Source organism: Hevea brasiliensis, chromosome 14 (assembly GCF_030052815.1).
Source record: "Hevea brasiliensis isolate MT/VB/25A 57/8 chromosome 14, ASM3005281v1, whole genome shotgun sequence".
NCBI classification, from domain to species: domain Eukaryota; kingdom Viridiplantae; phylum Streptophyta; class Magnoliopsida; order Malpighiales; family Euphorbiaceae; genus Hevea; species Hevea brasiliensis.
In genome coordinates, this window is record NC_079506.1 from 79579974 (window position 1) to 79649358 (window position 69385).

A 69385-nucleotide genomic window follows, 5' to 3' on the forward strand; every position below is an offset into this window, starting at 1 on the left:
TGCTTTCCCTTTCTTCTTTTCTCTCTCTTCATTCTCGTAACATCTCCTGCTTCGGGTTATAAATTCCACCTCTTGCTTAGGTGGGGAGGTGTTACTGGTTGTGACAGGTTTGAGACCCGATTGGGGAGTAGCATTGCCAGAAGGTCTGGTGTAAGTCATTCTGAAATGCTCGTGAGGAGCGAAGCAGGGTTTAGGCGGTGTTGATGGTGAGGACAAGGTCAAGGTTAGGAGCCGGTGTACTGCTCGATGCTCCTTGGGTGAAGACTTGGAAATTGTAGTTCCAGGGCACAGCACGAGTGTTTGTGACTAGGAGCTGGGGCGGGGTTCGGATGATTGTCACTGGTGGTGATGATGCTGGGGCAGAGAAGGTCATTCTGGGATTAGAGGTGGAGGCATTCTGGCCGAATCTGGCTATATTTACTCCGCCCTCCATTTTCGACCTTGCTTGGCATCTTAAAATTTTAAGGGACAGCAAGTTCTGGACTTCTTGTTTGAACTCCCCACAATTTTGCAGCTCATGGTTAACTGCTCCTCCGTGATAGGGGCATCCTGCATTATCTTCCAACCCCAGTGTTTGAGGGTAGAGGTAACCTTCCTTTACTGCCATTGTAAAAATTTCCTCAAAGTGAGGAATCAATTGATCTACTTCCAAGGACGACCTTTCTTCATCTGAGTCTATCATATTTACGCCATTGCCCGTACCATGATTGGGCAATGGGTTTGAGGTGACATTGGGAAAGGAGCCATTCCCTTCGATTTTTAACCACCTATTTCTGATTAGGGCGTGTACTCTCCCCCTGAGTGCCCTGCAGTTATCGGTCGAGTGTCCAAGTGCCCCTCCATGATATTCGCATCGGGCACTGGCATCATACCACCTGGGGTATGGTGGCTGAATTGGGTCAAGGAGGTTGGAACTATTTGATTTATACTGACAAGGTATCGGTATATTTCACTGAGTGGGAGGAGAAAGGGTGAATCAGGATTTCTTTGTGGTCTTGGATTATTTTGGGGTGGTCTTGATTGAATAAGTTAAGGAGGTGGTCTTGGTTGGTGAGTTGTTGGTGGTGGATACTGTGGGTGCGGATGAGGATAATTTGGGAAAGGGGGTGGAATGTTGGCAATTGTTGGGCCATGAGGGGGAGGATATGGCCGGTAGTTGTTCTGAGGAAATGGGGAGTGATTGTTTTGCCGGGTGATGGAATGCACATCACCCTCTTTCTTTTTGCTAAAACTGGCATTTTTCTTCGCAGGATTCTCAGTCACCTCCTGCAATCATCCTAACCTGAGATTAGCTTCAATCCTCTCTCTAGCTTGAATAATGTCTGAGAAGCTGTTGGAGGTATTTCCAATCATTAGATTGAAATACGACACCTTCAAGGTCTCAATGAACAAAGAGCACAATTCATTGTCAGTAATTGGAGGATATACTTCCGCCGCTTTCTCTCTCCACCTCTGGGCATACTCCTTGAAGCTCTCTCTTTCCCTCTGCACCAGGTTTTGGAGGTCTCTCCTTGTGGGGGCTACGTCGCAATTGAACTTGTATTGTTTCAGGAAAGCATCGGCCAAGTCTTTCTAAGAGAGCAATTTGCTCCTGTCCAACTGAATACACCATCTCAGGGCTACCCCGGAGAGACTCTTGTGGAAGAAGTAGACTAGAAGTCTATCGTCTTCTCTAAGGGCAGACATTTTGGCAATGTAAGTAGCTAGATGAATGCGGGGATCTGAATTCCCGGTACATTTGTCGAAGTTCGGGACTTTGAACTTGGGTGGCACCACCACGTCTGGCACCAATCTCAGTGACGCCACATCAACTGAACCATACATGTTTAGTCCCTCTATTGCTCTTAATCTTTCTTCTAGGGCAGATTGCTTTTCATTTTCTCTGGTTCTGCTCTCTCCTCCTGGATGAGCTATTCCCGCAGCTGGGAAATAAGGGGCAGGGGGAACCAGAGGGATTGAAGTGTGTGTTTCGGCATTTGGGACAACCGGGTAGTAGGGGAAAGGTAGGTCATTATTTAGGGGAGTCGAGTTTACGGTGATTGTCGGATCTGGGATAGGTGGCCGGAAAGTGAAAGAGGTTAAAGCATGATGAGAATCAACCATTGTAGGAGGCGGGGGAGGTAGTGGTAAGTTGGGGTCTGATGCAGGCTTATTCTGGGACATCTCCCTCATTAATTTCATGAGTTTTGAGACTTGGTCTTTCAACTCGGAAACCTGTCCTTGTAGGTTCTGGACTTATTCCTGATCTTCCATTAGTTTCTTCGTTCGTGATCTTGTTAAGTACACTCGTCTTGGTTGAACAGCTCATTTGGTCAGGCTTGCTTTGCTTGAAGCAATGTTGATTTTCTGTAGGGGATAAAAAAAAGAAGTCTTTTAATAAATTTCGGATTTTGTTTAAAAATTAAAAGGTCCTGGTTTGGACAAAGGATATGGTGGCATCTGAAAGCCAAAAATGAAATCTGCAGAAGAATAATTGCATCAATTTTATTATGGCATCGTTCGATAGTCTGACGGTGAATGACTGGATTGAATGCGTATCTATGATACTTGTCCATATGGCGCATTCAACTTTTCGCATAACCCTAGCGAGGGTGGTTCCCACGGGAGTCATACTATTCATTCACAATTTTGCTAAACAATGGTCCAAAATTGTTCCATTAATCGAATAGTTCATACATAACATTCTTTACATTGGCCTAGGCTCAGGGAGACTCTTTATAATGTAATGACATCTTCTGAGATATTCGTAAAGCCTTTCTTCTTGTCTGGCGGGGTCGAACATTTTCAGGGCATATTCGGCTTCGGGCAAGAGTTCTTGTTTCCCCTGCACTATCATTCTTTCTAGCTGGTCAACATTTTCTTTTAACTCTTAATAGAGAGTGGTCTGTCTTTCTTATTCCTTTCTTTCTTTAGCACATTCTCTCAGGATATCATTGATAAGCTGTGCTTACTCCTTCAGTTTGAGCTTCTTCTTTTTGCTCTCTTGTTTATACTCTTCCATGAGTATCTCCTGGTATTCCATTCTCTCTTGGAGCTTGCCATTCCGAACTTCTGCTTCTTTTATTGTAGCTTGGAGAGAGATCTTTTCCTTTTCCCACTGCATTTCTTGTTCCTCAAACTCTGTCTTTTTGGCTATTGCTTCTTCCCTTAGCCTTTTTAACTCTCTTCTGAGGATGTGCTATTGGTCCTCTAGCTGTCTTATTCGTTCTTGTAATTGCCGATTTTTGGTATTCGCCTTTTGTAGAGAGTCGGCCAAACGAGCGCTAGCTTCTTCTGAAAGGATGTTTCGACGGGGGCCGCTACCTTCGAGTTTGGTTGGATCGGCAGTTAGGTGTCCTTGATCCTTGCTGGCCCTTCATTTAAGATAATCGCCTATGACACTCGGACCTTTAGGCGACCTTTCCATCATAGTGATGTTTTCCCAGGATTTGCGAGCTATTTTCAATTCTTCTTCACTATCGAGCTCATGATAGAAATGACGTTGGTGGTATTCTTCACTACTGAATGAGGACTGGGTTGAGCCGAACTGTCTCATTACCAATGTTGGGACGTAACTTGTGTATCCGATCACCCCGATTAGAGAAACTGAATAATTACCCCCTGTGCTGAACAAAATGGGTTGACCCGACGTCCATAATTTCTTCCAACAGTAGTTGTGGCTGTTCAAGCTCAAAATCCGTTCTTGCCACTGCAGCTCCTCCTTTGGGCTGATTACTAATCTGGTCATCTTCTCAATAAGAGGATAGTTAAGGTACCAAGTTAACCCCTTTGTCTCTACAGGACACATGTGACTGATGATCCAGAGGTGCAACAATTTAGAACAACACTTGATAGATCCCCTATCTTGTTGTCGACAGTAAGTGAGAGTCAATAGAGTCTCTGCAAGGATTGCCGGTATTGGGTTAACCTTCTGCTTTTCTACTGCCCAGAACATCTCTGTGACACTGCAGATTATAATTCCCGTAGGCCCAGGGAACAAGATCAGGCCGTAGATCCCCAAGGCTAGTGCCAATGAAGCTTGCTCCCATTGTTCATTTCGGATGTACAGGTCCAACTGCTTCTTGAGGTAGGTCCAATACCACCCGTGTGTGTTTCCTTTGACAGTTTCTCTTGCCTTTGCTTCCTCTGGGGGAATTCCCAACATATGTGTGAACCGCTTCCAGGTCTGCCTATGCTCGAGGTGTAAGTAGATCTGATTCTGTGCCACGTAAGGAATTTCCAACAGCGCTTAATACTCTTCCAAGGTAGGGGTCGTATCGATATCGTTGAATGAGAACACCCCGTAGTTCGGATTCCAAACTGATAGTATGGCCTTTAATGCAGGAACTTGAACTTTAACCCGTATCAAGGTCGCAATCCTTCCATATGTTCCTTCGAACTGTGCCTTGACATGATCAGGAAACAACCTCCAACTACTGGATAGACCCTCGAGACCGGTCATTCTGACCTCAACTTTGCTTAGGTCTAATGGAGGTAACAAGCCGGTATCTGCCCTGGTGACATCACTTCGTGGGGGCACTGAACTATGAGGCGGTCCAGACCACGGTTTAGCATCCTGTTCTGGTCTAAGAACTTCTTCTGCCGACTGACTCGAGGATGCCATGTTAAAAATGATGCTTATTCTCTTACAGACCTTAATTCTGTGATGCCAGTGTGGAAAACTTGTTAGCAGGATAAATTCGGGTAATTTTGAATTATATTGTTGGCAGGGTAAAAATGTGTAGATCCTCCTAACAGTATGATCCAAGATTACCCTAAAAAATAAAAACATAAAAAAACACAAACAGAATAGGGTGAGAGCAAGTATGTCCCTTTTGTCCTATAACAGGGAAAATCCTAGTACCGGATAGGTGCTACCTAATTGGATAGTTCTATCTTATGAGGTAGTTTGCTACAGCTTCTAGCTATTGTGATGGTTTAGCTCAAGGTCTAATTTTCTAAAAGCTACAGGTTCCCAAATTGTCCCTACTGTAAACAGTAGAGCCCCATTCTATCACCACGATACTAACGGGAGAGTTCCACGGGTATCACAGTAAATATAACGAGTTTCAATATGAGCAGAACCCTTCACGGATACTAACGGGGTAAAACCCACGGGTACCGCTACATGACTCCCTCCTATTTTTCCTAAAGGGGTAAGAAAGCCCGGGCATAGGGCTGAAGTGTGTGAGGACATTGTGTGAGTATTCAATGTGTGAAGGGACACTTTTACCTCTTCCCAGTACGGGGGAGTTTTCCCTTTTCTTTTTTAGACGAAGAGAGCTGTAGGGGACAAGACAATCAAGACAAGCAAAACGGTTAGCAAGAATAACAATAATCAATAGATCGAGATTTTCGAATTTTGTAAATTAAACCCACCTAACTACAGTTTTAGCTTATATGATCATAAAATTAAATCTACTCTTGGACCTCTGAACCAGGGTTAAGGTGTGCAGCTCCCCAGTGGAGTCGCCAAGCTGTCACAAGGTATTTTGTGGTCGCCTGGACGAACACTCACCAAAGTGGGAAAGAGTGAGGAGTCGCCACTTTAATTTTGAGGGAAATTACAGGAAACCATTTGTAAAAAAAGATAAATTAATAAAAACCACTTCGAAAACAGAGATTCTAGGTTCAGGGTCCATATGCGGGCGGGGAAGGTGTTAGGCACCCCGCCTTATCCCTCTATGAGGGTAAACAGATTTAACATTATGCTCTTCATAAATTAAAATCGAAAGTTAGGGGGATTAGAATGAAGATGTTAATCCCTTTAATAAAAGGGAATATTTGATTTTTTACTGTTTCGGGTTACCCCAAATACATAAGTACATGAGACGACCCTTAGTGAGTTGGTGTTGCGTAGCGGTTTTGGTTTAGGGGATTACTTTGCATATGGTGTTATTTTAGTTTGGATTTGAGAGAATCCGGGTAAAAAAAACCTCTCCCGATCTCTAGGGGTAATCTGTTTAAAGTTTGAGTGAGGAATTTCGGATAAGAACTCTCCTCCGATCTCCACATATTTATTAAAATTTTGATTGAGAATCGGATAAGAACTCTCCTCCGATTTCTTTAAGATTTTTTATTTTAGAGTTTTAATGAAGGATCTCAGATAAGAACTCTCCTCCGATCTCCACATATTTATTAAAATTTTGATTGAGAATCGGATAAGAACTCTCCTCCGATCTCTTTAAGTTTTTTTTATCTTAGAGTTTTAATGAAGGATCTCGGATAAGAACTCTCCTCCGATCTCCATATATTTATTAAAATTTTTGATTGAGAATCGGATAAGAACTCTCCTCTGATCTCTTTAAGTTTTATTAAATTTTTTTGATTGAGAATCGGGTAAGAACTCTCCTCCGATCTCTTTAAGTATTTAATTTTAGAGTTTTAATGGAGGATCTCAGATAAGAACTCTCCTCCGGCCTCTTAAAATTTAATTACAATCATACATCGTAAGAACCTTAGACTAAGGGTTCTGGCATCCGAAGACGCCGAGAACCCGAACGAGGCTTTCTCTTAGCCCATTGATACCTTATAACTAGGGAGGGGAATGCCGGACTGAATCTTTTCTGATCTCCTTTGTGATCGCCTTACCAGTACCTTTTGGTAGGCGATGTCTGATCTCTTTCATGTACTGGTCTGGGATCCGATCTTTCCTCGATTCTTTCTATACCAGGTTACCTCCTACCCTTGTTTAGTGGTTCGACTTCATAACTTTTCCTCTAATTTATTATCCAAACTTTTATTATTTTAAAGAAACTCTCGTGTTTAAGATATAGCTATCAACCTTTATTAAACTACCTATATGTTACCAGTAATCAGAACACCTTATTTGAAAGGTAATAAGGCTAAGAACAAATAAATAACATGAACTAATGAAATAAAGGTAAACTCAAGAGAATAACTATCCACGTGGGGCTCTTTAACATAACCTAAATTTGACGAGAATTACGAGCACGAAAACAAGGAAAATAAAAAGCGAGCACTTGATGAAGCAACGGTCTAAACACATACCTGTAGGGGATTGAATCTGTTAAATATGGAGTCGCAAATATTGTAGAGCTGCATGCTAATAATCTGGCGACTAATGCTGACCTTGAAATAAAGAATACCAAGTTAGAACGCCGTCAGACCGAAGTAACCGTAACCGGGTTGGAATGAGATTGCGCTTGAAAAATAAAAAGTGGATATAGAGATGATGAAGACGAAACTGAAACTGAGAGATGGTATCACAGAGTAATGAACAAACTGAAAATGAAGAGTTTCAGTATCCAACACTCTTTCAGTGAAAACACTTTAGAAAACTGGTTTCTAAAGTTTTTCTATTTTGAAAGTTTAAAAATAGCATAGTAGAAAGACTGAATCAAGTTTCAAAGCCTTTCCACTATAATCACCACCCTTTTCTTTTTTTTTTTTCCCCTGCAGTTTTTCATGCAGGTATTTATAGGGAACGGGTGCTCCCAATGAAGGGTCAGGATTTTCCTTGAGGGAGATGGAAGGTTTGGATTTTAAAGGACATGATCTGATGCCTGAGAATTGGAGAGAATCAAAATGAATGGCTAAGATCCTATTCAGAATATTTGTCCTTTCTCTTTTCTAATCCAACGGCTCAAAATCTTCTTATCACAGGAGATCTGAGGGCCAGGAATAAAAGGCGCTGGTCTTGTCATCTTCTCTTTAATCCAAGGGCTCCGGGCTTGTCCTTACAAATAAGATCAATGGTGGAGATCGAGATGTACAGGACTGTCATGACATATCTCGGCACCTGTCAGCAATGTGGGCGGTTCTGCAAATGAGGTGTGCGATGGAGATTTGATCTCGTCTGCAACGCTTTAACTACCTCGGCTCTGATTATGACGACAGTTATTGGAAGTTGTCTCATCCTCTCTTTGCTTTCCGATCTCCCATTCCTTCTGATCTTTCTAATACAATCCTTTTCCGATCTCTTATGCCGGGCCCCTCTCCCGAGCTCTCCCATTCCAGAACCTTCTCCTCTATCCTGGTTGATTCAGTCAAAGCATTTATTCCTTCGGTTACCGAGGCATCCGCTTCGATTTCCACTAGTAATAAATGCTCAGACCCTCTCTATATATATGCCTTTCAAAGGGGCCTCCTTCCGCATTTCATTTTCTCCTCTTTCCGCTTCTCACTTCTCCTGTTCTAACTGCTCCGACAACAATCTCAGCCATGGCGGTTGCTTTTAATCTTTTTCTGACTGTTCACTTTGTTCAACGACTGAAAATTTACGACCCCAGTGATCAGAAAGTCACGATAACCACCTCTGATGACAGTGAGAGAACCAGACTAATTTACCGATCCAGATCGAGAATATCTATCATGTCGATCTCAAGCCGGTCCACCGATATAATCGGTGAACTGATTTCGGGCGAGAAGACTTCTAATTTCCCCTTCAAGATCGGTGACCGCCCTTTGAAGTTCATTTGGCTCCTCACCATATCGGGCGTCCCGACTGCAGCTCGGTTTCGATCGATATCATTGATGATGACCCCTCCTATCACCATGAGAGTCATAGTTACCCCATCTGAGCTGTACATCTATTCGATGTCGATGGCTGGTTTCCTGTTTAAACACATCTTTTGATTCAGCCACGAGACTAGGCTTTGACATAGGTCTTTTCTGGGTAGGATGTACCTCCGATCTCTAGAGATCGCCCAAATGATGTAATCTGACCTTTAAAAGTTCTTAATGATGTAATCCGATCTCTTGAGATCGCCTAAATGATGTAATCTGACCTTTAAAAGTTCTTAATGATGTAATTCGATTTCTTGAGATCGCCCAAATGATGTAATCTGACCTTTAAAGGTTCTTAATGATGTAATCCGATCTTTTGAAAATGAAATAAAATTTTATTTTAACAATTATCATTTTATTATTGCATTGATTATTTCCGATCTCTAATGTGCATATCCAATCTGATCCCTAACTGAATAGCCCTTAGCCGATCTGTAATTTTGAACATCTACCTTAATCCGCCGATCTTTAACCAGCCGATCTCCCCTTATTTATTTATGGAGTTTCTGGAACGTTCTTGCGACGTGTCAGAAAAGCTGGCGAATTCCACTAACTAATGCGCCGCTTAGGACACTGTGAGCATTGAATGCTCAGACGGGTATAAATAGGGGAGGGGTCAGCCAGTTGCTCCCTTATGTCATTTTCAGCATCTCGCGAGCGATTCTAAAATTCTCTCGTTTCTTCAAGTTCTTCCGACTCCGATCGCACTCTGGTAAGGGTTTTGATCTTTCTTTTAGTTAAACTCCTTCAATTTCTTTGAAAATGAGCAGCGCTGAGGGTCAAAGAGTGGCGAGCCCCCCTTCAGTCCATGTCTCATGGTCATCTGATGAAGTTGAAGTGGTCGGACCAAGCGGGCGATCTGAACCTCCCACAACTTCCGCTTTAGTTCGTGGTTGAGCAACTCAATCAAGACAGACATCTTCCTCTGGTAGAGAAAATCTCCCTGTGGATGAGTTGCCATCGGTCCTCAAAGAAACCGATCTGCAATCCATCAGTCAAGAATACAACCTTCGAACCGATTCCTTTGAGCTTATCAGATGCTATGGCGATCTCAGAGCCGATCACTCTTTCGAGGAAAATGACGTGATCATGGTGTACGAAGAGCAATTAAAAGCCGGGCTTCGGTTTCCCCTTGACGACTTCTTCAGAGACGTCCTGAAATTTCACCATGTCTCAGTGGCTCAAATACACCCGAACTCATGGCGAATCCTGGTAGCCTTCAGAGGCCTCTGCCGAGCTAAGGGACTCGATCCTGCAGCGAAGGTGTTCGCTGAGCTGCATAGGCTCACTCGTCGAAAGGACGATGAGTACTGGTTTTTTCAAGCAAAATCGCACTGTGGGCTCTTTACCGATCTGCCCTCCTCATTGAAGAACTGGAAAAATCGCTTCTTTATGTTGAGGAGCAAGATTTTGAATGGTTTCGAAGGTTTCCCCCGAAGCTGGCAATACCTGGTCCCACCACTTTCGAAGCATATCGCCCTGAATAGGGATGAGGGCATCATGGTAATGGAGCTAAAGGATCAGGCGACCACTCAGAAGTTCTCCTACTTAGATGCGGTGATGGCCGAACTGCATCATTGGATGATGCGGCTAGTTACTGGCAAAGAACGCGGGCTTTAGCTCTCTGACCTCGGCCCTGATATTTTCTACTTCTCTGATCTCTAGGCCTTAGCGAACTCACTGACTTTTTCTTTGTGCAGGTATGGCAAGCGGCGAGAGTTCCAAAGAGAGCCGAAAGCGTAAGAGGGAGGTATCTAAGAAAGTGCGGGAGGTGAAACGTGCCGAGGCCTCACAGACGCCAAGGCATGATTCAGGAGAGGTGCCGGGAGGCTCGTCCCGACCCTCGGGACAGCCGGTCCCTGAGATAGAAGTAGTTCGGTCTCCCCCTCAGCAAGAAGAACTGCCACCTCCACCAGTTGCTTCGATTGCGGAAGGGGGTCCTTCCCAACCTCCTACGAGGACCCTTTCCCGCGGCGCCCAGGTCCTTATTCATTCCTTGGAGAAGAATCGATCTGTATGGAAGAATCTGGGTTTGGCAAAGGTTCTGGGAGCTTCCATATGCCTCCAGGAGGATCGTCACAGGTTGACCCAGGGCAACCTCGATGATCTCCTGGCCCAGACTATGAGCTTGAGTGTGGAGAGCTTGGTGAACCAGCATATCATCAGGGAAAAGGCTCATCATTTGAGGCAGGAGATTTAGAAGGCGGGCCAGGATGCAGCTTCTGCCCGAGCCCAACTTTCATCTGCCCAGGACTATATAGCTGAAATTGAGGGGCAGATGAAATTCTATGAGGATAAACTGGCCGAGCAGGCTCATAATCTTGAAGAAGCTTGGGCGCTCTGAGTTGCTGACGTCGCTCGTCTCACTGAAGAACTTAGAGCGAAAGAAGAAGAGGCAGTGACGAAGGAGGTCGGTGCTTATGTGAACGCCCATGGCGACCGTTTAGCGGAGCTCAGGAGGCGTTACCCGGAGGAGGACTTCTCCTGGATGGTGGACCTGGCTCCTTAAGACGAAGAAGAGAGCGAAGAGGAAGCTGAGGGAGATGGAGAGGGTGAGCGAAATGTAGAACAGGCTGGGGGTGATCCTCCAGCCGAATGACTTGTATTTTTTCCTTTGAAATGAAATGAAATTCTCTCTTTTGTTCAATGAATTAATGAGATCAGAAAGTATCTAAGTTGTACAAACTCCTGACTGTTTGAACATGTTAGATCGTCAAACTTAAAAGCGATTATTAATCTATGTATGAGAGGTCGGACAAACATTGTAAGCATGAGATCAGCCTAAGCCAAGAACGAACAACGGATAGAACTTTTAAGTCATTAAAATTGGAAACTTGACTTGAACAGTTAAGATCAGAAACACCATTAAGTCGAACTGCAACCTTAACTTCATTAAACGATTTTTCACACTGTTTACAAAGGGAGATCAGAAATATGATTGACTGGCAAAGAGACTTGATAATTGGCTTGAGTGATCGGTACTGAGGTTGAACGACCTGGAGACTTGACATTGGTTCGATCTTTCTGGGGAGATCAAAATGAGATTGGATGGTGTGGAGACTTGATATTAATGTGATCTCCTTTGTTGGGAGATCGAAAATGTGATTGAATGGCATGGGGGCCTGATATTGGTGCGATTTTTTATCGGGATATGGGAAAACATTTGGCTAGATGCGGGATCGGTTTATTTCCTAATCAGGTTACTTGTAACCGATGAATGTCAATTGAGGGGTGATTTTCAAAGTTTATTGACTTCAGTGATCGGCCAAAATATGGTGTCGACAGAAATGATGAATATATGATGGGTTGAAAATTTTGGCAGCCATGAGGAAGAGGGGAGTTTGATGTATTTAATTGAATTAAATTAGTTTAATGATGATGATTGGTGATATTCTATACATTAGAAATGGTATGAATTGAGTTAGCATGAATTGTGAAAATTGAAGTTAGGGTTTTGATCAAAATTTGGGGGTTTTGTATTATGGCTTGAAATTGGCATTGTTGAGATGATTTGTTGACTATTAGAAGTGTCATGAATGTCAATTGAAGTTTGGAAGTTGGGAGGAATTGAATTAAGAGTGCTGAATTTTCATACAGGTTTTGGGACCTTTGAGTCTAGTGTAGTTTTTGAGCTATAAGTAGAGTTGTGCTACTCCAATTGGTGTGAGGCCAATTGGAGATTAAACTAGGGTCAAAATGCCCCATTTTTCATGAAGAGACCATGCTAAAAAACTATCCCTAACCTGACCTAAAAACTGCTTGAATCCGGGTAACCCTAATATGGACATAGGAAAATGACCAAATGAACAGTAAATGTTCAAATGGCCATAACTTATTCTTGAAAGGTCAGAATAACCTGATTCTTGAACCCATGGAAAGCTTAGACATAGTAGAACAACTTTCATAAAGAATAGAAACCCAAATTCTAACCATAACCAAATTAAATTGCTATCCAAATTTACCTTTTCAAAATTACGAGAACCAAAACTACCCAGAAATTCTGGACTTGAACCTATCCGATCAGTTTTGGAAAAAATGCCATAACTTGGTCCATAAAACTGCAAATCTAGTGAAACTAAAGCTAAAACCTCTATAAGACTTAGAACTACAATTTTGGTATTTTGACCAAAACCTAGAATCAAATGGAACTTGGTCAATTGGCTAGGTCAATTCAGCTTGCCAATACTTGAAATTGAACCAAATAGCCACTTGACCCCAGAAGAGTATTTATGTCATATCTCCCACTAGGAAATCCCAAATGGGATGAGCCAAACTGTTCTAGAAACGTAAGAGACAGGGTTCCAACTTTTATTTAGGAACTTTCTCCAAATTTTGAGTGTAAAAACCCTAAAATGGGAACCAAAGACACTGACCTGAACCTGAAATTTTAAAGGCATAGGGTTCATGAGTCCAGGTCAGTCAATTAGCTATAACTCACCTACATGACCTGAAAAATTATGATTCTTGAACTTGAGTGACCTTAAGACTTAGGGTAGCAACTTACATGAAGAACATTAAGCCTAAAATTGACTGTAGCATGCCTAATGACACTATGATTTCTGGATTGTGCCTATTATGATTTCTGGATTTATGCTTGCCCACTGGCCTTGTGCCTGTCATGATCGATTATACATGATAGACATACGAATGTCTAACTTGTATACTCCTATGTATCCAGTCTTTATAATTTGTCATAGGTTACTTGGGCACAGATATGAGTAATAAGCTTTAAAAATTTATAATTAGATGGGGAGATCACAGATATGAGTATTAAGACTGAATATGAGATAAGTGGATAGAAAAGATCCTGATTAACTTAATCATTTTCAAAGTTCTATAAACATGTAAAAGATTCGAAATTCATGAAATTATACATGAAATAATTATTTTAATTGTTTAGTTATTTTATTTTTACTTTAATTTATGCACCACTAAGTGTTATACTTAGCGCGTTGATTTTTCCATTGCGTAGGTACTGGAGACCACCACCAGCAACAGTAGGGACAGACAAAGATTTCCACCAGCTCTGTATTAGTGTGAGGGTGTCACCTCAGTTACTTATTTTTGGTAGGACCCATGTACATTTAGCTTTTGTATTTTGTTTATTGTACATAAGTAAATGATGTAAATCATTTTGTGATTGTAAATAAATTTGAAAATTTTGTATATGAATTCTATTAATGAAATGAAATGTATTTCACATGAATTGATTATATTACATGTGATATGAATTGATAATGAGATATGATTTGAAAAATATTGATATGAGTTTTTAACAGGTAAATAATGGAATCCGCTAAATGCTAATAAAAACAGAGGGGACTCTGTTTGGGTCTCCACAAAAAAAATAAATTGTGATAAAAAAAGGATAATACTAGTAAATGAAATTTAAATTAATAAAGTACACGACAAGACAAGATAGGGTGATCTGGTACCGAATGTGACATACTTTGCTCAGCTATACTGTAGGCAGGTAAGGGGTGTCACAGTACTACTTAGAATTAGTCTTTCAATCACTCTGATTAGCACTTTTAATACCATTCAAATTTCTCTCCTATTACATCTGAAACTAACTATCCAAATTTTCATTTTCATATTTCCTTTTATCTACTAATATTCTATGACTTATTTTTGTTGACTTGCAGTTATTGTCCTTTCCTCTGCTTAACTACAAACTACCCTCTAATACCTCAAGGAGGGAATCTACAGGATCCCCTTTTTCCCTTGCTACTCCAAAGCTCTGCATCCATTATGATCTGATTCCTTATAATCCTTACAACGAAAATTATACTCTCCCTTAGGGGGGTACCTGAGCCACTATTTCCTATCACATTATAGTCCTATTTAGGACATTATTCCACATATCGTTATATTAGTGGTACTCTTCTATCTCTCCTGAGAAGACATTACCATACTCTGTAGCATAACTGACTGCAAGAGAGGTACTACTTCTACCACATTACTACAACTACACAAGGCTATTTGCTCTCTTTTTATATTGCAAACTTTCCTAGAATGCCATTTCGTAGGTTACAAATATTATTTGTAACCTCCAATCTCCTTTAGAGAGTAAAATCGTACTTATTCTCCACTGTCACTAAAAGAGATGCTATCTTTATTAAACTTTAGGCAATACATCCACCGTAATGCCAACACTACCAGTGATCTCATATAGAAGACCAGATGATTCCACTAATTAGGGGTCATTATTACACTATAACCATACTAAAGACCTTTAGTCTTTTGGCACTTATGCTATAACTCCGCGTTTAAGTTAGGATAACTGAGTCTCTAACTTTAGTTATTACCTAACTATGACCTTTGACGTTCTATCTCTAAGATCTTAAACCCTAACTAGGAGCTTTCCTAACTCCTCTACAGAAATAGAACTCTATCTTAACATAATTGTACCAAAACAGAGGCTGTTTGCAAACACTCTCATCAAGGTGCACCACGGGGAAGCATGCAGCTCTACACAATAATCCCATATCGATACTATAATCTGTAGCTTATAGCATAAATATTGAGAATATTACATAGTTACCATAGTACACCTCAAAAGACTAGTTTCCTAATCTTTTATCTTTCTTGGATTTACTGATACTAAAACTTTCTCTGATTGGGCTATCCACTAACGATTGCCAGCAGTGATACCCTCACTCCCATTTAGGGTAGTTACACTACTGAAAGACACCTTTATGTCCTCATGCCTTACATTAGATAGGCACACCACTTAAACCCATATTGACTGAAATATAGCATTTTTTGGAGTATGTATCCCCATGGCAGACCTCAGCACTTCTGCTAACTCTAGCTCACATCACCATGTACTCCACGAAAACTACGACACTAAACTAAAGATTACCTAATGAATAACGCAGAATCTAAAAATAAGGAATTACAGAAGAAGACGAAACATGATCCTATACTCCACATGTGACCTCCTAAAAAGACTCTTCTTAAAATCCTAAATGCACACTTCCCCATGAATCTAGAGCCTAAGCTCTGATACTAACTTTGTCACGAGTCAAATTATAGGTTGAACCGACACTAGGACTTGGGTCAGCATAAGGCCCTCAAAGCCTGTATTAAGACTAACTATTCTCTAACCTAACCTTAAAAACCATATCCAAAGCCCATTTTCAAGAAATCAATTGGACAGAGTCTGGCCATAAACTGGACTACCCAACGGGGAGTTTTTAGTTTGCCCGACCTATAATTACAATATATGTAATGCCCTCATTTTAGGTAGTCTATACATTCTACTGTTTCGATGACTAATGTCTGTTCGGACAGCCATGATATCTAGAACTATACTCAAACTAGAGTGAGGAGACATAAATTGATTGAATAAAGATAAAAAAAAATAAGAAAAAATAAAAGAAATGAAGTGCAAATAGATTAAAGAAGCCGAGGTCCTGGCGATGGGTAACCCTAACGTGAAGCGACTGTGAAGACAGTTGCCAACCCCCAGACTCATGAGGAACCCTGTGAGACAAATATTTGGGATTTAATTGAAGGATTTATAAGGTTTAAATGATAATAAAAATGTCAATGAGATACAAGAAAATTTATGCTAATCGGTAAAGACAATTAAAACTCGATGAACATAACAAAAGGGCATTTTGGTTATTTCACCCTCAGTGTTGAATCTTGACCTAAATGTCAATAAAAAAGAGTGAGGATAAAAAATTTAAAATAAATTAAAATCATGAATTGTGTAATGAAAAAGAGAAAAGAAAGAAAAAGGAAATAAAATTGAATTATGACATAAGCATTATTACATGATGATACAAGCACGACTAAGCATGATGATATAATGACATAATTAAAAATTTAATTCAATTACATGAAGGTAAATACATAGCAAGAGACAAAATTGACTAAGAAAAACTATCTTCTTCCTTGCTCTTCTCCCATGGCCGAACCTCTTTCTTCCAAACCTTCCACAATTTTCTTTATTCAAAGCTTCCTCTTCTCTTGATTTTCACCATATTTTCCATAATTACCTTCACTAAAATTTATCACAAGACCTTGATTAAGAGTTTGGGAGTAAAAAGGAGATAAGGAATTAAAGTGTGGGGAGCTTGGAATTGGTCACAAGTGAGGTTAGTGCAATTCTTGACTTCCACCTTGTTCTAATCATGAATTTAAGTTGAGCTATGGTTAAAATCAATAAAAAAAAATGAAGAAATTATGCATGATTGAGCCCTATGAAGATTCGGCCAGCCTATGGAATATGTGGTGTTCAATGTGTTTAATTACAATTAGACTTGAGATCAAGCTTAGGTATGATGATTGGTATGATTGGTAAATTGAATTGCATGGTGTTGCATGAGAGGTGGTTTTGATAGTTAGGGTTTTGACTCAAAATTTAGGGTTTTGGGATTTGATGCCTAATTGACATTGTTGGGATCATTTATTAACTATTTGAAGTGTAATGAATGTGGTTTGAAGTTTGGTAGTTAGGTGGAATTAAGATTGGAAGTGCTGAATTTCTTGTGCAGGATTCTGGACTTTGAGTCCTGTGTGGTTATGTGGCCATAAGCAGAGCCACATTGCTCCAATTGGTGTGAGGCCAATTGGATATTAAACCTAAGACATAATGTCACATTTTTCATGTAGAAATCCTGCCCAGAAATTGAACCTAACATGACCTAAAATTGGCTTGAATCCGGGTAACCACATGCTGGACCTAGAAAAATGATCATATGAATAGTAAATGTTCAAATGGGCATAACTCACTCTAGGAAGGTCAAAATGACTTGATTCTTGAACCAATGGAAAGGTTAGACATAGGAGCACATTTTTCATGGAGAACATAGGGCCTAGTTCTGAGTCTAACCCAACCAATTTATTGGACAAAGTTAGGTCAATAATTTTGACCAGAACCAGAACCTGACCTGAAATTTTAGACTTCGACCTACCCTACCAGTTTTGGAAAAAATGTCATAACTCAGATTACAAAACTGCAAATGCAATAAATCTAAAGCCAAAAGCTCTATAAGACCTAGAACTATAATTTTGGTATTTTGACCAAAATCCAAAACCTAATGGGACTTGGACAATTTGCTAGGACAATTTAGTATTCCAAATTCTAAATTTGAACTACATAGCCACTTGACCATAGAATAGTTTTTAAATCATATTTCCCACTAGGAAACTCCAATTGGAATGAGCCATATTGTTCTGAAAACTTAAGAAACAAGACTCTAACTCTCATTTAGGAACATTACTCAATTGTGAGAGTAAGGACCCTAAAATGAGAATTATAAACACTGACTTGAACCTGAAATCCTGAGTGCACAAGGTTTAGGAGTCCAGGTCAATTAATTGGCTATAACTCACCCTACATAACCTGAAACTTAGTGATTCTTAAACCTGTATGACCCTAAGACATAGGGGAACAACTCATATGAAAGACATTAGACCTAAAAATGATTGTAGCATGCCTAAATGACTATATAAAGTTTGACTCTAGAATCTGCCTGGTTTTGGAACAGTAAAGGGTCAATGGACCAGTCTTAGAAATTGACCATAACTTGAGTTCTGAAACTGCAAATGACATGATTCAAGAAGGAAAAGAAAGATAAGACATAAAGGAACAACTTCCATGAAGGAAGTGTGGCCAAACAATGTCTACATCTTGGCCAATTTGCTAGGTAAATGTTAAGGGACAAAATCTGGACCTAAAGAAAGGTTCAAGGAATTAATTGATACATGATATACATATTACTTAAATGGTTTTCCAAATACATAAGTTACATGAAAGTGAGATTGGAACCTATTTTTCCATTACAAATGACATGAAATTGCTATATAGCACTAATGGTGCACAACATGAAATAATAAGTCTATAAGTACTTAATAACACTAATTTGCTCAAAGTATACCTAGACTTATGTATATAGCTTGGATCAATTGGTATACCAATTAGGGACTACAGATTGCAGTACTGTCTACATGAATGATCATTGATAGACAATATCTGTCTGATATGGTTATTCCTCTGGCTTTATGCCTGCCCAATGGCCATTGTGCCTGATATGATTTCTGGCTTTATGCCTGCCTGCTGGCCTTATGCCTAACGTAACAGATGTATACATGATAGACATATGGATGTCTAACTAGTATACTCTCGTGTTTATAGTCTGTTATAGGTCACTTGGGCACTGATATGAACTTAGTAAGACTGAATATGGAATAAGTGAATAGAAAAGATCCTAATAAATTTATTTGCTCCCAAAGTTCAATAAATATGTAAATGACTCAAAATTCATGAAATCTGCATTTTTATGAAATTATACATGAAATAACTATTTTTAATTAGTTAGTTTATTTCTACTTTAATTTATGCATCACTAAGTGTTATGCTTAGCGTGTTGGTTTACCACGCGTAGGTACTAGAGACTAATAGCAGCAGTAGTGCTCTGATAGAGAGTTTGATCATATCTGTATTAGAGTTGGAGTCACCTTAGCTGTGCATTTGGTAGGGCCCATGGTTACATGTTTTGTACTTTTTGTTCATTGTACATAAGTAAAAGATCTAATTCGGACTGTAATATAAATTGTAATTGTTGTATATGAATTATATAAATGAAATGAAAGATATTTTACATGAATGAATGATATGATATGTGATATGAGCTGATGATGGAAAGACCAGATATGATGATTTAGATATGATATTGAAATTGTAATATGATATGAGATTTTAACAGGTGATTAGTGGAACCCATCAAACGCTAATAAAATAGAGGAGACTCTGTCCGGGTCTCCATAAAAATAAAATGTGATACAAAAATTTCAACACATGGGATAATATGAATAAATGGAATTTAAATTAATAATGTACACGATAAGACAAGATAGGGTGCTTCGGCACCAAATTTGGCACACCTTGCTTAGCTACACTGTAGACCAGGTAAGGGGTGTCACAATATATATATGTGGGGAGCTCAGCTCACCCTCATAATCCTCAGTCAATTAATTTAGTCAAATGAGAGCTCAACTCCCTCATTCAAAATATATATATTCATCCCATTCAACCATACATGCGTAACATTAAGTTTACAATTTCAAAATAATAATCTTTACAGTCCCCAAACCAAATAAAATACTCCTATTACATGAGAGTTCTAGATTTTCAATTAATAACATAAATTATAGATACTGTAACTGTAGACCTATAAGGAAGAAAGCAGGTTAATCATAAGGAAAAAGTACTCCTGTAACCTGGAAAAATAGGTGAACAGAAGTAAGCGTTTGACTCATAGAGTAAGATATTGATTTTACATATAATTTCTATAACTATATAAGTCTAGTGCATCCATAAGAATGAAATGTAATATTTTCACATAATTCAAACAAGTCAAGTCATAATCACACCAAAGGCAATTTAGAGCACTCACACACCCGTGTGTCAAATTCATACTCATACATATATATAAGGGAGCTGATCCCTTATATAACTCTCTTAGTTTCAACTTCTGATACACTTATATTATATAGATGTTTTTAAGCATAGTTGTACAGTATTTTATAGCATTTAGATAGATAATGTCATGCATAATCTCTAAATTTATTAACATTTGCAAAATTCATCACCTTGTACTGAATTCTATATTTTCTGCATGTTTTCAGGTGTTTTGAAGAAGTTCCAAGGTATAGGAGTAAAGAAGGAGGCTTGGAAAGACTCAAGGAAAGAAGATTGTTGCTGATACAAAGTACACGAGTCGTGTAACCACAACCATAGACCTGTGTAACCTATTGCCAGGAGAAAACCAAAGAAGTCAGAGAAGAAACATAGTACATGGTCCGTGTAACCTCCCGAGACCCGTGTAAGATTCTGCCTGGTAAAGCTCCAAGAGTTCCTAGTAGAGCAACAGTACACAGGCTGTGTAATCAGCCCGTGTAACTACATGAGGCTCGTGTAAACTCCTGCCCCGACACAAGATGCAACCATTCAAGCTCCAGTAAGTTACACGGCCCTGGGCCATGTAGTAACACACGGGCCGTGTATCAGCCGACAACTAGTTTCCTGATTAGGGTTCCAGCTCCAGTTTTTATAGAAAGAGGAGACTCCTGATGCCTTGGGGACTCTAAAAACCTAACCCTAGATCGTTCAATATAAATAGGAGTAGCAGAAAACATAAAAGGGAGTCTTTCATCTTTTCACATACATATTCTTCATAGCTGCCTTGAAGAAGAGAGCATCAGTACAAAAGGGAAATCCTTAGTCGAAGTTCCACAAGTCCAAAGCTGCAGAAAATCCTCTTCGATTCTTTTGTTCTATTTCTTTAAGCAGACTTTTTATGTTCTTTCATTTTATTTTCATTATGTTTGTTAAACTCACCATGAGTGAGTAATTTCTTTATTCTGGAATTAGGAGAGTAGCGCTTGTAATCGTTATTATGGATCAATATTGAGTTTTATTTATTGGATTTTTATTGGATTTGAGTTCTGTTATTTGATTTAATATTCTGTGTTCTTAATGCATGCTATGTGTTGGTACCCACTTAGACATGACATAAGATACTAATTGAAGGACTGAAAGGTGAAGGTTAGTGTTGGAAAATTAAAATATTGAACTTAGGAAATCTGACCTAGAGATAGGCTAAAATCCTTCATGGAGTTCCAAAATTAATCAAGGATCTTAAAGAGTTTTAATTAATTTAATCACCACGAACGTAGGGTTTAAGTTAATTGAAACACACCTTAGGTGCCTTGAGAGAGGACCAAGGATATCTTAGGATTAATTTCTATCAAAACAACAATTCTCAATCTGATGAATAGACAAGATTAAAATCCATAATAAGGTTAAAATGTGAAATTTTAATTCTGGAATTGCTTTAATAGATAGTTTTATTTAAAATTTATTTTCAGCATCCAAAATAGATTTAATTCACTCTCCATCTATATTCGATAGCCTAAACAGTCAGAATTGCCATGTAGCTTGGTACTTGCTAGTTAAATTCCTCATGGGACGATACTCTACTCGCTACTTTATTACTTGTTAGCGATCTGTGCACTTATGGGGTTAAAAAACCGGCAAATAAGTTTTTAGTGCCATTGCCGGGGAATTCATTTTTAGCAATATTAGGTGATAAGCACTTTAGTTGATAAGCACTTTAGCTGATTTAGACATGTTTTTATTATTGTTTAAATTTACTTAATTAATTCTTTTATCTTCTCTCAGGTATTTGGTTTGGTGCTTGACCAGAACAAAGCCAGAGGAAGAAGTTTTGGACTTGGATACCGAGATAGATAGAACTCTAAGAGTCATCAGGAGAGAAAGGAGACACCAAGAGCAAGATCAAGAAAATCCAAAAACTCCAATCATGGCCGACAACAACAACAGGCCAAGACTCTTAAGGGACTACGGAGCCCCATCTATACAAGGATTCTAACCCAGTGTTACAAGACCCGCAGTGGAGGCCAATAATTTTGAATTAAAACCGACATGGCTCCAGATGATTCAACAAAACCCATTTTGGGGGTTCACTAACAGAAGATCCACATTACCACCTCTAGTGCTTTCTTGCCCTATGTGACACATTCAAGATGAATGGAGTCTCTGATCAAGCTATAAGACTCAGAGCATTTCCATTCTCCCTTTGAGACAGAGCAAAGAAGTGGTTACTTTCTCAACCTGCTAGAATATTTACCACTTGGGAAGACCTCTCATAAGCTTTTCTAGCAAGGTATTTCCCACCTATAAAGACTGCAAAGTTGAGGGTTGAACTCAATACCTTCAGGCAAAAGGAAGTTGAATCACTCTATGACGCATGGGAGAGGTATAAAGACCTGCAGAAGGAATGTCCATACCATGGCATAGAGGATTGGCTTCTAGTTCAAAATTTTTATAATGGGCTATTGCCCTCTACAAGGAGCACTGTAGATTTAGTTGCAGAAGGTGACTTAATGGAGAAAATGGCAGCACAAGCACTTGAACTTTTGAAGAGGGTCACATATCACAACTGCGAGTGGTCAAATGAAAGGGGAAATATAAGGAGGACAGCAGGGATCCTGGAATTGGATGCCCTAAGCACGATAAATGCTCAGTTTGACCAGCTGATAAAGAGGCTTGACAGAATGTAAGCTAATGCTATTGGAGTAAGCAACCAACGCTACAACAGCTGTGGAGGAGGATATATGACTTCTGAATGTAACAACTTCAACGAACCCTCCACATAACAGATGAACTATGTGAATAACGGGGGGAACTTCAACCAGAGGCAGCTCAACAACCCATACTCAAATACTTACAACCTTGGATGGGGGAACCACCCCAATTTCTCATGGTCTAACTCACAAAATCAGCCCATGAATAAGTAATAAGAGTACAGACCACCAGCACCCCCTGTATTTCAGAACAGAGGATAAAACTTTGCACAGCCACCACCAACTCCTTAACCTCAACAGCTTAAATCGAAGTTGACTATGGAATCCATGATGGAGGGCTTCCTAACAGCCCAACAACAGCAGAATGAAATGATCAAGTAGCTAGCTTCCAGAATGGACCAACTTGCCACCCATAATAAGATGCTTGAAAATTAAATTGCTCAGCAGGCAGTTTCTTCAAGCAAGACTACTAGTAAGCTGCCTAATCAACCAGAGATGAACCCAAAGGAATATTGTAAGGCAGTTACATTGAGGAGTGGAAGAGTTTTAGAACCATTAGAGGAAGAATCAATCGAGAAAACCCCTGATAAATCTAAAAACCAAACAGAGGAGAAAGAGGAAGAAGCCAAAAAGGACTAGGAAGAGGAAGCAAAGAAGAAGAAGAAACTAATAGAGGCATATCAACCTCCTCTACCTTTTTCTTAGAGATTCCAGAAAGCCAAATTGGATAAGCAGTTTGGAAAGCTTCTAAAAGTTTTGTAGAAGCTTTATATTAACATTCCTTTCACAGAAGACTCTCTCAGATGCCATCCTATGCCAAGTTCTTTAAGGAAATTTTATCAAAGAAAAGAAAGCAGAAAGATTATGAGACGGTCGCTCTTACAAACGAATGCAGTGCCATATTGCAAAATAAGCTGCCACCAAAACTCAAGGATCCAGGAAGCTTCTCCATATCTTTTCTCATCGGTAATATGAATATAGACAAGGCCCTCTGTGATCTCGGAGCGAGTGTAAGTCTAATGTCCTTATCAGTATGTCAAAAGCTGGAGGTAGGAGAGCTTAAACCTACAACAATTTCATTGCAACTGGTTGATCGATCTGTCAAATACCCTGTGAGAATTATAGAAAACACCCCCATTAAAGTGGGAAAATTCTTCATCCCAGTTGATTTTGTTGTCTTAGAAATGGAGGAGAATGTCCAAATTCCTATCATCCTGGGGAGACCTTTCTTAGCAATCGCCGGAGCTATTATAGATGTTAAAAATGAGCGGTTAACTCTCAAAGTAGGAGATGAAGAGGTAGAATTCAACCTGTTCAACACGATGAAGCACAAACTTAAACCTGATGAATGTTTTAAGGTTGATATAGTTGACAAGCAAGTTGAAGAAGAGTTTCAAAAAGTACATCCTGAAGATCCTCTTAAAGCATGCATTGTGCAAAGCCACACAGTAGACAATGAGAACATAGAAATTACAGCTTGTGAACAATCTTTAGCAACTAATCCACCCACACCCTTAGCTCAAGCTTTCAAGGTGGAGGAGCTAAAGGAGGAGCAACCCAAAAGCAAATCAGAGGACAACACTAAACAGGTAGAACTTAAATTTCTCCCCTCCTCATTAAGGTACGCATTCTTGGACTCAAACTCTAAATATCCTATTATTATCAATGCTAGCCTATCTGAAATAGAAGAGGAGAAATTGTTAAAGGTGCTTAGGACTCATAGCAAAGCTATAGGGTATACAATAGAAGACCAGAAAGGGATTAATCCTTCAATTTGCATGCATAGGATATCTATGGAGGAAAACAACAAACCCACTATTGAACACCAAAGAAAGCTTAACCCAAACATGAAAGAAGTAGTTAAGAAAGAAATTCTGAAACTATTAGATGCAGGTATTATATACCCAATTTCTAATAGTAAATGAGTTAGTCTGTACATATAGTGCCTAAGAAAGGTAGGACAACTATCGTTCAAAATGCAAACAATGAACTGATCTCTACTAGGGTAGTCAATGGTTGGCCATGTGCATAGATTATAGGAAATTGAATAGTGCCACTAGAAAAGACCATTTTCTCTCTCTTTCATAGACCAAAATGCTAGAAAGGCTAGTAAAACATTCCTACTTTTGTTATTTAGATGGGTATTTAGGATTTTTTCAAATTCTTATTCACCTAAAAGACCAGGAAAAGACCACATTCACATGCCCTTATAGAACTTTTGCATATAGAAGAATGCTTTTTAGTCTTTGTAATGCTCTTGTTACTTTTCAAAGATGCATGATGGCCATTTTTCTGATTATATTGAAAATATCATGGAAGTTTTTATAGATGATTTTTCTATCTATGGAACTACTTTTGATGATTACCTAGCTAACTTATTTGAAGTGTTGCAAAAATGTGAAGAATCAAATCTGGTTCTGAATTGGGAAAAATGTCACTTCATGGTAAGGGAGGGCATAGTTCTTGGCCACTTGATATCAGAAAGAGGGATTAAAGTTGACAAAGCAAAAGTTGAGATCATCGAAAAAATGCCACCACCAAAAACTGAACCAATATTTTAAACAGTCAGGCATCATTCATAGAATTGCATGTCCCTACACACATGAACAAAATGGTCTCTCAGAAAGAAAAATTCAGCATATAGTAGATACATCTTTAACCCTTCTAGCTCATGCCAAAATGCCTTTAAAATATTGGAATTTTGCAATGGAACAAAGTACAATTTCAATTAATATTTTACCATCAAATGTTCTTAAGCAAAAATCTCCTTATCAAATACTCTATCACAAAAATCCAAAATTTCTAGACTTCAAACCGTTTGGCTATTCCATCTTTCCATTACTGCGTCCTTACAATGCACACAAGTATCACTTTAGGTCCACTCCTTGTGTATATCTTGGTCAAAGTCCAACACATAGTGCATATAGATGTCTAGATAAACACACTGGTAGGATATATTTAGCACGGCATGTTAAGTTTATCACTACTCAATTTCCCTACATGACATCATCTTCATCCACATCATCAAGGGCTGCCATAGAGTCACCATGGATTCAGGTAACAACAACAGTTCAACCTCACTTGGTCTCTGCATCTAATTCAGGTACGAACACTTCACCTCCATCCCATCCTACTTTATCTCCTTCTTATCCGAATATCTCCTTGACTCCACCTCAATCTCCTCAAGCTGGCCATTCACATCCAAAGAAGACACCCACTTCAACTATATCACCTCAAATTCTATCCAGAACACCTCAACATTCACCAAATCCAATACCAACTCAAACACTTGGTTTACCACTCATTGTGGACTTCACCGAATACACATCAGCCAACAACACTAGTGAACCTGAAACCCAAAGCCCACAAGAACCCGAGCCCATAAACCCAAATGAACCCGAGACCTCAAGCCCATTAATTCCCAAAACAAATGTCTCTAACCCGCCACCTAAACTACGCACCCATTCCATGGAGTTACAACCCAATCCACCCAAAAAACAATTTTACTTGTCCCAGATAAAAACTAATTATCTATTGGAGGAACCTAAAACACTTTTGCAAGCAAACAAACATGTAGAATGGTGTGAAGCTATGCAAAGAGAGCTGGATGCATTGGCACAGAATCACACATGGAGCTTGGTCCCTCGACCCCCACACAAAAATATAATTGGAAATAAATGGATCTTTAGGATCAAACGCCATGCGGATGGTAGTATTGAGCGATATAAGGCTCGATTGGTTGCAAAAGGGTACACTCAGCAATCGAGCATTGATTATCAAGAAACATTCTCCCCTGTTCTCAAATTCAACATCATGCATACGATTCTTTCCATCGCCACAGTTCATCAGTGGCCAATTCATCAGCTTGACATTTCCAATGCCTTTCTACATGGGCATGTTGACACTGAATTATATATGGAGCAACCTCATGGCTATGTAGATGTCACAAAACCAAATCATGTATGTAAACTGCACCGTTCTCTTTATGGACTAAAACAAGCTCCACGAGCATGGTTTCAGCGTCTCTCAGAATTTTTAGAAGGCCTCGGATTTGTCGCTTCCAAAGCCGATACATCACTGTTCATTCTACTCTCAGGTGCACTCACATTTTACATACTTGTTTATGTCGATGACCTCGTTGTTACATGTTCAGATAAAAACAAGTTACAGTGGTTTCTCAACAAAATCAAAGACATGTTTCCAATCTGTGATCTTAGCTCATAACATTACTTTCTGGGTATTGAAGTTAAGAAAATTGGTGATGATCTTCTTCTTACTCAAAGTAAATATGCTGCGGATTTGTTAAAAGAGACGAAAATGCAAGATTCCAAACCATGCATTACTCCCATGGCTGCTTCTCCCCCACTTAGCAAAACGCAGGGTACACCATTGTCTAACCTGGAGCAGTATCGACAAATTGTGGGTGCTTTACAATACATGACTTTGACTCATCCTGACATAGCTTTCAGTGTCAACAAACTGGCCCAATTTCTTCCTTTGTGCAACCGATGTGCACCGCAAGTAATAACGCCTCCTACGCTACATAAACGGCACGCCTCATGTGGGTTTGCACATCACCAAGCAATCTACCATGCAACTTCAGTGCTTTGCGGACAGTGATTGGGAAGGCTGCCCTGATGATCGACGCTCTACCAATGGTACTTAGTTTATTTGGGGAGCAATTTAATATCATGGGCATCAAAGAAACAACCCACTATTGCTAGATCCTCCACTGAAAGTGAGTACAAGTCAATTGCCAATGCCACGGCTGAGGTTCTATGGGTCACCTATTTACTGCGTGAACTTGGTTGTCCACCTATGGGTTCTACGCATATGTGGTGTGATAACATAGGAGCAATTTATCTTAGCTCCAATCCAGTGTTTCATGCTCGAAATAAACATATTGAACTGGATTATCATTTTGTTCGTGAGCAAGTCAAGCTTGGCACAATACAAATCAAGTTTATTCGAAGTGGTGATCAGATTGCCGATATCATGACCAAACCATTGGCACGACATATGTTTCAGCAACATTTTGACAAGCTACGTCTTCATTCCACTCTGGCTTAGCTTGAGGGGGGGTGTTAGATATATTCAAATGACGCATTATAATGTCAGATATATTCAAATACCGTTTTATGTGGATCTTGTACTTAGTCTTATACTTGTAATCAATCTCTGTACTTAGTCTTATACTTGTAATCAATCTCTCTTGTTGTACACTATAAATATGTTAATTATTCATTAATAAAATGTAACAGCAATTATTCCTCCCAATCTCAAACTCTCACATGTGCATTGAATTGCACATTGGTACCTGTGTTTCTTGCACATTTGACATGTCCCTTGTTATTTGTATTAGTAGAGATGGCATCAGCCTCTGAATCTGACTCGTCGGATAGGTCAATGGAATTAGTATAAAGCTACCACAGCTCTTGAATGTGTTCCCTCCATTGCTCTAGTTCATACTCCTCCAAAGGGTTGGACTTTCCCTTCGAAGGGTAACTTTAAAATGAGTACAGACACACAAGTGTTCCTGGAACTGGGAAAGTGGAGCTTGGAATGGTGATTCGAGATCATCATGGGCATGTTATGATGGCTGCATCAAGGGTTGTTTCGATTAATATGAATCCAGCTATAGCGGAGATTCGTGCTATTGACTATGGTTGGCAAGTAGATTTGGACGCAGGTTAGAGACTTGAGAGTGATGCCCGTTTACTATAGCTGCTCTCAATGGTGGTCCTCCTGTTTCTCCTTTCCAAGCAAATATTGTTAGGAAAGTGCTCCAACTTTCAAATAAGCTTGCTTTTATTAATTTTAAGTTTGTTTCTAGTTCTTCAAATGTTCTTGCTCATTTTTTAGCTAAAGAAGCTCTTATTTGTGAGAGTCAAGAGATCATATGGATGGAGGAGTTTTCTATCCATCTTACTGACAATATCAGCTTTGATATATTGCTAACTTCAACTATTTGTCATTAATGTTACTCTTGTTTTCTGCTAAAATAATGTTATGTGTTAGGTACCTAAATTGATTCAATTGAATCAATTAAATAATAATTATTAAAATTAATTTAAATATATATAATTAATATAAAGATATATATATATATATATATATGAGCTTTGAAAATTGTGTCTATCTTTTAATTTGTATAGCAAGCCTCGCTTTAGGAGAGAACAGTTTTCGGTTTAAACCGAAAAATCGAATTGAATGGATTCAATTCGGTTCAATTGGTTCGGTTTTAAAATTCAATCGGTTCTGTTTGGTTTATAATTTTGATAATTTCGATTAATAGGTTTGGTTCGATTCAGTTATTTTCATAAAAAATAAAAAAAATCGAACCGAACCGAAATTATTAATATATATAGAAAATCGAACTAAATCGAATCAAACCGAACCTTAAGATTTTTTAGTTTTGATTTCAATTTTTTTTTGTTTTTATGTTTTATTATTTAGATTTAATGTTAAAAATATGAAATTTTATAAATTTCGATTTGATTGGTTTAAAACCGAACCGAACCGATATTTATCGATTTGATTCGATTTTTAAAATTTTTGATTTTTAGTTTTTAGTTTTATCGGTTCAGTTCGGTTTGAAACCGAACCGACCGTTTGCACACCCCTACCTTGCTTGATCAACTGAAGAAGTCATATTACCAGTGTCAAATCATTTTGTTTTTTTGTCTTCACAAGCTAATTAATTATTAAAATAATATAAAAAAATTATTACCAAAATAATGCAACAAATTTCTTTGGCACTGTTGGAGCTTTAGGCAATGGCAAAATAATCATAGAAAATTAGAAACACCATAATAGAATTATAAAAAATACAAAATATCATCTAAATTAAGAATAGTATTTGAAAGGTAGAGAATTAATATTAAACTAAAAATACCAATTAAATGTGGTTCAATAAAATGATATAATTAGATTTTAAAAATATTTATCAAATAAAATCAAGATCTTTGGATGCCTTAACACTTTTTACCTTGTAATTAATAATTACTGAATTTAAAACTTTAATATTTTTTATTTTATAAACTTCTTTAAAATCTAATTCTATTTTTTAAAATCTAAAGGAAATATAACTCTAAAAAAGATAAAAACTCTATTTCTTTGTGATTTCTATTTCCTAATTTTTTATTTGAAAATAATAGAATCCATATTGTTTAATGCAATTAAGCTGTGTTTATGCAAACAAACACAAGAAATCATTAGCTATTGAACTTGGTGGATGTCATGATTGGTACAGTAGATTAGAAATTAAATAGCAAGTTATTTAGCTTGAGGTTCTGGGTAAAAAAAACTTTTGTTATTTTGTTATTTTTATAATTATTTTGTTATTTAGTTTCAAAAAATTATTTTGTTATTTTGAAATTTTTATAATTAAAATATATTAAATTAATTTTTAAATTAATTTTTGATATTCTTTAATTAATATATTTAAAAATAAATTTTTAACAAGAATTTTAATAATAATATCAAACGGTACCTTAGCGGTGAAAGTGATAGATGATCAACTAATAAAAAAAGTTCATATTAAGCTAGCCTTATTCAGTGAGTTGATTTATAACTGAATATTTTGAACCTCTATTTGGCCGCTGATTCAGAGGCAATAACCATTGATAATCAAAATGAGAGATTTAATTAAGAAAAATATTGGAAATGACTGAAAGGCATTAGATTATGCTTAAAACTATCTCTGAAAATGCAATTCAAATTCAATTAATTCGGATTGATTATCCGAATGAAAATGCAAGGGAGTCTTAAGTCTGATGTGACATGTGAGTTAAAATTCGCGAGTGGATTAGGTGTGTCTCATAGAGTAATCTTTTGAGATCTCACATCAATTGTGGACAGAATGTATGAATGGCTCATTGAACTGTTTGTATCTAATATCTATATAAAAAAAATTCTAGTTAATGTGATGATTTTTGAAAATACCAATTTTTAAAAGTCAAAATAATAAGAGAATCTTGCATAAATTTCACACGAAACTACTGAATTATCTTCTCTTAAATCTTTCTTTTTTATTAGCTTTTTTTAGTAAATATTATTCTGATAAATAACTTTTTTTTATATATTTTTTAAGTATTTTTAGCTCAATGGATTAGGACTAATCTTGTTTGCTTTGAGTCAGCTTATTAAGATGTAAAGAGCTCTCAATGAATATCTTCTCCATTTACGAGAATCAAACACTCAATCTCCCTTAAAGGATAAGAGTGTCGAACCACTCATACTAATCACTCGTCGATATTTTGATAAATAATTTTACCTTTACACTATTTTTTATAATAATTTTTTTACAATATTTTAATAATTAATTCTACTCTGCCCTTTTTTATTTATTTTTCATTTTTTTAATCTACTTGGAATTTGCTCCCAAGTCCCGCTGGAACGACAAACGTTATCGGTTATTTTTTCACTTGAATGCCCAGTTTCTTTCAATTTCAGCCACTGACACAGGCATTGAATTGTTTCTGCTGCTTGCATGTGGCTCTGCTGCTTGATATTATATATATTATTAATTTTCAGTACTATCGTACATAATATTATATATATTATTTATTACATCATATATTATTTTATATTTAAATTCATCATCTTAATAATTTTATATAATCATTTAAATATAAAATAAATACTCATGTATCATATGAACTTAATTATAAAATATTTTAAAAATAAATATATAAATGTTAATATATTATACCTTAAATTTATATATATATATATATATATATATATATATATATATTAAAAATTATCATATTTGATGGTTGTGTTGAGCAACATTTCTATTATTTTTAAAAAAAAATTATGGAATTCATTGTTCTTCCAATTTCCATACTCTTTCAACACATGGTTCGCATTTTATTTTATCGTTTTTACTGCTTTCGTGTTCGCGTTTGCACTTAGACAAGCAATAAATTATTTCTGATGCTTAGCAATTGCATATGAATATTTTTATTTTTTAGGAAAATAATTTTTTTTTAAATTAAAATTATTTTTTTTAAATTAAAATTATTTTTTTTTATTTTTTAAATTTAATAATCTTATTAAAATATGAAAATATTTATATATACATAAAATAAATATAAATATGAAATAAATAATATATATAATATCATGTACAAGTATAATTTTTCATGTGGAAGTGGTAGGCAGCTTTACTTGCATGCCCAAGTATAATTTTTCAATCTATTAACTGCACATGGGTACGATAGAAATTCACATACTTATATGGAAATTCTGGTTTCCTTCCTCATAAAAAGTTGTTCCAAGTGTAATGGTTCGGAAGTTTCCCACTCCTATTCTTGACAGTTGACAAGATCGTCACAAGCTGTCTCTTGCTCCATGGAGCTAACCAGTGTGAATCTATACAGGTACGTGCCAGAAACCTCAAAGATGCTTATTATTTGGGCTTATGCGAGCTTGCCAGATAGGGAGAGGCTGACCTAGGGGCCCCGGCCAAGGGGGACCTAGGTGCCGCACGGGGCTAGAACTCCCGTCCCGTGACAATGTGGTATCAGAGCAAGGCTCCAGGCGATCCGAATCACGCCAAGTGCCCCAACGGGACCGGGGTAGGCAGGGTGTCGATGGCGACAAGGGTGTTGCTAGAATCGGATGGAGGAGAATGTCAGGCCTCAATGGGATAGAGCCAGACAAGGGTTTCTCAATCCCACGTCAGACAAGAAAGGGGTCAATCCGAGGGATAAGTGCGGCCTATCATGCAGCTTGTATGTGTCTGGCGAGTAACATGATGAATCTTGGCAAGGCATTTTGGAGGACGTCTGCGTGCGGAAGTGGGTGAGTGCACTGGCAAACTGGTGGCCAATATGCTGCTCAAGTTTTTGCGTTGGGCGAGCACAACAAATGGTGTGTGGACTCCTAAGTGCGAAGGAGTGTGACCAAGTTGCACGGGGAAGTGACGTGAATGCACGCAAATGAGGGCGTTTGCGGGATTGGGTGGGGGAGAATGTAACGGTTCAGAAGTTCCCCACTCCTATTCTTGGCAGTTGGCAAGGCCGTCACAAGCTGTCTCTTGCCCCATGGAGCTAACCAGTGTGAATCTGTACAGGTACGTGCCAGAAACCTCGAAGATGCTTATTATTTAGGCTTATGCGAGCTTGCTAGATAGGGAGAGGCTGACCTAGGGGCCTTGGCCAAGGGAGACCTAAGTGCCGCACGGGGTTAGAACTCCCGTCCCGTGATACAAGGAACACCGATTCTTATTGTTGAAGTATTCAATCAAGTTTCATTAACACACCAGTACATAAAGATTCAATATTATCTTCATTTAATGTAGTGAGGGTTAATCACCTGTGAGTTGTCCACAACTTGAAATTCATTTAGGTCTATATTGGTGGATACGTAAGTCATCAACTATGGGCCTTAGACTTAAAGGGGTCAGAATTTTCTAAGCTAGTGTAAGCTTAATGTTGTTCCTTCACATATGGTCTTTTCAATTCAAAATTTTCTTCGATATCGCACAAAACTTGTAAATGAAAAATTTCACACTACATATGGTAAAATTTTATAAAAAAAAAGTTTTTTTTTTTTAAAGTGAGTTTAAAATGAGTAATTTTTGCATAACATTAATTATATTTAATTTATTAATCTCAATTTGAATGAATTTTACTGCAACGAAGGTATGACTATTTAAAATTATTTTTTTTAATTTATTCAATTTTGATTGTGTTATTTATGTGCTATAAATTTTAAATATATTTTTATTAATTCGAACTGCGATTCGATTCGAAAGTTTCATATAGTGATCTAATTGAAATAAAAATGAGATTTTTAGTGATAATAGAGGGCAAATACCAATAACTAGGTCTAGGTTATAAATATTGTATTTTCTACTCTTTATGGTAGATTTATAAAATATTTAAAAAATACATTAGGATTATAATTTGAGAGTTTAGAGTGATTGTGAATTTTTTCTTGCATCTTACTCATGAACTTGGATCTTAAAATCATGTAAATTTTATATTATTCTTGTTCATTTAAATTCGCAATAATTCGATATATTATAAATATTACTAAAATTAATAAAATAGTTCCGTCATATTTAAAATATTTTCAACATCGGCATTAACTTATTTTCGCCTATAAGAACTCAAAGGCTTTTCCAAGAATTTGATAAGAAGTGGAGCAAAGATGGAAGTTCGAATTGTGTCAAGAGAAATCATAAAACCATCTTCACCATCAACCCAATATCAAAAACCCTACAAACTCTGCCTTTTCGACCAGCTTACTCCTTTAACTTATTCACCAGTTATCTTCTTCTACCCCATCCATAATCTTTCTTATTCCACCATAGCCTTGTCTCACCTAAAGAGTTCTCTCTCTGAGACCCTTAATCTTTATTATCCTTTTTCTGGAAGGATTATTGATAACCTCTATATTGATCGTTTCAATGAAGGTGTTCCATTCTTGGAAGCCCTAGTTAATTGTCGCATGTCTGAGTTCCTTAGACACCATGAGATTGAGTCTTTGAACCATTTTCTTCCATGCCAGCCCTTTACCAAGCAAACAGACATGAACGTACCTCTATTGGCCGTCCAGGTCACCATATTTAATTGTGGAGGTTTAGCAATAGCTATGTGTGGGTCGCACAAGCTCTTCGATGGACCTACTGGTAGGGCTTTTCTCACTACTTTGGCTTCTGTGTCCCGTGGAAATCTTAACGATGTTATCCTTCCAAATCTCAACGAGGCATCTCTGTTCTTTCCATCAACAACTAAATTTCCACAAAAGCACTTGTCTCTCTTTGAAAGCTTGTGGTTCATAGAAGGTAGCTATGTTACAAGGAGATTTGTGTTTGATGCCAAAGCAATAGCTACCCTAAGAGCTCAGGTAGAAGGCAAGCTTGAGAATAGGCCGTCACGCATTGAGACATTATCTTGTTTCATTTGGAAATGTTGTATGGCAGCATCAAAGGCAGTATCTGGCTCACCAAAACCATCCATTTTGGTTGAAGCAGTGAATCTCCGGCCACAAACTAAGCCACCCATGTCTAATGCTTCTCTTGGGAATATCTTTTGGTGGGCTGCAGCAGTTGCTCACCCTTCCGACACAAACACAGAGATGCATGAACTCATGAAGCTATTGAGTGAAGCTATTGAGCTGTATAAGAGTGATTTCACGCATACTCTACAAGGTGATGGTGGGCTTGAAACCATGTCTGAGCATTGCAACCAGCTAGAAGAGTTATTTTCCTTGGAGAAACCAGATATATTTGCATTTACAACTTGGTGTTATCTTGGTTTCACAAAGCTTAATTTTGGATGGGGAGAGCCTTATTGGTTTGGTTTCTTGGGGAAAGTTGGCCCAGCATTTAGAAACCTCACTATGTTCATTGAAACCAAAGATGGTAAAGGGATCGAGGCATGGATCACCTTAGATAAAGAAAGAATGGCTATAGTAGAAAATGATCCTGAATTCCTGGCTTTTGCTTCTCCAAATCCAAGGATTTCAAGCCTGTAACCATTGTTCTTCAAGCCATTGCAGCAAATAAAGTCGGAAAATTATATAAGATTTTCCTTGTGTTTTCAAGCCTGTTTGTGTGTTAAGTTGGTTTAATTATTCTAGCTAGCCAGTGAGCTTTAACGATCATCAAATCAAGTGAAGATCTAGAGCTAGAGCGTGATATTGGTTTCTCGTCCTTCTCCCTGTGTTACAACCCTGGTTTGGGTATTGTTATGTGTTCCTTTGTATGAGAAGACTAACTACTTTGCTATTAAGCTATTTTATAATTGTTTTTTTAATTGGATTTGAATCTGACTTGGGTTTAAATTCAAAATTTTTATATAATTATAGAGATATATAATTTTAGTATTATTAAATCAAAATTCTTTAATCAAATTTTACTAATTTTTATAAAAAAATTATGCAAGTATATTTATTTATTTTTGTACTTGGGAAAATAATTAAGCAAGCTTTATATTATTAGGGTGTCGAACTCTATAATAAATTTAAGATTTAACATGTCATATATATTATTAAAAATTTAAAACATTCTGTTAATAAGAATTATCAAGTATATAGTGATATGCATAAACTCATACTTAAAATTTTTAATAACACTTTTATATTAATTTACAATACTATTATACATGATATTATATATATTATTTATTACATCATATATTATTTTATATTTAAATCCATTATCTTGATAATTTTATATAATCATTTAAATATAAAATAAATACTCATGTATCATATGAACTTAGTTATAAAATACTTTAAAAATAAATATATAAATATTAATATTATATATATATATATATATATATATATATATATATATATATATATATATATATATATATATATATATATATATTAAAAATACTCTTTCAACACTGGTTCACATTTTATTTTATCGTCTTTACTGCTTTCGTGTTCGCGTTTGCGCTTACACAAGCAATAAATTATTTCTGATGCATAGCAATTGCATATGAATATTTTTCTAAGTAAGTTATTTTTTAAGAAAATAATTTTTTTTTAATTAAAATTATTTTTTTATTTTTTAAATTTAATAATCTTATTAAAATATGAAAATATTTATATATACATAAAATAAATATAAATATAAAATAAATATATACCATTAATTTAACATTATAACTAAATAATCAAAAATATTTTCAGAAAAATATTTTATGTTTCATAAAACAAATGGAACCTTATTATTAAAATAATTAAAAATATATTAAATAAGATTTATAATGAAATTTAAAAAATTAAATAAAAATAACGCAGTAAAATATTTAATTAAATCAGCTCATAAACACATGGCTTATAAATACAAAAATAAAATTTAGATCTCTTAATTTTTTTTTACCTTATAAGTTTAGTTTATAAATTTAAAAATTATGATAAACAAATAGGTCAATATATTTTTAGAGCTTATAAATTAGTATGATTGAATTAGTATGACTAACTTATAAATTAGGATAAATACTCCCTAAATTAATAAAAAATATTAAATTTTATTTTAATTATTTAAATTAATATGAATATATTAAAAATTTGTATAATTAGCATGAATAAATAAAAAAAATAATACTATAAGTAGAAATTAGAAATTATCCTTATAATTGCTACCAACACATAATTAATTTAGGTTGGTGGTTAGGTTTCTGTCTTAATTCGACTGACATTCATTTTCCTTACTGTTGAAACATTTATGTACATTGTTTGAGGAGGACCAAACATGTGATAAATGAGACCTTTCTTTTTGTTTGGATTAAGTGGAAAACATAAGGTGTAAACCTAACAGTTTCACACAGTTAAAAAAAAGGATAATGTCCAATTTACCCTTTATGCTTATTTGATGGGTTTAATTTAATTTATTTGTTACTTGTGAATCAAATTAGCCCTAAAATTTTCATTAAAGTTCAAAATAGTTCAACCATAGGCAAGTGAGATATACACCATATAAATAAATATTTAATTTTTTTTTATTTTTAATAATAAATATTATTTTAAAAATAATTTATTGAAATTAAAAATAAAAAATGCTATTTTATACTCTCATATAATTAAGTAAATTTATCAAATTAAAATTGAAAATGAAAACCAAATTTGTTATATTTATAAATAATTAAAATTAAAAGCATAAAAATATCATATTTATACTTTTATATAACTAATTAAAATTCAAAAAGTTATAACAAGTGTTAATTAACTAAAATTAAAAATATAAAAAATATTATTTTCATACTTTCATATAATTACTTTAAATTAAATAATAAATAATATTTTCATAATTTCATATAATTATTTAAAATTAAAAATTCAAATTTATAATTAATTATAATTAACTAAAATAAAATATAAAAAATATTATTTTCATATTTTCATATAATTAACTAAAATTAGAAAATTGAAAATAATTGTAATTATAATTAATTAGAATTATAAATATAAAAAACACTATTTTTATATTTTATATAATTATTTAAAATTTAAATTCAAATTGAAATTCATTATAAATTAAAAATATATATTAAAATAATTAAAAAAAAAAAAAGAACTCACATGCTCCAAAGGTGTGAATTTCATGCATGTCAATTTTGGATCAACTTGAGCTTTAATGAAAATTTTAGGGATTTGGCTCAAAAGTAAAAAAATGAGCTAAATTGAACATTTTCAATAAGTATAGAAAGCAAATTGAACAATACTCCGTTAAAAAAAATGCATATATAAAAATGTATGGAAAGCATTCGATTGGTTCGATTTTGAATAGAATCGAAATTAAAAAATTGATTTCAAATAAAATATCAAATGAAATTGAACTAAATAGAGATAAAAATCAAATTGAACTAAATCAATTTAATTCGATTCAAAACCATTGATTTGTATAAGCCTAAACTCTACCGTATTGGGGCTCAAACCAATCGCAAGCAGTCTAGAGAAGATCAAGCAACCAAAACTAAACCCATGGAATTTAAACAATAAATAGCAATTCCATCAATTAAACAATGTAAAAAACCTAATTATTTCAACAATCAAAATATACAAAACTGTCACGACCCAAAAACTCAAGTCGTGACCGGCGCATGAATTATAATTTTTATTTTAGTTTTTTTTTTTTAATTCATGCAAGCTTTATCAAAGTATCACAAATTAAAATAACAAAAAAATGTCCTTTATTGATCTAAAGAAAATAATAGTAAAAGCCCATACAAACTCCAAATAACTAAATACTAAACAAATAATAAAATCCCCTGAATAAACTACGGAGTCTCTATGAAATTCATATACAACTGAAACTGTTCAATAAGTTAAACCAAACGTTAGCCTGATGAAGCATGAATTCGGGCATACCATGGAAACAAGACCAAAAATTGTCTGTCTCCAGAAACCAATCGAACCCTTAGACCAGGAGCGAAAATCTAATAATCTGAAATAGATAACAAATAGAAAAATCGTGGTTTAAGCTAATACTCAGTGAATAATAATTACAGCACACAATGGAATAGAAATAGGCAGATGCTTGATTAATTTCACAATAAATTTTCTATTCAATAAAATTATGCTCATGCTATCAAAATCATTAGTAAAATAATTACATAAAATATATAAAAATCATTCAAATAAATTTTATGGTAGAGTACACCAGAGTGATGATACTCCACATCATCAAAGGCCAGATAGTAAGCGCGCTACCAAATATCAGATACATTCCTCCTCTTTCATAGATATCAATGCATTTGATACTAATGCAAACCATAAATTGTAATGATGCATGATTCAACAATGCAAACTAATACTGTGATAGTCCACACGGCGAAGCCAGATAGCAGATATAGATACTGAATACAAGTACCAATTCAAAATAGAAAATCAATTTCCATAAATCAATCAAAATCAACCCAAAAATTTCAGATAATGAACAATAACTGACAGTACAATTCCAACAGTTAATTTCATCAAATCAATTTCGCGTAACGCATTTGTAAATTCCACAATTAGATATCAATCAATATAAAAGACATTAAAGGCCTGTTCCCAAAATCCTAATGGCTCTAATGCATAGATAATTAACAAATAAATTATTTAATCAAAATTGGATTAAAATTCAATAATAAAATAAAACTCTAGAAAATCACATGTAAAATAATTATTAAAATATTAGTTTAAAATATCATTTAATAACAATTCAATACTAAGAAATTTTAAAAGGGACTAAAACGGTACCATGTACTATAATTACCACTCGCCTGGAACCTCCAAGACAATAGTTATTTTCAATGGAAGAGAGACAATTTCAACTGACAGATTGAATATTTAAATCTCCTACATACCCAAAACATAAAAGAAAAATATCAACTAATAATAAAATAATATAATAATAATAACTTTAATATATATATATATATATATATATATATATATATATTTTAATCATCTAAATTCAAGGTTATTGTCTATCAGTAATCATAATTAACCCAATTCAATACCAATGGTCAAAGAAAGAAAAAAAAAATTGAATTTTCTAGAGTAGTTGTAACAATTCAAGAAAAGAAAACTCTACATCAAATTCACCCGTTATTGAACAAAGAAAGGGAATTTTACCTTGAAAGCAGAATCCAAGGTGGTGAATAGAGAATATGAATTTAGAAATTCTCTGCGTACATCAGATTATAAATCGTAAATATATATATATATACACACACACACACAAACGTATATATATATACATATATAACAATAAATAAAAGATGACGAAAAATACCTGTTTGAGAGTATTTGGTAGAAAAAGAAGGTAATAAACGTGTTTTTGAAAGCATAGTTTAGCAGAAAGAGATTATTATAGTATATATATTTCAAGAGTTTTATTAGGTATAAAATGAAATAAAAGTTGTTATTGAACTGGGTTGTTCAGATTACAAATATATATTTAATTTCAAAAAAAAAAAAAAAAATATATATATATATATATATATATATATATATATATATATATATATATATATAAGTAGGCCATCCAATAAAATATTTCTTTTTTTATAAATATATTAAAATATTATTGGCTAATTTAAATAAATAAATAAAATATTGAGTTTCCTCATACTTCCCCCCTTAAAAGAAATTCGGTCCTCGAATTTAAACAGACAAAATTCTAACCTGAAGAATCAAATAAGTGAGGATATTTAGCTCGCATTTCAGATTCTGCCTCCCATGTGGCCTCACTACTTGAGTGATTATGCTACAAGACTTTGACCAAAGCCACTTCCTTAGACCGAAGTTTCCTAATTTGTTGATCTAAAATCTTTACTGGTTGCTCCTCATATAACATATCATCCCTAAATTGTATGATCTGAGGTTGCAAAACATGAGATGGATCTGGTGCATACTTTCTAAGCATTGAAATATGGAAAATTGGATGTACATGTGCAAAACTAGGTGGAAGGGCTAAACGGTAAGCAACTACTCCAATTCTCTCCAAAATTTCAAATGGACCAACAAAACGAGGACTAAGCTTCCCTTTTTCCCAAACCTTATGATTTCTTTTATAGGAGAAACTCTTAGAAATACATGATCACCAACCATAAACTCTATATCTTTACATTTAGGGTCACCATAACTTCTCTGTCGACTTTGAGCAGTCAAAAGTCAATTACAAATCAACTGAACCTTCTCTGAAGTTAACTGTATCAACTCTGGTCTAGTAAGCCTTCTTTCTGTAACTTCATTCCAACAAATTGGTGACCTACACCTTCAACCATATAATGCCTCGTATGGAGCCATCTCTATACTTACCTGATAACTGTTATTATAAGCAAACTCCAATAAAGGCAAATGATGATCCCAACAGCCACCAAAATCCATAACACAAGCACAAAGCATGTCACGACCCAACCTATGGGCCGGACCGGCACTAGGACCTGGGCCAGCATAAAGCCCCCGATGCCTGTAGTAAGCCTTACTGTTCTCAAATCCATAACCAAGGCCCAAAAACTTAGGCCCAACATATAAATAAAATAAAATAAAATAAAATATTTTTATTCGGGTCAACCTAACCCGATAACCATAAAAAACTGAAGTAAGGGGAGCCTCGCTCAATCCTGTTATCACCACTTACAAATTGTTTAAATACCACACAAATCTTCATTTATTAATCTCAAAAATTTAAATTAACACGATTTCTAATAAGGTTCACACTATTACTAACACATGTGGAGTTCTAGATTTCAAATTTTGAAAAATAATAAAACAATTAAATAACCGACCTTAAACCTGCAAGGAAGAAAGCAGGTTGCTCTGTAAAAGAACTCCTCCTATAGCCTGAAAAAATAGGTGAACAGGAGTAAGCGTTCGACTCAGAGAGTAAAATATCAATTTTAACCATAATCTCTATAGCTATCTAAAACTAATACACCCTGTAGAGTGAAATGCAACATCGTCAATATTTTCATATCATAACAGCAAAAAGGTATTTTGGAGCACTCACACACCCGATAATGTCAATCAATACATATATGGGAGCTGATCCCCTATACAGCCCTCTTAATCCAAACTGTGCCAGCGAAGAACTCAAGCTCGGACTTCCACTTAATAAACCAAATCGGGGTCCCAGCGAAGAACTCAAGCCGTGTCTACCCCGAAGGACCGGGTCCCAGCGAAGATCTCAAGTCGTGTCTACCCGTCTTGTCCATAGCCAACACTATACCACACGCACGCCAACGCACGCACACTGCTCCAAATTACCACAACAACATCCATGGTACTTTAATAATTATGAATGCAACATAAAACGTACCTAGTGTTTAACTACATAAATACATATTTATAGGTGATGCATGGGCATGCTTGAACATATAATAATATCGAAATTACAATTAAAATTAATATTTTACTCACTGTACACCGATGACTATTGTGGCTGCTGGATGCAGAAAAATAGCTGATCTCGATCACCTAATAATTAAATTATAAATTTATCAGTACTAAGTTAAGATAAAACTCTAAAGAGGCAACAGACAGCCTAATTCATGCCGGAAATTCGGCAGAGTTTCTCCCATACCTGAGACCTACCCAACCTGCAAAAAGGCTCAAATAACACTTCTAAATTCAACTCATATCTCATCATCATTATATGGCCCCTCCTGGGCCCTCCAAACCAAGCAATACTCAAAACCTTAAAAATTACATTTTAGTCCCTATAATTGACATTTTGTAAAAATCCACTCAAACAAGCTCTAAAAATTCTAAAATTTTGCCCCGCGGTCCTTAATAATATTATAAGGCTATTGCAAAATGAATTGTAATTTTCTAATCATCCATGAATATTTTATTCAAGAATATTAGTTAATTTCATAAGTTTCCAATAACTAACATATTCTTAATTCAACCCAATTCAATATTCACATATTTAAACCTCCATCCTCAAGCTTCAACCAATCATATAAAATTTAAATATCTTAATTTCAAATAATCTTATATGCCCATATGCTAAAAATCTAACTAAAATCCATCTATATTTTTCAAAAATATTCTACAATCACTAAAAAATTCAACAAACACCATAGAATATCTCCAAATAATTTTACTTTCATCATATATTTTTCTTAGAATTTTTCTCCAATTTTTCCTGTTTAAGAAACACTGTATTTATGCTCCACAGACAGAGAAATAATGAAAATAGTCTTACCCGAAGTTTATCTGTGTCTCAAAAATTCTAAAAATTTATGAGGAAGCCTCTGGAAGTTGAATCATCTCCAAAGCCCACCGGAACCACCGCGCAAGGTGGCTGGCCACCGGTCGCCGGCCACATTTGCCGAATCTAATCATACCATCATGTTCCTCTCCTCTCCCTCAGTCCATAAGTGGTCTCGGATCGTCAATCCAACAGTCGGATCGTCCTAGATCTGACCCAAAAGCTTGAAAAACCCGAAACTTCTCTTCTCCATATCTCACTCATCCGACCTCCATTTGCTGCAAAATTAGTATCAAAAGAAAGCTCTCAGAACAAGCTTTCCAACACCACCTGAATAGCCTCGATCGGATGTCGGACGAAGCTGGAATAGGCTCGGAAAGCCGCTGCCCATTGTGCGCACGTTTTCTCTCTCTTCTCCCTCTCTTGCTGCTGTTTCTGGTGGTTCTGGCTGTCGCTAGAGGGTCGCCGGAGTTGTGCCGTGTTGGTGGGTGTCACCGGCAGTAGTGGTTCGCTGAAAGAAAAGGGAAGAGGTAGGGAGAGGTGAGAGAAAGTGAGTGAGGGAGGTGAAATGGGGTAGGGGGGGTTATGCTGCAAAATTTTCTAGTTCTTTTTTTTTTTTTTTTTTGGGTTGTTACAAAGCATGTCCTCCAACGTCTGCATAGTCCTTTCTGACTATCCATCTGTCTGACGGTGAAAAGCAGTACTAAAGTCTACTCGTGTTCCCAAAGCTTCTTGGAATTTCTTCCAAAATCAAAAAGTAAACTGAGTGCCATGATTAGAGTCAATGGAAATTGAAACACTACGAAGACTAACAATCTTGTCTATATACAACTGTGCAAGTTTAGCAAAGTCATATGTAGTCTTCACAGGAAGGAAATGAGCAGATTTTGTCAATCTATCCATTATCACCCAGATTGCATTGTAACCACCTCGTGTACTAGGTAAACCCATAACCAAGTCTATGTCAATGTGCTCCCACTTTCACTTGGGAATAGGCAATGGCTGAAGTAACTTAGATGGTCTCTGATGTTCTGCCTTAACCTGTTGACAAGTCAAACATTTAGCAACAAAGTCTGCAACATCCCTCTTCATGCCACCCCACCAATAATGCTCCCTTAAATCATGGTACATCTTAGTTGAACCTGGGTGTACTGTGTAAGCAGAATGGTGTGCCTCCTCCATGATTTCTCTTCTCAACTCATCAACACTAAGGACACAAAGTCTAGCACCATAACGGAGAACTCCATCATCATCTATCATGAACCCTTGAGCTTGGCCTTGATAGATACTATCTATAATCTTACACAACTGAGAATCCATCTTCTGAGTAGCCTTAATTCGATCAATCAAGAGAGGCCTGGAGGAGCCTTAATTCGATCAATCAAGAGAGGCCTAAATAAAAAATGTACTAAGAATGATTTAGATATGATTTCAAACTCTACTCCCTAATCTAGCAACTCATGTAATTCACCAATCAGAGGCCTCCTCTTCGTAGATATATAAGCTAAACTCCCAGAAGACTTCCTGCTTAGGGCATCAGCCACTACATTAGCTTTTCCAAGGTGATACTGTATGGTGCAATTATAATCCTTCAGCAATTCTACCTAGATCATTTGCCTAAGATTAAGATCACATTAATCAAAGATGTATTTGATACTTTTGTGGTCAGTGAAGATTTTACAAGTCTCACCATACAGATAGTGCCTCCAGATTTTCAAAGCAAAAATTACTGTAGCCGTTTCCAAATCATGAGTTGGGTAATTTTGCTTGTGCTTTTTCAACTGACGAGAAGCATAAGCAATAACCCATCCATACTGCATCAAAACACATCCTAAACCAACCCTAGAGGCATCATAAAAAATTGCATATCCCCCTAATCCAGACGAAAGAGCTAACACTGGTGTTGTAGTCAAATGATTCTTAAGCTCCTAAAAACTCTTTTCACAACCCTCAGACTACTGAAATTTCACATTCTTCTGTGTCAACTTAGTTAAAGGTGCTGCAATACGAGAGAAATCTTGAATAAGCCATCTATAATACCCTGCTAAACCCAAGAAACTACGAATCGCTGACACAGTTATTAGTCTAGGCCAATGAAGCACTGCCTTAACTTTTTTCTTATCAACACACACCCCATTCTTAGACACTGTATGACTTAGGAATGCCACATTATCTAACCAGAACTCACATTTTAAGAACTTAGCATATAATTTGTGTTCCCGTAAGGTCTGAAGGACAATTCTCAAATGTTGCTCAAGCTCCTCCCTACTCTTTGAGTACACTAGAATGTCATTAATGAACACTATAACAAACTGATCTAAGAAAGGCTTGAAAACTCTATTCATGATATCCATAAAAGTGGCTAGGGCATTGGTAAGACCAAAAGGCATTATGAGAAATTCATAGTGTCCATACCTAGTCCTAAAGACAGTCTTGAGTATGTTTTCATTCTTAACCCTCAATTGGTGATACCCAGATCGAAGATCAATCTTGGAAAAACACTTTGCACCTTGAAGTTAGTCAAATAGGTCATCTATGCGTGAAAGAGGATACTTATTGCACACAGTCACCTTATTCAATTGCCTATAATCAATGCACATTCTCAAATACCCATCCTTCTTCTGTACAAATAACACAGCAGCACCCAATGGAGAAATACTAGGGCAAATAAACTCCTTATCTAGTAGGTCCTGTAACTGCTCTTTCAACTCCTTAAGTTCTGCAGGTACCATATGATAAGGTGGCATAGATATGGGCTCAGTTCCAGGAACTAAGTCTATACCAAACTCTACCTCTCACTCCACGAGTAAACCTGATAAATCTTCTAGAAACACATCAGGGAACTCCTTAACCACTATAACATTCTCGAAACTAACACTTTCTGCTTGAACGTCTCTAACATAAGCCCAATACCCTTTACACCTCTTTCGCAATAATCGCCTAGCACTCACTGTTGAGATAAGATTACTAGAGGCTATGCTACGATCTCTCTGAAATTGAAATTTTGCCTCCCCAGGAATTTTAAAGAGTACAGCTTTATTATGACAATTCAATGAAACGTGATAAGTGGCTAACTAATCCATGCCTAAAATCACATCAAACTCAAACATATCCAAAGAAACAAGATCTACAGCTAATTCCTTATCTCCAATTTGAACCATACATCCCTTATATACTATCTCAGTGTCTATTGCATTCCCCATAGGTATTGATACAGATAAAGGATACTGTAACAAGATAGGTGGTGTACTAAATCTCATAGAAAAGTACAGAGAAACAAAGGAATGAGTGGAACTGGGATCAAATAGTACTCTAGCATCAAATGAGCAAATAGAAAGTATACCTGTCACTACCGCATTAGATGCCTAAGCATCCTGCTAAGTCAAAGCAAAAACCTGGGCTTGACCTCTACCACTAGAGGTCTGTCCTTGAATCTGAGCAGATCCTCTACCACCGGAACCTCTACCACCCTGACCATGACCACCAGAACCCTGACCTCTACCACCATACTGTGAAATTGGCTGAACTTGAGAGGGAGTAAAATGTGCTGCCTGACCAGCACCTGAGTTGTCCCATTAATAGGACAGTCCTATCCATGGTGTCCCAGCTGTCCACAACCAAAGCATGCTCCAGTGACCCAATGACAAGTACCCTTATGTATCTTGCCACAATGCTGACAAGAAGAGAAAGCTGGTCTAGTGCTAATTTGACTATACCGAGCATTCCCTGTATGAGTCCTCTGCTCATGTCTCTGACTGACCCCAGATTGATGTGCCCTCTTCCTATCTGTAGATTGAAAACCCTGTTTATTGCCCGGATAAAAAACCTTGATGACTTTGTCCTCTGTTAAACTGATTACCCTGACCATCTTTCTTAAACTGCTTGCGCTACTCACAAGCCCAACGTTCATCATCATACATCTCCATCTGTCTAGCTCGATCAACCGCATCCTCATATTTAGGTAGTTGTAAAGGAACTACACAGTCTATTAGTCTATCTCGTAAACCCCTTTCAAACTTGCGAGCCTTCTTCTCCTCATTTGGAATCAAGTGTTTACCAAAGTGGGATAATTTGGTAAACTTCATCTTATACTCTATAACTATCATGTTGCCTTGCTTCAAGGTTTCAAACTCCAAAGCCTTAGCCTCTTGAACACTAGGAGGGAGAAATCGCTCTAAGAAGAGAGAGTGAAACTCAGGCTAGAGAATAGAACCTTCAAGTCGACCAGTCTTTTTAGAGAGATACCACTCACGAGCCACTCCCTTAAGCTGATTTCCTACCAACAACACCATCCTAGCACTACTGCAACCCATGGTGTCATAACACCTCTCCATGTCATCCAGAAAATCGAAGGGATCAGCTAATGCATCCTCTCTAGTGAACTCCTTTGGTTTTAGCTTGAGAAAGTCTGTGGAGTCAAGAAATCGAGCCCTATCCTGGGTTGGTGTTGAAGTAGAGGCAACTGCTGGTTGCTGTTATTGAGCTGTAAGGTACTTAATCATAGTATTAACAGCATGATTCACTGCATGTAATTCTGTTGCCAAATCTGCCACAGTAACCTGACTAGCTTTAGGTGCTTGAGCTGTAGTAGCTAATTGGAATGATTGCACCCCAGTCTTAGCCATAGGCATCTGTTGAGATGTCTGATCAGTAGTTTGAGGTGGTACCTCCCCTATTGGATCAAGGTTTGAACCATTAAGACCTTTGGCCTTAGCTCTCCTCTTACGTTTAACAGACCCAGACACCTATTAAACAAGCATTAAATCTGAAAGTGTGAGCCAAATTTAAACAAGTCAAAAAGTATAAGGAACGCAGTTGCCTAAAGCAATGATGAACCAAAAAGACATTAAGGATCCTATGCTCCGCAAGTTTACTAGACCTCAACCTGGCTCTGATACCAACTTTGTCACGACCCAAAAACTCAAGTCATGATAAGTGCATGAATTATAGTTTTTTTTTTTTAGTTTTTTTTTTTAATCCATGCAAGCCTTATTAGAGTATCACAAATTAAAATAACAAAAAAATGTCCTTTATTGATCTAAAGAAAATAATAGTGAAAGCCCGTACAAACTCCAAATAACTAAATACTAAACAAATAATAAAATCCCCTAGATAAACTACGAAGTCTCTATGAAATTCATATAAAATTGAAACTGTTCAATGAGTTAAACCAAACGTTAGCTTGATGAAGCATGAATTCGGGCATACTATGGAAACAAGACCATAAATTGTCTCTCTCCAGAAACCAATCGAACACTTAGACTAGAAGCGAAAATCTAATAATCTGAGACAGATAATAGACAGAGAAATCATGGTTTGAGCTAATGCTCAGTGAATGATAATTACAGCACACAATGGAACAGGAACAAGCAGACGCTTGATTAATTTCACAATAAATTTTCTATCCAATAAAATTATGCTCATGCTATCAAAATCATTAGTAAAATAATTACATAAAATGTATAAAAATCATTCAAATAAATTTTATGGTACAGTATACCTGAGTGATGATACCCCACATTATCAAAGACTAGATGATAAGCGCACTACCAAATATCAGATACATTCCTCCTCCTTCACAGATATCAATGCATATGATACTAATGCAAACCATAAATTGCAATGATGCATGACTCAACAATGCAACCTAATATTGTGATAGTCCATACGACAGGGCCAGATAGCAAATACAGATACTGGGCACAGGTACCAATTCAAAACAGAAAATCAATTTCCATAAATCAATCAAAATCAACCCAAAAATTTCAGATAATGAACAATAACTGACAGTGCAATTCCAACAGTTTATTTCAACAATTTCATCAAATCAATTTCACATAACACATTTGTAAATTCAACAATTAGATATCAATCAATATAAAAGACATTAAAGGCCTGTTCCTAAAATCCTAATGGCTCTAATGCATAGATAATTAACAAAATAAATTATTTAATCAAAATTGGATTAAAATTCAATAATAAAATAAAACTCTAGAAAATCACATGTAAAATAATTGTTAAAATATTAATTTAAAATATCATTTAATAATAATTCAATGCTAAGAAATTTTAAAAGGGACTAAAACGGTATTATGTACTATAATTACCACTCATCTGGAATCTCCAAGACAATAGTTATTTTCAAAGAAAGAGAGATAATTTTAACTGACAAATTGAATATTCGAATCTCCTACATATCCAAAATATAAAAGAAAAATATCAACTAATAATAAAATAATATAATAATAATAACTTTAATATATATATATATATATATATATATATATATATATATATATATATATATATATATATATATATATATATATATATTGGTAGATGGGAAAACATGAAAGATGTTCCCTGATTCATGTTCGCGTCTGACATCAAACAATCAAGTGTGTGTGTGTATATATATATATATATATATATATATATATATATATATATATATATATATGTTTCCGGTTGAATAAACACATCTAACGTGATCAATAATCTAAATTCAATATTATTATTTATCAGTAATTATAATTAACTCAATTCAATAACAATGGTAAAAAAAAAAAATTTAGAGTAGTTGTAACAATTCAAGAAAAGAAAACTTTATATCAAATTCACCTATTATTTAACAAGGAAAATAAATTTTTACCTTGAAAGTAGAATCCAAAGTGGTGAATAGAGAAATAAAAATTTAGGAATTCTCTATACAAATCAAATTATAAATCATAAATAAATATATATATATATTATAAATCATAAATAAATAAATAAATAAATAAATAAATAAATAAATAAATATATATATATATATATATATATATATATATATATATATATATATATATATATATATATATAACAATAAATGAAAGATGACGAAAAATACTTGTTTGACAGTATTTGGCAGAAAAAGAAGATAATAAACTAGTTTTTGAGAGCACAGTTTAACAGAAAGATATTATTATGGTATATATATTTCAAAAGTTTTATTAGGCATAAAATTGGATAAGAGTTGTTATTGAACTGGATTGTTCAGATTACAAATATATATTTAATTTCAAAAATAATATATATATATATATATATATATATATATATATATATATATATATATATATATATATATAAATAAGTAGGTCATCCAATAAAATATTTGGTTTTTTTATAAATATATTAAAATATTGTTAGCTAATTAAAATAAATAAAATATTGAATTTCCACAAAAACCCAGCAATTTTAGAATCCCTTTTGGTTCATAAAAAAGACTTAAAAATGGGAATGAATGGGTTTCATTTCTTTTGTGGATGTATCAAAATTCATTTTTTTTTTTATTCTCATTCTCACAAACTAAGGAGTTTGATTCCCACAATTAAGGGAATTACTATTCTCTTTTCCAATTAAGGGAATCACTATTTTCCTTTCCAACTAAGAAATCAAAACCAAGAAATAAGAATAATTATCTTGTTAAACGTTAAATGCTTAATTTCACTCATGTAGTTGTTGAAATAATTTAATTTTTATATTTTCATATTATTAATTAAAATAAAAATTTGAAAATAATATTTTGTATTTTCATATAATTAATTAAAATAAATTATAGTTATAATAATAATATCATTTTTTTATATTTTCTTCTAATTAATTAAAAATAAAAAATTAAAATTAAAATTAAAACAATTGTAATAAAAATATAGAAAACAATATTTTAAATTTTATATAATTAATTTAAAATTAGAATAAAAGGAAAATTTATTATAGTAATTAAAAATATAAAAATGTTAATTTTCTATTTTCATATAATTGATTAAAATTAAAAATTAAAAATATTAAAAGTAATTTTAGGTTAGTTTTCATTAAGTATAAAATAAGTTTGATTCTGATTTCGTAACTTGAGTAAAATATCTTAAAAAGTAATCTAATTCTGATTCTACAATGAACCAAATATATTCACTGTTCTGTTTTCGATTCTACTCAATTTTGATTCCAATACTAATTCCAATTCTAATGTGCAAATCAAATAAGCCCTAAGTTTTTAACAATCAATCAAACAATCTCATCAACCAAATAGTTTGGAGACTATCAAGCAAATCTAACTACAGTAGATGGAAGAGCGAGAACTAGATCTAAGGTCTGAGGCTGATGGCGAGGAGGAGAGAGAACCAACCAAATCTGAGGATTAAGCTAGATCTGTGAGACATTGGGAGGTGAGGTGAGGATGTCGAGGCACACCTTACATGGCTTTGGATGATGGCAATAGCTGTGCATCTATCCTTCAACTCTTCTGCTAGTCTTGATATTTATCCTTTAGCACCAAGGACAGAGGGAAGCAGGGGCCAAGGGGGGCACTGGGCTCCCTTGAAATTTTTAAGGGTATATAGGTAATTTCATATTTAACCTAAAAATCCTTTTGTAACAGCAGCAGCTCTCCTTATTTCTCCATTTCCCTTCCTCTGCCGACAAAAAGAGCTTCCCCTTTGCAATTCTCTTTTCATCTCTACTTCACTCTTTTCTTCAATTCTACTTTACTCCACAATTTCAAGAATCATTTGCCTAAATCTACATGTAAGTTCTAACTTCTAAACCCATTTTAACTCTATAATTTTTATTTTTATTTGTTTAATTTTTGTCTTTTTTTCTTGTATAAAATTTTTTTAATTGGATTCTCATTGTTTAATTTTCTGCCATAGAATAATATATAACAAATCTGAAAATTAATTTGATTTTTTTCTATTATAATTATTGTTAATTTTTCTTTCTATTGGTTAATTATTGTTTGACAATTTTAGTTGGGTAATTTCCATTTTTAGTGCTGAATTCACTGAATTTTTCCTTCTTTTAGTGTGGATTGCACTGGGCTGTGATTCTAGTTTAGAGATATGTTTAATGGCTTAATGCTAGTGCATGTATTTGTGTGTTGACTTCAAATTGAGATTCATTTGGGTGCTCTGTTTCAAGTTTTTTTTTTTTTTTTTTCAAAACTTGATTCTAGCTTGCCATATGCCACACGTTAACGAATATTTGAGAGTTCCCGTCATCCCATTTCCTCTCTTCCCTCCTATTCTTAGGTTAATTTTTAATTATATCAAACTATAAATAAAAAATTTGTTACACGATTCGTTAATATATATGAACAAATAGTCAATTTAACCTTAAAGTTGACACATGCTTAATTATATCATAGACTTAATTTTTATTTCCATATTAAAGTAATAAATTTTTTAAAGTGAGAGAATTTAAGGTAAACATGCTGTCAACCTTGGGGGATTATAATGGAATTTAAAAATTGTCCATCAATATCATATTATTTTATTAAAAATTAAATAACTTTTGTTATTAAATTATTTTGAAAATTAATAAATTTTAAAATTTCACATATATTAAATAAAAATATATTAATAAATTAATAAATAAGTAAAGAGCCTTCCCTGTATGCATTGCAATGGATTGAAGTACTTGTTTTGATTGTTGACATTTCATTTGTTATAGAAATATGAGAACACATTTTATCAAATTATAAATCTACATATGAAGCTGAATTTTGATATGAATGGAATCAATCATGCTAGAATGTTTTAAAATTTGCAGTCTATTTGCACATATTTTCTTTTCCTTCACTGCAGAATCATCATCATCAATCAATCAACCTATTCAACCAGCACCACCTAAGCAGGTGATTGTTGAGGAAGTTGAGGTCAATATAGAAAACATTCCTTCTGATCCAGGACTGCGACCTAACATAATGAGCTATCCACCTAATATTAGGAATCAGGTATATAGAGCTTGCTTACTTAAAGGTCCATGTCAACCACGCCATCATAAATATCCTCAAAAGGTAGATGAAACTCAAAAATGGAGATTTATTGCATCTTGGTTTGATGAATTCAGTAGTTGGTTGGAATATAGTATTGAAAAAGATGCTGCATATTGTTTATATTGTATCTTTTTGCAACTGGGCGTAGTGAAAGAGGTCATGATGCTTTTGTATCTGAGGGTTTTACTAATTAGCAAAAGAAAGAAAGATTGAGAGAACATGTAGGAGACCATAATAGTGATCATAATAAATGTTGGTTAGCTTGTGAAGATTTGATGAATCAAGCTCAACACATTGAAGTTTCTTTTTCAAAACAATCAGAACAGTCAAAAATTGAGTATCGTTGTAGGTTAAATGCATCAATTATATATCTTCGTTATGTCTTGATGCAAGGATTGGCTTTTCGGGGGAACGATGAGTCTGAAAATTCATCAAATCAAGGAAATTTTCTTGAATTATTAAAAGTTCTGGCTTCATGTAATGAAGAAATTAATAATGTTGTGTTGAAGAATGCTCCTGACAATCTCAAACTCACATCTCCTGATATTCAAAAAGATATCATTAATGCAGCTGCAACTGAGATAACAAAGGCTATAATTACGGATTTGGGGGATGATTTGTTCTCTATTTTAGTTGATGAATGTCGAGATGTATCAGTTAAAGAGCAAATGGGAGTTGTCATAAGATATGTCAATGGATCTGGATGTGTCATTGAAAGATTTATTGGTCTTGTGCATGTCCATAATACAAGTGCAGCATCTCTTAAAAAAGGTATTGAGTCTTTGCTCTCTACTTATGGCTTGAGTATATCTAGTTTGAGAGGTCAAGGCTATGATGGAGCTAGTAATATGCGAGGTGAATTTAATGGCCTTAAAAGTTTGATTTTGAAGGAGAATTCTAGTGCTTATTATATCCATTGTTTTGCTCATCAACTCCAACTCACACTTGTTGTTGTTGCTAAAAAGCATTCAAGTATAGGTTCTTTTTTTAATACTGTTACTCGTTTGGTCAATGTTATTGGAGGTTCTTGTAAACGCATGGACATGCTTCGAGAAAAACAACTAGAGAAAGTGTTTGAAGGAATTGCAAAAGGTGAAATAAAAACTGGACATGGTCTAAATCAAGAAACCAGGAGATACTCGTTGGAGTTCTCATTATGATACGCTTATTAATTTGATACATTTATTTCCTTCTGTCATTGATGTTCTTCAGTATATTGGAGAAAATGGTAATGATGATCCACAAAGGGCTGAAGCAATTGATTTGTTAGATATTATGAATCGATTTGAATTTGTCTTTGTGTTGCATCTTATGAAAAAGATTTTGGGAATCACACATGAGTTATCACAAGTTTTACAGAGAAAGGATCAAGATTTTGTGTTTTCCTTTTTAGGTTTGAAGAACTGTTTTCTCAAAACACAACCGGCACTTTGCCGAAATTTTGAAAAAAATTTTATAACACCATATTTTAATCGATGATTTAAATTTCACGAAAATTGTTTTAAAATCCCTTGTAGTATATCTAATGGGTTATCGATAGGCGAAGTATGGTAATTCATTAGGTATACTACGGGATCATGTTACATCTTACAGGGGAGTAAGGTGTGACAAGAATATACCGGGCAATAAAGGAAAAGAGGTAGCTTTGATTGCATCATCTTCTACTAGAAAGTCCAACAAGAAGAAGGGTAATAAAAAAAAGAAACCTAAAATTCCTGGACCTTCCAAGAAGATAGCTAAACAGAAAGGGAAGACCAAAGATGTTGGAGGCAAAGGAAAGTGTTTCCATTGCCAGCAGGATGGGCACTGGAAAAGGAATTACCTAGGATATCTTGCTTCTCTGAAGGACAAGAAGGAAACACCTTCGGAAGGTATGCCCATATCTTGTTATTTAGATTCTGATGATACTCATAGTTCATCTACAGCTTGGGTTTTAGATGCTGGTGCCAGGCCTCACATTTCTTATGATATGCAGGAACTAGCAAACAATAGCAGCTTGCGTTCTCGAGATGTTAGACTCTAGATTGGCGATGGCTCAACTGTTAAAGCTTTTGCCATAGGATCTAAATCTTTTTACATGTTTGGACATATTTTGTGTTTAAATAATATTTTGTATGTACTTGATGCTTTTAAGAACATCATTTCGATATCTAGTTTGACTAGAGATGGTTATGAATTTCAGTTCACAAATGATGTTTGCAATATTTATTTTAGAAATAAATATGTTGGCTCAGGTTATATGCATGATGGTATTTATTATTTGGATAATAATGATAAACATAAAATGAATCCAAGCAATCTAAAAGAATGCAATGCCATGGTGAAAATCAACTCAAGTTCAAAATATATTTGGCACTTAAGATTAGGTCATGTTGCAGAAGATAGGATTGCAAAACTAGAGAAAATGGGGATTTTATTCTCATTGGGTTCTGAGCCTACTCCAACTTGTGAATCCTGCCTTCAGGGCAAAATGACTAGATCACCCTTTGTTGGACAAGGACTAAGAGCTGAAAATATTTTGGAGCTAATACATAGTGATGTATGTGGTCCATTTAAAGAAATGGCTAGAGGTGGTTTTCATTATTTTATTACTTTTACTGATGACAAATCAAGGTTTGGATATTTGTATTTGATGAAATACAAACATGAATCCTTTGAAAAGTTCAAAGAATTTAAATCTGAAGTAGAAAATCAAACAGGAAAAAGCATTAAAGCTCTTCGATTAGATCGTGGAGGTGAATACATGAAAAAGCAAGGCATTATTTCCCAGCTGACTCCTCTAGGAATACCAAAGCTGAATGGTGTATCTGAAAGGAGAAATCATACTCTATTAGATATGGTACGTAGTATGATGAGCTATACTGATATGCCAATCTCCTTTTGGGGATTTGCATTAGAATCAGCTTTGCATATTCTGAATAGGATTCCATCAAAATCAGTATCTTACACACCTTATGAGATATGGCATGGAAGAAAACCAAGTCTTAAGCATGTTAAGATTTAGGGTTGTCTAGCTTATATCAAAAAGTTGAACACTGATAAATTGGAAACCAGATCAGAAAAAGGTCTATTTGTTGGATATCCATGTTAGTAGTATGCCCTAGAGCATATCATTTAGTATGTATCTTGTACATGTTTTTATTAATAAAAGGCATTTTCACTTTTCCGTTTATATAATATATTTATGTGTAATAGAAAAGGTCCATTGATATTTTGTTAGAAATTCTATTCTTAAGTTGTTAAGAATATGAGTGACAGTATTTCTAGCACAAAGTATCATGAATAGGTTCGCAATCGAGGATACTTCATAATAAGGACATGACTTATCCAGAAAGATTGTATTCATGTTTGTTCCCAATTTATTTATATGAGATATAAATAAGATGGAATGGTGAGTCTCATGCCATATAACAAACATGATAGGCGCTTACACATGATAAGTAGGCCGAACCAGTGACACTTATGACAAGCACATGGAGTTTACTCTTGTCAATGTATTGTCATAAATCATATCAGTGCATATAATCTTTAGACCTGAGATAGCACAGTTATCTTGTATATAGGTGATTTGAGTTTGATACTGCTTTCATACTTGTACTGTGTATGGGTATATGGGCATGTGTTGGCTCCTACTAGTTATATATGGAGGTAGGTGTTGATCAAGATGGAATCTGTTCCTCTAAGTAAATAGAGATAAAATCCTATGTTCATTTAATTGTTCTTGATGTTTCAAGTTCCTGGCCAGGACAGATAGATTTAATCAGAAAAGAGTTTCTGATGAGAAAATCTTTTAATCAAGAACTGGAATTAAAAGAGAACATAATATTCATAGCAAATGGGGTTTGACATAAACCATGACTCCAGCTTGAGTTGGGATTTTGTAATAGAGAGATTCTAGTGCATGGTAACATATGATTATAGGTTCATTTAAGGTAAACCTTGTTACTGATTGGGTGGCCATGGCATGCTATGCTAGGTGTTAACCATGGTCTATGAGGTGCATAAAATGATTTAGAGAAATCATTTATGATAATAAAGAGTTTTGATGATATTAAGAGTTGATATCATATCTCATTAGCAATTAGTGATGAGCCTAGTAAGTCACACACATACACAAGTAATCACCTAATTAAATATAATTTAATTAATTAATTAAAGAGTTTAATTGATTAATTAAATAGGTTTGGTTTGCAATTAGATTACAAAGTCCCTAGCATGACTTGAAACCAAATCTAGGTTATTGGATGTACAGTATAAGTTAAATTTATATTTAAAGTGTTTAAATATGAATTTAATTAATGAGAAATTAATTAATAAAGATTAATTAATTAATTTATATTTGGTATAAATTGATTAGAAGAAGAGAAATAATTATTTTGGGTTGAGAACTCAAAATTAAGACACAGGGGCATTTTGGTCATTTCACAGGGTGACATGTGGCACCATGAGATGGTGACACATAGCATTATACATAAGCTTGCCAAATGTCTTTTAATCATGTAAGATGATTAAAATTAAGATTAAATATAGGTTTGACACTTGGCACAATGTGATTGGATCAATTAAACCTAGAACCAATCAGAGAGTGACATGTGGCAAGGGTTTTATGTGTTGACCTACCTATATAAGTGTTGTTATAAAAAGAAAAATAACACAAGCTGCTACTGCCTCATCCTTGGTGCCGCTACCCAAGAGTCTCTCCCTCCTCTTCATCTTCTTCTCTCATCTATTTTAAGAGATTAGCAAACAATCTCTTGAATTAAAAATACTAGAAATTGTTTCTAGTGTCCTGTTTACATCTTTAATCTCTTAAAAGGCAAAACTTGATTTTCTAAATAATAGAAAAAGCTTTAGAAGCTGTTCAAGGACTGCCATAAGTGTTCTTGGTGTGGACAAGCTAGAGGGACAACATCTGGTGTCCTGAAGACGCATCTCAAAGGCACAAATACACTGCAGTACATCAAGAGGTTAGTGTATTTATTCTTGATTTAATCTAGGGTTCTAAAATTAATCTGATTAATTCTAAAATCTTAAATGGAAAATACAGATCCAAAAACATATTAAAAGAGTTTTAATATGTTGTTTATCATTGAAATCAAATAGATAAAAATAAATCTTGCATGATGCATGTGACCCTAGGTGAAAATTTTTGAATTCAATGGTATAAACTTGTGTTTTTCATGCTTCCGCTCCTACAATCCAAAAGAGAGTTTTGGATATTATTTTTATTTGCCTACATCACAAAAGGTTGTGGTAAGTAGAGATGCCACATTTCTTGAACAACAGTTTGTTCAAGAAGGAGGCAAAGGAAGGCAAATAGAGTTAGAATTGGAAAATTCTGACCAACCAACAGATCAGATGGATATAGATCCATGTAGTCCACCTACACCTATTGATGAAACATCTACAGTTATTCCTCGCAGAGCAACCAGGGTATCTCACCCACCAGTGAGATATGGTTTTCTTCATGAAGATGAACAAGAGTTGTTTACTCATGAAGTAGTAGATCATGGAGATTATCCACTTACCTATGAAGAAGCTATATCAGATATAGACTCTTCAAAATAGATTGAAGCTATGAAATTCGAAATTGATTCCATGTATAAGAATCAAGTTTGGAATCTTGTTGACCCACCTGAAGGTATTGTACCTATAGGGAATAAATGGGTTTTCAATAAGAAAATTGATTCTGATGGAAAGGTAGAGACCTATAAAGCAAGGCTAGTAGTGAAAGGGTATTGCCAAAGGCAAGGAATCGATTATGAGGAGACTTTCTCACCTGTTGCCATGCTTAAATCAATTAGGATTCTATTAGCAATAGTCGCATACTATGATTATGAGATTTGGCAGATGGATTTTAAAACAGCTTTTCTCAATGGATACATTGAAGAAAACATTTTCATGGAACAACCTAGGGGTTTTGAATCCCAAGATGGTTCCAAAGTATGCAAGCTAAAGCGATCCATTTATGGGTTAAAATAAGCTTCGAGGAGTTGGAACATCCATTTTGATGAAGCCATTAAGTCATTTGGTTTTATAAAAAATGAGGATGAGCCATGTGTATATAAGAAGGTTAGTGATAGTGCTATCACATTCCTTGTCTTATATGTGGATGATATTTTGTTGATGGGTAATGACATAGGTATGTTGATAGCTGTAAAGGTATGGTTGTCAAATACATTTTCCATGAAAGACTTAGGAGAGGCAACCTATATTCTTGGGATTCGCATCTATAGAGATAGAGCTAAAAGAATAATTGGTTTATCCCAAAGTCTATACTTGGAAAAGGTGTTAAAGAGGTTTAACATGCTTGATTCCAAGAGAGGATTGTTACCAGTGAGACATGATATCCACCTTTCTAAAGAGATGTCTCCAAAGACACCTAAAGAAAGAGATAAAATGGCCAGGATTCCATATGCTTCGGTTATTGGAAGTTTGATATATGCAATGATGTGTACTAGGCCAGATATCGCACATGCTGTTAGTTTGACTAGCAGGTTTCAATCCAATCCAGGTTTGGAACACTGAATAGCTGTCCAGAATATCCTTAAGTACTTGAGAAGAACTAAGGATTTATTTATAGAGGTGGTGACTTACAATTGGATGGTTATACTAATTCTGATTTTCAATCAGATATCGATGATAGAAAGTCTACCTCTGGGTTTGTGTTCATTTGTAATGGAGGTGCAGTCAGTTGAAAGAGTTCCAAATAGAGTACGACTGCTGATTTCACTACAGAGGCCGAGTATATTGCTGCATTAGATGCTGTAAAAGAGGCTGTTTGGATATAAGGAACCCCGGTCTCACCAGAAATCCAAACACATAGAAAGGCGCTACCACATTATCAGAGAGATAGTTGGGCAAGGCGATGTAGCTATGCAGAAAATAGCATCAACTGAAAATCCAGCTGATCCATTCACTAAGGCCATGTCACAAGCTTAGTTAGACCGACATCTTGATAAGATGGGTCTGAGATACTGTAATGAATGGCTCTAGTGCTAGTGGGAGATTGTTAGTAGTATACCCTAGAGAATATCATTTAGTATGTATCTAGTACATATTTTATTAATAAAAGGCAATTTCACTTTTCCGTTTACACAATGTATTTATGTGTAATAGAAAAGGTCCATTGATATTTTGTTAGAAATTCTATTCTTAAGTTGTTAAGAATATGAGTGACAGTATTTCTAGCACAAAGTATCATAAATTGGTTTACAATCGATGATACTTCACACAGGACATGACTTATCTAGAAAGATTGTAATCATGTTTGTTCCCAAGTTATTTATATGAGATGTAAATAAGATAGAATGGTGAGTCTCATGCCATATAACAAACATGATAGGCACTTATGCATGATAAGTAGGCCGAACCAGTGACACTTATGACAAGCACGTGGAGTTTACTCTTGTCAATGCATTGTCATAAATCATATCAGTGCATATAATCTTTAGACCTGAGATAACACAGTTGCGTTGTATATAGGTGATTTGAGTTTGATACTGCTTTCATACTTGTACTGTGTATGGGTATATGGGCATGTGTTGGCTTCTACTAGTTATATATGGAGGTAGGTGTTGATCAAGATGGAATCTGTTACCCTAAGTAAATAGGGATAAAATCCTATGTTTATTTAATTGTTCTTGATGTTTCAAGTTCCTGGCCAGGACAGACAGATTTAATCAGAAAAGAGTTTCAGAAGAGAAAATCTTTTTAATCAAGAATTGGAATTAAAAGAGAATATAATATTCATAGCAAATGGGGTTTGAAGTAAACCATGACTCCAGCTCGAATTGGGATTTTACAACAGAGAGATTCTAGTGCATGGTAACATATGATTATAGGTTCATTTAAGGTATTCCTTATTACTGATTGGGTGGCCATGGCATGCTATGCTAGGTGTTAACCTTGGTCTATGAGATGTCTAAAATGATTTAGAGAAATCATTTATGGTAAGAAAGAGATCTGATGATATTAAGAGTTGATATAATATCTCATTGCCAATTAGTGATGAGCCTAGTGAGTCACACACATACACAAGTAATCACCAAGTTAAATGTGATTTAATTAATTAATTAAAGATTTTAATTGATTAATTAAATAGGTTTGGTTTACGATTAGATTGCAAAGTCCCTAACATGGCTTGAAACCAAATCTAGGTTATAAGATATATAGCATAAGTTAAATTTATATTTAAAATGTTTAAATATGAATTTAATTATGAGAAATTAATTAATAGAGATTAATTAATTAATTTATATTTGATATAAATTGATTAGAAGAGGAGAAATAATTATTTTGGGTTGGGAACTCAAAATTACAACACAAGGGTAATTTGGTCATTTCACAGGATGACATGTGGCACCATGAGATGGTGACACATGACATCATAGTTTGTCATTTCTCTTCCTATCATGAATGATGATCAAAGTCAAGATTAAACCTAACTTTGACACTTGGCTTAATGTGATTAGGTCAATTAAAATTAAGATGCAATCAGAAGATGACAAGTGACAAGGGCTTTAAGTGATGACCTAATTATAAAAGGGAAAAAATGAAAGAATAAAAAAACATATTCTGATTTTTCTAAAGAGGTGCGGCCACCCATGAAGCTATCCTCCTCTCTTCTTCTTCTTCTCTCATCAATTCAAAGAGAATGGTCCATATTCTCTTGAATTAAAATTGCTAGAAATTATTTCTAGTGTCCTATATACATCTACAACCTCTCTAAAGGCAAATCCCTAATTTCTAATTGGTTGGCAAGGCTTGAGAAGCTGTTCAAGGGGCTGCCATTGGTCATCTTGGTGTGGACAAGCTAAAAGGACAACATTTGGGGTCCTAGGTGCTTCACAAAGGTACCAATCACATCTACAGTGCATCAAAAGGTTAGTGCACATATTCTTGTATTAATCTAGGGTTCTAATGAATTAATTTGTTAATTCTAAAATTTTAAATGGCAAATGTAGATCCTAAGACATATTAAAAGTGTTTTAATATGCAATTGAATATTGAAATCAATTAGGTACATAATGAATCTTACATGATGCATGAGACTCTAGAAGAAAATTTTTGAATTCAATATTCTAATCTGATAATTTTCATGCTTCCACTCCTTCAGATCCATATAGTCAACCTACACCTATTAATGAAACATCTACAGTAATTCCTCACAGATCGACCAAGATATCTCACCCACCAGTGAGATATGGTTTTCTTCATGAATATGAGCAAGACTTGTTTACTCTTGAAGAAATAAATCATGGAGATGATCATTTTACCTATGAAGAAGCTATATCAGATATAGACTCTTCAAAATGGATTAAAGCTATGAAATCCGAAATTGATTCCATGCATAAGAACCAAGTTTGGGACCTTGTTGACCCACCTGAAGGTATTGTACCTATAGGGAATAAATGGATTTTCAAGAAAAAAATTGGCTCTGATGGAAAGGTAGATACATATAAAGCAAGGTTAGTAGCGAAAGGGTTTCGCCAAAGGCAGAATCGACTATGAGGAGACTTTCTCGCTTGTTGCCATGCTTAAATCAATTAGGATTCTATTAGCAATAGCTACATACTATGATTATGAGATTTGGCAGATGGATGTCAAAACCACTTTTCTCAATGGATACATTGATGAAAATATTTTTATGGAACAACTTAGGGGTTTTGAATCCCAAGATAGTTCCAAGGTGTGCAAGCTAAAGCGATCCATTTATGGGTTAAAACAAGCTTCGAGGAGTTGAAATATCCATTTTGATGAAGCCATTAAGACATTTGGTTTTATCAGAAATATGGATGAACCATGTTTATATAAGAAGGTTAGTGATAATGCTGTCACTTTCCTTGTCTTATATGTGGATGACATTCTGTTGATAGGTAATGACATAGGTATGTTGACAACTGTCAAGGTATGATTGTCAAATACATTCTCCATGAAAGACTTAGGGGAGGCAATCTATATTCTTGGAATTTGCATCTATAGAGATAGAGCGAAATGAATAATTGGTTTATCCCAAAGTCTATACTTGGAAAAGGTGTTAAAGAGGTTTAACATTCTTGATTCCAAGAGAGGATTGTTACTAGTAAGACATGGTGTCTACCTTTCTTAGGAGATGTCTCCAAAGACACCAGAAGAAAGAGATAAAATGGCGAGGTTCCATACGCTTCGGCTATTGGAAGTTTAATGTATGCAATGTTGTGTACTAGGATAGATATCGCATATGCTGTTAGTTTGACTAGCAGGTTTCAATCCAATCTAGGTTTGGAACACTGGATAGCTATCAAGAATATCCTTAAGTACTTGAGAAGAACTAAGGATTTATTTTTGATTTATAGAGGTGGTGACTTGCAATTGGATGGTTATACTGATTCTGATTTTCAATCAGATATCGATGATAGAAAGTCTACCTCTGGGTTTGTGTTCATTTGTAATGGAGGTGCAATTAGTTGAAAGAGTTCCAAACAGAGTATGACTACTGATTCCACTATAGAGGCCAAGTACATTACTGTATCAGATGCTGCAAAAAAGGCTATTTGGATAAAAAAGTTCATGACAGAACTTGCAGTAGTTCCTTCCATTGAGTCAGCAGTTCCTCTCTATTGGAGCGATCATACAAGCTAAGGAACCCTAGTCTCACCAGAAATCCAAATACATAGAAAGGCGCTACCACATTATCAGAGAGATAGTTGGGCGAGGCAATGTAACCATGCAGAAAATAGCATCAGCTGAAAATCTAGCTAATCCATTCATAAAGCCTATGTCACAAACTCAGTTAAACCGACATCTTAAAAAGATGGGTCTAAGATATTGTAATGAATGGCTCTATTGCTAGTGGAAGATTGTTAGTAGTATGCCTTAGAGCATATAATGTTGCATGTATCTTGTACACATTTTATTAATAAAAGGCAATTTCACTTTTTTGTTTACATAATATATTTATGTGTAATAGAAAAAGTCCATTGATATTTTGTTAGAAATTCTATTATTAAGTTATTAAGAATATGAGTGATAGTATTTCTAGCACAAAGTATCATAAATTGGTTCACAATCGAGGATACTTCACAAAGGACATGACTTATTCAGAAAGATTGTAATCATGTTTGTTCCCAACGTATTTATATGAGATATAAATAAGATGGAGTGGTGAGTCTCATGCCACATAACAAACATGATAGGCACTTATACATGATAAGTAGGTCGAACCAGTGACGCTTATGACAAGCACATGGAGTTTACTCTTATCAATATATTGTCATATATCATATCAGTGCATATAATCTTTAGACCTAAGATAACACAGTTATCTTGTATATAGGTGGTTTAAGTTTAATACTGCTTTCATACTTGTACTGTGTATGGGTATATGGGCATGTATTGGCTCCTACTAATTATATATGGAGATAGGTGTTAATCAAGATGGAATCTAGTACCCTAAATAAATAGGGATAAAATCCTATGTTTATTTAATTATTCTTGACGTTTCAAGTTCCTGGCCAGGACAGACAGATTTAGTCAGAAAAGAGTTTCTAACAAGAAAATCTAATTAATCAAGAACTGGAATTAAAAGAGAACATAATGTTCATAAGCAAATGGGGTTTGACATTAACCATGACTCCAGCTTGAATTGGGATTTTATAATGGAGAGATTCTAGTGCATGGTAACATATGATTAAAAGGTTCATTTAAGGTATTCCTTATTACTGATTAGGTAGCCATGGCATACTATGCTAGGTGTCAACCATGGTCTATGAGATGCCTGAAATAATTTAGAGAAATCATTTACAATGAGTTCTAATGATATTAAGAGTTAATATCATTTCTCATTGCCAATAAGTAACGAGCTTAGTAAGTCACACATCTACACAAGATAATCACCATTTAAAATGTGATTGAATTGATTAATTAAAGAGTTTAATTAATTAATTAAAGAGGTTTGGTTTGCAATAAGATTACAAAGTCCCTAGCATGACTTGAAACCAAATCTAGGTTATTGGATGTATAGTATAAATTAAATTTATATTTAATTTGATGAAATATGAATTTAATTATGAGAAATTAATTAATGGAGATTAATTAATTAATTAATTAATATTTGATATAAATTGATTTAAAGAGAAAAAATTATAATTTTGGGTTGAGAACTCAAATTAAAGAGTAAGGGCAAATTAGTCTTTTCACATGGTAACATGTGGCACCATGAGATTGTGACACATGGCACTATATGATCTTGCCACTTGTCTTCCTATGATGGAAAATCGCATGTCATGATTTAAATGAAGCTTGACACCTGGCTTCATAGGATTAAATCAAATAATAACAAGATGGGATCTTTTGATGACATGTGGCAAGTGAGTTAGAGTTTGACCTAAGTATATAAAGAGAGGTTATAAAGAAAAATCAGCCACACTCTCTCTTTTCTCTCATATGGGATGGCAACATGGTGTCCCTTTCTCTTCTTCTATTTCTCAATTGATTCAACGGGAAAAACTTAGATTTCCTCTTGAATTAAATTATTAGAAAGTGTTTCTAACACCCAATACATTCATACAACCTTCACAAAGCATAAACCCCATCTCATAATTGGTTGACAAGGCTTGAGAAGCCAATCTAGGGGCTGCCATTGCTATCTTGGTGTGTGTTTATGGTGGACAAACTAGAGGGACAACATTTGGGGTCCTAAGAACATCCTAAGATTGCATCAATTGTGCATCAAGAGGTTAGTACCTAAAAATTCCTCTTTTAGTTAGGGTTTAATTGAATTAAATGTTAATTCATAATCTTTAATGGCAAATAAAATTTTAATGCATGCTAAAATATGTTTTGGTATGCGATTGGGCATTGGAAATTGATTAGGATCATAAGACACTTGGTATGGTGCATGAAACCTTAGAAATAATTTTTGAAATTCAAGGTTTCCAATGCCCAATAATCACGCTTCCACTCCTTCACCTGCAAAATAGGATGATCTACAATAGCGCAGATTTCTGATGCTCCATTGCTTCGAACACCGACGTTTATAACTCTAGCAAGTCCAAATCCTCCAGAATCACTAGCCCTGCTTTGCAATACATGCAGCGGCTAGCTGCCCACACCTTCATGGGCCGCGGTGACAACTTAGGCATGGTAAACGCTAATGAGCTCTTCTTTCTTTGGTGTATGGCCACTGAGCAATGATGTAGCACGAGTTTCTTCCTGTGCAACCACCTTCGCCGCATATCTCACCAGCTGACAGGCCACTTAGTGTTCGACGGGGCATCACATGTTGCGTTCCACTTCAGATTTTTCCCGGGGCATCACATGTTACACTCCATCCCTAGCATCGCCAGAATTGATCAAACCATCTACATATCCATGGGAATATGTAAGAAGGTTGGGAACACCTGCTTCCTGATCGATGCCAAAGGGAATGTCATCCCCAGGCAGGAAGAAGCACAAAAAGACCCTGGTGAGCCATCACAGGCACAGGAGGAAGCCCAAGAGCCACTCCACCATGAGTCCCCTGTTCGAGTGCCTCCCTACATGCCACCACCGACAGACCACATCCTGGCATACCTTCAGCGTATGGAGACCACTATAAATAACAGGATGCAAGCGCTCGAGGAAAGCCTCTAGAAGGTCCATAACAAGCTTGATATAATAATGGAGAGACTCGACAGAGAGGGACCCTCATCACCATCAAAGACTTTCTAGAGTTAGGACTTTAGGATGGGTTCTTTCATGTAAAATTTATATGCCTTACTCCTAAACTGTGCTTACAGGTCTCTGTTACTTATTTTTTGTCCAAACTTTTAATTCTTAATACATAATATGCTTTCTTATAATTTTATGTGCTATACCTTAATTGTGTTGCCATTGAGGACAATGTTAGATTCGAGTTTGGGGGTACAGATGCATTTCATGTACTACATTCATTGCATTTCATTGCATTGCTTAATTATATCCGTATTCTACTTGTGTATCAAAAATCTAGAAAATTTTACAAATTTTGAACTTTCGAAATGTTTTTAAACTTAGAATTGTAACCACAAATATTAATAAGCTAATAATTGAACTCCATGGGGTTGAGAAATAAATGTATCTGGATAGACAAAAAGGCTTTAATTTGTTATCTGTGAAAAACTTAACCACCTTAGTGGAGCTAGACTAGTTAAACCCCTTCATAGCTATTAATTTGTCACATTGAACTTGCAAAATCAGGAGAAAATTTTTGAAATACAAACAAACCTAAAAATGCCTCACCAGCTCTAGAACATGTCTCTTGAATCTATCGAGACGAAATTCTAGCATATGTTTGAAAAAGAGATTATTAAGGCATTCTTTCATTTAACCCCATTAAGCCTTAAGCCACTCTTAGTTACAATATACCCCTTACAGCTAATTTGAGCCTATATTTTTACCTGTATAATTTTTCTTGTTTACCCACACATATTTACCTAGCCCATAGCCTAAACACTCACCTAACCCTTTTGAGGAAGTCCAATGTATGAAGGATAGGTATATCAAGTGTAAAAGAAAACATGAGGAGAAGATAAGAATACTAAGAAAAGTGCAAGTGTGCAATTAAAATCAAGAAAAAATTTATCTTTCTAACCTAACAAAAGCAATGAGTTTGGGGGAGAGAATAAAAGGGACACAAAACAAAAAAGTCCCAAAAATAAATATTATGACAGTATGCTTGGCACTATAAAAAATCCTTCTTCCCCATGCAAAATCAACAGAGTAAACTTGGTATACTTAGAACTTTGTGCATGAAAGCTATCCTCATATTTGCATTCCTTAAAACCCTTCATTGGTAATCAAATCATCATCCCTTAACCCCATTACAACCTTTCTAAAGACCTTTTGATCTTTTGAAAGTATGTGCTACATTAGTGAAGATAGGAAATTGGGATGTGCCTATGGAGTTGGAATTAAATCAATCTCAGCAATTTCCCTAATAGAGGTAAAATTTGAGGGGAGTAAGTGTTTCTTAAGTCTATCCTAATAAAATATGCTATTTGTGACTTATTAATAGCCTTGCATAGAGGAGCAATTAGCTAAAACACCATGAAAGGGGGTGAGGTTTTAAGCAGATAGCTATTGAAACCTTTATGCCTTAAAAGAGGGGAGTTGGTATGAAGGTTGAAGGAGTTCAATTATATGCATATTGAATTTATGGTTCTATTTCTGGGCTATCCCCTAAACTGTGTTCTAAAAAGGTTTTGATTTGCTTGAGGACAAGCAAAAGTTTGAGTTTGGGGGTATTTGATATACTTATATTATATAGATGTTTTTAAGCATATTTGCACAGTATTTCATAGCATTTAGATAGATAATTTCATGCATAATCTCTAAATTCATTAACATTTGCAAAATTCATCACCTTGTACTGAATTCTATGTTTTCTGCATGTTTCCAGGTGTTTTGAAGAAGTTCCAAGGCATAGGAGTAAAGAAGGAGACTTGGAAAGACTTAAGGAAAGAATATTGTTGCTGATACAAAGTAAACGGGTCATGTAACCTTCTGCCAATAGAAAACCAAAGAAGTCAGAGAAGAAACACAATAAACGGTCTGTGTAACCTCCCGAGACCCGTGTAAGATTCTGCCTAGCAAAGCTCGAAGAGTTCCTGGTAGAGCAACAGTACACAGGTCGGGTAATTAGGCCTGTGTAACTACCTGAGGCCCGTGTAAACTCCTACCCGGACACAAGATGCAACCATTCAATCTCTAGTAAGTTACACAGTCCTGGGCCGCGTAGTGACACACGGGCAGTGTATCAGCCGACAACCAGTTTCTTGATTAGGGTTCCAGCTCCAGTTTTTGCAGAAAGAGGAGACTCCTGATGCTTTGGGGACTCTAAAAACCTAACCCTAGATCGTTCAATATAAATAGGAGCAGCAGAAAACATAAAAGGGAGTCTTTCATCTTTTCATGTACATATTCTTCAAAACCGCCTTGAAGAAGAGAGCATCAACACAAAAGGGAAATCCTCAGCTGAAGTTCCATAAGTCCAAAGCTACAGAAATCCTCTTTGATTCTTTTGTTCTCTTTCTTTAAGCAGACTTTTTATGTTCTTTCATTTTATTTTCATTATATTTGTTAAACTCACCATGAGTGAGTAATTCTTTTATTATGGAATTAGGAGAGTAGCTCTTGTAATCGTTATTATGGATCAATATTGAGTTTTATTTATTGGATTTGAGTTCTATTCTTTAATTTAATATTCTGTGTTCTTAATGCATGCTATGTACTGGTACCCACTTAAACATGACATAAGATACTAATTGAAGGACTGAAAGGTGAAGGTTAGTGTTGGAAAATCAGAATATTGAACTTAGGAAATCTGACCTAGAGATAGGCTCAAATCCTTCGTGGAGTTCCAAAATTAATCAAGGATCTTAAAGAGTTTTAATCAATTTAATCACCACGAAAGTAGGGTTTAGGTTAATTGAAACACACCTTAGGTGCCTTGAAAGAGGACCTAGGATATCTTAGGATTAATTTCCATCAAAGCAACGATTCTCAATCCGATGAATAGACAAGATTAAAATCCATAATAAGGTTAAAGTGTGAAATCTTAATTATGGAATTGCTTTAATAGATAGTTTTATTCAAAATTTATTTTTAATATCCAAAATAGATTTATTTCACTCTCCATCTATATTTGATAGCCTAAACAGTCAGAATTATTGTGTAGCTTGGTACTTGCTAATTAAATTCCTCGTGGGATGATACTCTACTTATTACTTTATTACTTGTTAGCGATCCGTGCACTTGCG

At 35.2% G+C, this 69385-nt stretch overlaps 4 protein-coding genes across 4 annotated transcripts; all 4 read left to right on the forward strand.

Moving 5' to 3' along the window:
* Positions 1-22440: 22440 nt before the first annotated feature.
* On the forward strand, positions 22441-24781 carry LOC131173001 (uncharacterized). The gene is made up of 3 exons (XM_058134642.1): positions 22441-22604; positions 23423-24338; positions 24770-24781. Exons 1-3 carry the CDS (start codon positions 22441-22443, stop codon positions 24779-24781), a joined length of 1092 nt encoding a protein of 363 aa, XP_057990625.1.
* An 8977-nt stretch (positions 24782-33758) lies between these two features.
* LOC110636943 (vinorine synthase-like) lies at positions 33759-35405 on the forward strand. The gene has a single exon (XM_021786847.2). The coding sequence runs from the start codon at positions 33796-33798 to the stop codon at positions 35122-35124; it is 1329 nt and encodes a 442-aa protein (XP_021642539.2). The 5' UTR covers positions 33759-33795; the 3' UTR covers positions 35125-35405.
* A 15656-nt stretch (positions 35406-51061) lies between these two features.
* LOC131173002 (uncharacterized) lies at positions 51062-52838 on the forward strand. Its single transcript, XM_058134643.1, has 3 exons — positions 51062-51184; positions 51601-51604; positions 52435-52838. Exons 1-3 carry the CDS (start codon positions 51062-51064, stop codon positions 52836-52838), a joined length of 531 nt encoding a protein of 176 aa, XP_057990626.1.
* LOC131173003 (uncharacterized) lies at positions 51213-53785 on the forward strand. The gene is made up of 2 exons (XM_058134644.1): positions 51213-51376; positions 52435-53785. The coding sequence occupies exon 2, from the start codon at positions 52901-52903 to the stop codon at positions 53783-53785; it is 885 nt and encodes a 294-aa protein (XP_057990627.1). The 5' UTR covers positions 51213-51376; positions 52435-52900.
* Positions 53786-69385: the final 15600 nt, after the last annotated feature.

Coding starts and splice junctions, on each gene's coding strand:
- LOC131173003 (XM_058134644.1), top strand. CDS start 52,901: ATGAATCAAGCTCAACACATTGAAGTTTCTTTTTCAAAACAATCAGAA.
- LOC131173002 (XM_058134643.1), top strand. CDS start 51,062: ATGGCAATAGCTGTGCATCTATCCTTCAACTCTTCTGCTAGTCTTGAT.
- LOC131173001 (XM_058134642.1), top strand. CDS start 22,441: ATGGCAGCACAAGCACTTGAACTTTTGAAGAGGGTCACATATCACAAC. Junction 22,605..23,422: donor ATAAAGAGGCTTGACAGAAT/GTAAGCTAATGC, acceptor TTCCTTTCACAG/AAGACTCTCTCAGATGCCAT.
- LOC110636943 (XM_021786847.2), top strand. CDS start 33,796: ATGGAAGTTCGAATTGTGTCAAGAGAAATCATAAAACCATCTTCACCA.